At 44.5% G+C, this 72,089-nt stretch overlaps 1 protein-coding gene and 1 long non-coding RNA gene across 2 annotated transcripts; both read left to right on the top strand.

Annotated features, from left to right (window-relative positions):
- Positions 1–12,252: 12,252 nt before the first annotated feature.
- LOC311238026 (uncharacterized protein) lies at positions 12,253–56,367 on the top strand (the record flags this gene model as incomplete). Its single annotated transcript, XM_084325993.1, has 4 exons — positions 12,253–12,975; positions 24,107–24,251; positions 55,027–56,252; positions 56,341–56,367. 4 exons carry the CDS (start codon positions 12,253–12,255, stop codon positions 56,365–56,367), a joined length of 2,121 nt encoding a protein of 706 aa, XP_084182119.1.
- Positions 56,368–56,434: 67 nt separating this feature from the next.
- LOC311238301 lies at positions 56,435–58,078 on the top strand. Its single transcript, XR_014620351.1, has 3 exons — positions 56,435–56,653; positions 57,476–57,716; positions 57,959–58,078. It is a non-coding gene; the product is annotated as an uncharacterized lncRNA (long non-coding RNA).
- The last annotated feature ends 14,011 nt before the right edge of the window (positions 58,079–72,089 follow it).

Genomic DNA, 72,089 nt, shown 5'->3' with positions numbered 1-72,089 from the left:
ACAAGGTAAAAGCCATCACTGCGCTGACAGAAGCTGACCTCATGGAAGAAGGTACAGAGATTCCATCACAGCGGAAGATCCGGTCATTCCTGGGAATGGTGGTATACTACCAGCAATTCATTGAGGGCTGTTCCGCCATAGCCAAACCGCTGTTTGGACTTACGACTGGGAACAAGGCTCCTCGTTGGAAAGGGAAGAAACGCCGGCCTCCTCGATGGACAATGACTGCGGCAGATTGGACAGATGAGTGCCGGGATGCTTTCCATCAGCTGAAGCAGGCCTTACTGGACCGGGACGTTTTGGCCCATCCTGATTTCAGTGAATCTTTCCTGCTCTCAGTGGATGCCTCCAGTAATGGGACAACAGCAAGACCAATTGCTTTCGCAAGCAAGTCGCTCACCTATGCACAGTCAAAGTATCCTGCGCATAGACTGGAATTTTTTGCTATGAAATGGGCAGTCTGTGACAAGTTCCACCATTGGTTGAGGGGACACCAGTTCACAGTATGGACTGACAACAACCCGTTAACGTACATCTTGTCCAAGGCAAAACTGGATGCGTGTGAACAGAGATGGGTTGCTAAGCTAGCCCCATACCAGTTTGACATCAAATACATCCCTGGTCCCAAAAATATTGTTGCAGATGCCCTGAGCAGAGAGCCTTTCATCCGGCCTAGTGCACTTCATCGTCTGACGAGGGTTGCGTACAAGGCATTGCTGGGTGAAGCTGACGCTGTGCGCACAGAACAGGTTCAGGATGTGTTCCGTTGTGTTCCGTTGGTTCCGTTGTCCTTCTCAACCTCTCCCAGAAGCAGTCGCATATTTATCTCCTCTCCCACCCTCCAGAGAACACCTCAAGGCCTCTCTCTTATCCGCTTGGAGACGTCCGAACCAGCCCTCTACAGCTCCTTTCCCCAGAGCCTGGATCTGCCCTTGCTGGAGACGCTCGGCCGTTTTGACCTTTTTCTTCTTTTTCTTTTTACAGCAGAATCCTCAACTCGACTCGACTTTTGACCGTAATATGGATCTAATAAGCTGGGCTTTTACAGCGATTGATCGCATATTCTTGACGAGGAGGCAAAATGCGAATTACCCATTATGCCCTCTTGGGAGCTATCAGGCGGGATACACCATAAATTCATACGGGACCTGGCTCGCGATATGCTTTTTCCCGTTGGAGATAAACGACGTTGAGGACGTATATCTTCTAATTGTCATGCTGCTCGGCTTGGGCTCCGTCAGCTGTTGGATCTGGTACTGTCTGAATCTAATTCGGAAAAAGTTGATTCCCATGGCCAGGGATATGGCCGGGATCAAAGACAACCAAATGGAACTGTACAAAAGGATCGCTGACCTCAATACCCTGCGGGGGGATGAACAACTGAGCTCCAAGACCATGTTGGAACGATGAACAATCGTGCTTGAAGACAATTCTTGAGAGACTTGCTTCTAACCACGCAGAGGAACTGTTGCGGTCTCAGGCCATTCTGGACATCACGTCGGAGATTAGGGACGTGAAAATAAAGATGCCACCGTACCGTGCTAATAGGGGGTATGATGATGGTGACGATGATTAAACTAAATTGACCCAATTCTGACCATATGCAGCAATCTGCCTCAAGCTGCATGTATCACCCCCCCCCCCCCCCTCCTTTATCCCATTCTGCTGTGAAACCAAACCAAGGCAGAGGTCGGCGCGGGGGAGCGATTCCGGAGAGGTGATTCCGGGAAAGAAAGGATCGAGCTGTGCTGTCTGGAGGCGATAAGATTGATGAGGCCCCCGCCCCTCCCCCCTCCCTCCACCCCCCTTCTCTACCCACCCCTCCCTTTGCGAGTACAACTGGCGCCTATGCCTATAGGACGGCTGCCTCTGATGCGCGTTGGTGGGGGCCCTTAGGCTGCTTCATTACCAAATTCCTGTCCCCCAGTCTCCCACGTCCCTCCCCTCCCTTCATCCCTCCCTCCCTCCCGTCACCAGGCGCGATCCATCTTGTTTACTACTCGGTGTTGAATGCTGCCGACTATTGCGCATACGGCGTCTCAGGCCTCCTGTAGATGACATGTGTCAACAAATGTACATGTCTGTTGAATTTATGCTGTGCCATTGTTACTGTAAAAATGTAATGATTGTGATGTGTTGTTATTATTAACGAGACGTTGAGCTGTATGTGTGTGTCATGAATTTCCCCAAGGGGATTAATAAAGGAATATCTTATCTTATCTTATCTTAATCACCCATTCGACGTGACCTCCGATGTTGAGCCTGCGGTGGCATGCCAGTGTGTGACTGTTTCCCAACCTGGTGCCCTGTCGAGACAGGAAGTAGCAGCTGTTTTTGAGTCACACAAGCTGCAAAACAGTGATATGGGGCCCCATGCGCTGCTGCTGCCACAGCTTCCTCAGATAGTTATGCCATCAGAAGAGATTGGTGGAGAGGTGCTGTCACATGATCAACTCATGAATAAGCAAAAAGATTACCATGTGTTAAACAAAGTGATTTCCTTTGTTGAGAGAGGACGAAGACCTTCAAGAAGAGAGCGTGCTCAGGAGTCTGTTGATGTCCTTCGGTCACTGAGGGGCTGGGATAAGCTAACAATGAGGAGGGGTGTGCTGTATCACCTGTCAAGGAACACAGTTACAAAGAAGAAGATGTATCTGTATGTGGTCCCCACTTTGCTGCAAGCCATGGTGTTGAAAGGTGTCCATGATGAGGCTGGTCACCAGGGCCAACAGCGGACTTTGTACCTTACCAGACAGCGGTTCTACTGGCAAGGCCTGGAGAAAGATGTGAGGGAGTATGTGAGGTGCTGTCGGCGATGCGTGATGAGCAAGACTCCTGAGCCTGAAGCCAGAGCACCATTGGAGAACATCATAACGACTGAGCCCCTTGAACTTGTGAGCATAGACTTCTGGTGTGCTGAGGATTCTGCAAACAAGTCCTTGGATGTGCTTGTCGCTACGGACCACTTCACCAAGATGGCACACGCCTTTTTGTGCCCAAATCAAACTGCTAAGGCTGTGGCTCATCAGTTGTGGCATAACTATTACTGCGTGTATGGTTTTCCGAGACGCATTCACTCCGATAGGGGAGCCAATTTTGAGAGTGCTTTGATCGCTGAGCTCTTGAATGTTGCTGGTGTTCAAAAGTCCCACACCACACCTTATCATCCAATGGGCAATGGATCATGTGAGAGGATGAATAGGACTCTGGGAAACATGATAAGGGCTCTGCCTCCAAAGGCAAAGCACAGATGGCCGCAGGCACTCAAGTCTCTCACATTCCCCAACAATTGCACTATCCATGAGACCACCGGATATGCACCATTCTTGCTAATGTTTGGCAGAATACCGAGACTGCCTGTTGACATGGTCTTCAGTACGGTTCTGGACAACCCTGAGGTTGTGAACTATGATAAGTACATCCAGCTCTTGCGGAAGGATCTGAAGGAAGCTATGGGAATAGCACAAGCCACGGCAGTCAAGCAGTTGAGGAGGCATGGTGACATATACAACCGAAAAGTTCGGGGAGCACCTGTCGAAGTTGGTGACCGGGTATTGTTGGCCAACAAGGGAGAGCGTGGTAAACGAAAGCTTGCTGATCGGTGGGAGAACACCATCTACCATGTTGTTGGGATGAATGTTGACAGTCACACTTTCAAGATTTAGCATGGCTCCACTGGCGAAGTGAAAACAGTGCATAGGAATCTGATAACACCAGTCAACTTCCTCCCGATCTCGGATGCTGCTTCTGAGGAGGAGATGGACATGTCTGACATGTCTGAGTCTGAAGATCTCAGTGAGCGGCGTAACCATGAAGATGAGGATGGAGCTTCATCGGTTTCTGCTGAGTACAGAACCAGTGTCTGGGTGTCAGAATTGCCTGCAGAGGGGACTAGTGTCATGGGCCAGGAGGATGATGGTGCCCAGGACCCTCCAAGTCTTGATCCAGCTCTGGGGTCATCACAGCCTGACTACCCTGCTCTACTTGATCCGGCTCTGGGGTCATCACAGCCTGACTACCCTGCTCTACTTGATCCAGCTCTGGGATCATCACAGCCTGACTACCCTGCTCTACTTGATCCAGCTCTGGGATCATCACAGCCTGACTACCCTGCTCTACTTGATCCGGCTCTGGGATCATCACAGCCTGACTAACCTGCTCTACTTGGCAATATCCTTGGGGCACTGGTACCTCAAGATTCAATTGAGCCTGAGAGTGCACATGTAAATGAGGGACTGTCTCATACTGACCGCACATGTACTTCCATGTCTGACATGAATGACAAAGATGCACCTATCACCACACAACACAATACTGCCATTTCAGTTGTAGTTGGAAGGTCATTGAGTCATGTTAGGTCGAGAGCAGGCAGGTTATTTAAGCCTGTGTCACGGTTAATTGAGATGATGGATCATATATGAGATAGTTTGAATTTTTCACCCAGTTGGGGTTCAGGGTATTTCTGTTTTATTTGTTATCATAATAATAATAATTCATTTAATTTATATAGCGCTTCTCAATAACCTGAAGTCGCTGACAGTAGTGGGGAGCAGGGGTACAAACAAAGAAACGAAAACAAAGAAACAAAAACAAAACAACAAAGAAACAAAAACAAAAGGAACATGAGACCATGGGGGGAACGGGGGAGACAGCCTGATGGCACAAAAAAAAAGAAAAAAAAAAAAAGAAAAAAAGACTGGAGACATATCAATTAGGTTGGAGGGGAGGGGGGGGTTTAGGGGTGGGGGGGTTGAAGGCAAGGGAGAACAGGTGGGTTTTGAGGCGAGCTTTGAAGGTGGAGAGTGTAGGGGAGTCTCTGATGGACTGGGGGAGGGAGTTCCAGAGTCGGGGTGCAGTGCGAGAGAAGGCCCGAACTCCGAAGTGTTTAAGCTTGGATGTCGGGACAGTGAGGGAGGCAGTGGAGGAGGACCGGAGGGAACGGGTGGGGCGGTAGGGGAGAAGGAGATCAGTCAGGTAGGGGGGGGGGCCAGGCTGTGGAGGGCTTTGAAGGTGAGGAGTAGTGTTTTAAAGTTAATGCGGTGTTTGATCGGGAGCCAGTGGAGGGAGTGGAGGACTGGAGTGATGTGTTCGCGGGACCGGGTGTTAGTGAGGAGGCGGGCGGCTGAATTTTGGACCATTTGCAGTTTTCTTTCCTTTTCTGTTGGGAGTGTGTGGGCAAGTGGAATTCAGCAGGGGCAGGCACGCGGGAACTATAAAACGGCAGGGGGTGCTGGGGGGTCGCCAGATGATTTTTTTTTTTTTTTTTTGCGGTCAAGCCACTGAACTTAGAAGCAGGCCAGGCCAGTGTTTCTATTTGCACCAGCGCAATAGTTAGATAACCTAGGTGGGGAACAACCAGGAGATCACTGCAACTCACACAAGTTGGAGAACTATCTCTCTCTCTCTCTCTCTCTCTTGCTCTCACACACACACAAAGGGAGCCGCATGTGATTGGTGGAGGCGGGATCCTTACGAAAAACTGCTAATCATTGACACATGCTAGCCTGTAATAATCCCCCCCAGAAAAATGTACTTTGCATTTGATATATTGCAAATATATGCCATCACACACACTGGCATTTAAAGGGTTAGAATTATAAAATGAATATGTGGTGTTATGATCAGGGCTGAAGTTGAATAAAATATTGTATTTATCAATTACAAAAAACTGAAAATCCATAAAAATCTGTGTTGTTGCTAGCCTGTTTTTTAACAATAAGTTGTGATGCCATCACAAACACTGGCATTTAAAGGGTACAAATAAAAAAAATGCCTGCACCAGAATGCAGGAAATGAAGTCTTTGTAACAAAAAAATTCCTGGTGGGGGACCCCCAGACCCCCTGCTTAAAAAGTGGCCTGACTGGGGCTATATTTCCTGGCCTGAATGATTTCCCCAGTCCGGCCCTGATTAAAAGCCTCCAATGCTTATTAGTGTGTGTGCGTTTGAACGTTTGCATGTTTCAACCATACATTTCCATTTAAAATAATTTTTTTTTACCTCCTATAATAGTGGGGCTCTCTGACACCGTTTTTTTTGGGTCGCGGCCTGAAAAGTTTGGGAACCCCTGGTCTAGCCTGTACCCCCCAGACATGTTGCTGGCCCCGTCAAAACAGTATCCTATCAGCCTCTCCATGGGCAGGTCGAGGCGTAAAAGTATTTTATACACAAAAACAGCGTCTCGGCTGTTGTGTCTGGGCCGGGCATTGTAAAAACCCCAAAAGAAGTTCTGAGCTTCCAAGTTGTCATCGGCGAACTGTATATTACATGAGAATTGTTCTTTTCCAGTGAGTGACATCAGTGGTTCCGTCAGCGCTCAAGCCAAAGATTGGGCTTTTGGATGCTTTGCCTCTAATTTGTCGCTGAATATCATGGGCAAGCAGCTGTAAGATTTCGTTTTGGATGTTGTTGGACATCCAGTTGTCTCTCTTTTGGAGCCAATTCTTCAACTCGGGATCAGACTCGGTGCGCACTCTTTCCATCATGAGCTGCCATAACACCCCATCCCTATTTGCATCACCCCTCAGTGGAAGCCCCTGGCGCCCGAGGGGGGGTATAGGGGAACAGACTCAGTTAACTCTTCAATACCTGATGCTGAGGCTGAACCTGTCGTCTCTGTCTCTCTCTGACGTTTATCAGATTTAGTGGGACTGTCACTGGGACCGGCGGGACGTTTCGAAAATAAATCTGATATTTTTCTTTTCTGCGAGTGAGACATTCTGTGCTAGCAAAGTCTGACTACTAGCTAAAATCTACTGACTGCGCAAGCACTGTATCACAGTAGCTCAGTGGTTCGTGGCGCGTGGGAAGGGCGGAAGACGGGAGGTGAATACAATTAGTTGTTTCACCTGTCATTCAATCAGTCTGTGACAGTCTGTCATCACTCGAAAATCTACTCGGTTTTACACGTATGATTGTGTACATACAGTAGTGTAATGAATGAATGAAAACTTTATTTAACAGATTGGAGAATGGCTACAATACAGTAAGGCTCAATACACACAATATTAAAATGGTGACGTGCTTTGAGCAGGATAAACTTTATACAGTGTTACAGTTATACAGTTACAGTATATACAAATATATAAATACTGCCATAAAAAAAAATATATATATATATATATATATATATATATATATATATATATATATATTTTTTTGCAATAATTGAGAGGGGGTGCTGCAGCTCCCCCCGCACCCCCCCCCCCCCCCCCCCCTTCCTGCGTCCCTGAGCAGGGGGGAATGTAACAGAGTTTATTGTGATTCCACTTGTCAAGGTAACTAAGACCCAATAGCATGGCACTTAATGGTTCTAGGGATTCTTATTGGTTGGTGGGCGTTTCCTTGTGGGCTTCAACCCAAGTGTTCACGTTAGCGTGGCACCATTACATGAGGAAGCAGCCCATGGTAGGTTCACAGATGTACACCCAGAATGAACATAACATTCCTAAATGAGATTGTGTCGAAAATGTATATAACTAGCCCACATGTTAGTAGGCTAATTATTCCCAATTCTTCTGTAGTGAACGGTGTTCGAGGGGTCTGATGAGCCGACCACATAACCTGTCTAACCAGGATCTTTTGTGTGTTACCAGAATAAACCACCCAAGACCGTGGAGCAAGTGTCTGTCGTTCAATTAAAAAAGTACACAACGCATTGGTTATATTAGACTGGTTGTACTGGGCAGCTCCTAGTGGTCAACAGTGTCAGACTGGTTGTACTGGGCAGCTCCTAGTGGTCAACAGTGTCAGACTGGTTGTACTGGGCAGCTTCTAGTGGTCAACAGTGTCAGACTGACTGTACTGGGCAGCTTCTAGTGATCAACAGTGTCAGACTGACTGTACTGGGCAGCTCCTAGTGGTCAACAGGGTCAGACTGGTTGTACTGGGCAGCTTCTAGTGGTCAACAGTGTTAGACTGGTTGTACTGGGCAGCTCCTAGTGGTCAATAGTGTCAGACTGGTTGTACTGGGCAGCTCCTACTGGTCAATAGTGTCAGACTGTGGTTGTACTGGGCAGTTCCTAGTGGTCAACAGTGTCAGACTGGTTGTACTGGGCAGCTTCTAGTGGTCAACAGTGTTAGACTGGTTGTACTGGGCAGCTTCTAGTGGTCAATAGTATCAGACTGGTTGTCATAGGCGGCGGGTGAGCTGGACATTAGGGTAGGCTATAGATCGGATGAAACTCGCGCGTAGCGCGCAACATTTTTCTTTTTTGCTTGCACGCAAACGGTGCTGTCCAGGTTCTGATGTCACACCCACATCTAGGCTACTACAGCGAGCCCCACTCATTTCATATAGTGCAAATTAATTGTTCAAATGAAGGCATCCAATATGATTAACCATTGTCTTACCTTAATGCAGCAAAAGTTTCGGATGCGCCTCATTGGGAAAGGCCGTTCACAAGTTGCGGTGCCGACGGCAATGAAGGAAACGTTTTCCATAATTTGGATCTCATCATGCTTTGAAAACAATGTACATAGTAGCTCTAAAAAGTTTCCACGGTTTGATTAACTCTGACTCAGTCTCATCATGCCCTCGTAGAGCAAGCCCTTGGCCTCAGGTGATCCAGTGTTATGCCCAGGCGGCATGTAACTTGGAATGGAGTTCCAGGTCTTGGCAGCTCTCACGGAGAGGGCTGATTTGCTAAATGTACTTGTCCTTAATGGAAATTAGTGTTAGGATGCGAATAGACGCCACCCGGTACAACAGTTCTGAACCCGAACGCGGAACTGCAAGTTTGTTGGTAAAAGACTACACGCGAACCTGGAGGTGAACAATCGGAAAGTGGTGGTGGGGCTAGACCTTGGAGGGTTTTGAAGACCAGACTGGCATCGGTTAGTTTGGTGATGCGGCGTGATTGGTTACTGCCCGCAGTCTGGAATGTTAAACGGCCACCACACCTACTGCCATTGACACCTTGGTTGGCCGACCCTTTGCGTATTGTCACCACCGGGCTGCAGCAGCCCACACGCACACAATATCGTAGCCTAGGCTGCCTATAATAATGCGCAGACTGGGTCGGCATAGCCTCCCCTGGCCTTTTATACGCGCCGCCTATGCTGGTTGTACTGGGCAGCTCCTAGTGGTCAATAGTGTCAGACTGTAGTTGTACTGGGCATATTTTACATGGGGCACGTATAATCAGGATTTCTTTTGTTACATAGACTTAATTTCCTGCATTCTGTATCAGACAAAGTCTGCCACCGCGCCCTCTACAACAAACAGCCATCAGTCGTTAATTTACTTTTATTTTTAGACAGTAGAGGTTGAGTACTTTATTATCTAAAGATGGTAAGTTAGAGTGTTGTGTTTGTTCATAGTTAAAGACAGTAGAGGTTCTTCACAGATTAAAATTAATTAACATTTGACATGGAAACTGTACATTGGAGGAGGTTGGGTAGGTGGGGTGGGGTTGGGTGGGGCTGTACATTGGAATACTGACAAAGCCATGCTTGGTCTTTATTGTACAACTGGGTTAGGACATTTGTAGGGGCCAGTTTTGAATTGCAGTCTCCCGTAGGTGTTCTTTGAGAGTGTTTTTGAAGGTGGGTAGTGATTTACATTCCTTTACAGCTTTGGGTAGGGCGTTCCACATTGTTGTGGCAATACCATAGTCCCCTCCATACTCATAGCCAAGCTCAGGGACCTGGGCTTGGGCTATGACCTCTGCCAGTGGGTCTTGGACTTCCTGACTGGCAGACCCCAGGTGGTGAGAGCAGGCAACTGCACCTCCTCATCCATCACCCTCAACATAGGGGCCCCCCAGGGCTGTGTTCTGAGTCCCCTCCTCTACTCCCTGTACACACACGACTGTGTGGCTCAGCGGAGTAGCAATACAATCGTCAAATTTGCTGACGACACAGTGGTGGTGGGCCTGATCTCTGCCAACGACGAGAGGGCCTACCTGGAAGAGGTCAAGGTCCTGGCGGGATGGTGCCAGGAAAACAGCCTCTCCCTGAACGTCAGCAAAACAAAGGAGATGATTGTGGACTTCAGGAGGTCGGGGGTCAAGGACTACAGCCCCCTCAGCATCGACGGGGCACCGGTTGAGAGAGTCAACAGCTTTAAGTACCTCGGAGCCTACATATCCGAGGACTTGACATGGACCACACACATTAACAGTGTTGTGAAGAAGGCACGACAACGCCTCTACTTCCTCAGGCGCCTAAGGAAGTTCCAAGTCAGCCAGAAGATCCTTAAGAACTTCTACTCATGTACAATAGAGAGCATCTTGACCGGCAACATCACCTCCTGGTTTGGGAATAGCACTGCACAAGACCAAAGCAGACTACAAAGAGTGACACGTTCAGCCGAACGCACAATTGGAGGGGGGCTCCCCACCCTCCAGAATATTTACTACAAGCGTTGCAAGGGCAAGGCTAAGAGAATCATTAAAGACTCCAGTCACCCGAACAACTGCCTCTTTGAACTGCTGCGGTCAGGCAAGCGATACAGGAGTCTCAAGGCGAGCACAGAAAGACTCAGAAGAAGCTTCTATCCCCAGGCCATCAGGCTGCTAAACGAACAATGAATGAACACTACACAACAACAACCACCAAACGCACATAGCACACACATCCACACGCACACACTCACTTTAAACAAACACACTGTAGCACCCACTCCACACACTTATAGCACACACCCACTTTAAACAAACACACTGTAGCACCCACTCCCCACACTTTATATTTATGGATGAAGGATTGCACTACAACTCGTACACCTTACTGTAAATTGTACCTAAAATTGTACCTCATCCCATTTCTGCTTTGCACTAGATAGTACTGTACATTAGTACACTGCATAGTATTGTGTATTGTATATTATATGGTAACTCAGAACATTGTACATATGTCTATACCGAACACTGTGACCTCATTTTCTTCTTCTAAATTCATGCTATATTATGTTATTATGTTATTTGATACTATCTTGTCTAGCACAGTCTCTGGAGCGTAACAGTAAGAAGCATTTTGTATGAAAGTATTCTGTACTTCTGTATGACAACTATTAAAGAACTTGAACTTGAATTGCGAAACGTGTTTAGTCCCTTGTTTGAGCCGAATCTGGGTTTTACATGATTTGTGGAGTACCCATGTACATGTCACAGCGCGGCGTTTCCAATATTATAAATACGGAAACAGCTGTTCTGCGAGCGAAAGAGCTGTGCAGCGTCGCATAACACACGTCGATAAGGGGGCGTGTAATAGGGTAGGGTCACGTGGGGTCAGTGGCCAATCAGAGAAACAGCGGAAACGCAGTTCTGTACAGTTACGTTGTAGGTGGCATTCACGTGACCGGGGCTTGTCCTTTTTGTGGGGAGCTGGAAACAGTTGAACATGTGCTGCTTCATTGTGCTCAGTATGAGAGGGAGAGGGGGGTCTTGCGGGGTCGGGTGAGGGAGAGGGCGGGTGCATATTTTACGTTGGGTGGATTGTTTTGATTGATTGATTGAAAAGTTTATTAATAGATTGCAGAATGGGTACAGTACAGTACATCTCAATACATACAATTGTTAAGGGGATGCAGACCAGAGAAAGACTTTCGTCTTGTTTACATCAGGGTCCCCCATTTTCAATTCATCATAACATACATGACATACATGACATACAGATAGACAGTACTGCTACATCTATACATTTATGACGTATCAGATTTGCAAATACAGTACTGTTTGTGATACAAAAGTGTCCAGAAAAAGAGTGTATATACATTTGGCGTAGAAACTGTACATTGGAGGAGGTTAGGTGGGTGGGGTGGGGTTGGGTGGGTGGGTGAGGGCTGTACATTGGAGGTGGGGGGGGGGGGGGGGGGTTGGGTAGGGGGCAGTAAAGGGGTGTGGGATTTGGTTTTGGGGTTTGTGTTTTCAATTGGTTTGGGGGGTAGGATTTGAATTGTATTTAATTTCTTTTGTTTGTGTTTACGTTTTATTTTTATTTGTATTAGGTTTGTATAGGGTGGTGATGTTTGTAGTGGATGTCCCTTACGGGCATCCATAGCTGTTGCTGTAAGGCGTGGCGCAGGCGCAGTTGTGTTAGATGAATAAAGACGTTACTTGAAATGGCCACGCTGTCTGAGTCCTTATATGAAACACCACCTAAGCTTTACCACATGGTGTCTGAAGTGTTCAACCCATGTCAGAAGGGTTAACCCGTTACCTAGGAGACGAAGAGGAGAGACTGGTCAAGCGGCGAGAGAGATATTACAGGCTATTACAAGAGATAGCACAACAGCTAACGTTAGCTAACTATGTCGGACGGCGAAGGGGCACCAGCGGCAGCAAGGGCGGCGCCACCAGCACCGGCAGCAGGTCGCGCGCAGACGGACAGTTTCCATGTCAGCGCACCGGAGAAGTTTGACTGCACAGACGGCAAGAACTGGCCGAGATGGATCCGGAGGTTTGACAGATATCGCGTCGCATCGGGACTGGATAGGAAGGGAGAGGCTTTCCAAGTCAATACGCTGATATACTTCATGGGAGATGAAGCGGAGGACATTCTAAATGCTACTCAGCTGAGTGCACAGGAAAGGCTCGTATATGCAACTGTGGTTACGTGTTTGGAAGAACATTTCGTAGGGCGACATAACGTCATATTCGAGCGTGCGCAGTTTAATGTACGTAAACAAGAGCCAGGGGAAGCCGCGGATAGCTTCATAACGGCAGTGCATAAACTCGCAGAACACTGTAACTTTGGGGTGTTGAGGCAGGAGTTAATCCGGGATCGCATTATTGTCGGGATAAAAGACCTGGCCCTTTCAGAGAAACTGCAGCTAGACGCTGACATGACATTGAACAAGGCTATCAGTCAAGTGAAACAGCAGGAAACGGTGAAGCAGCAACAGACTGTGATGCGGGGCGGCGTTACACACACAGAGGAAAGGAGAGAGGTGGATGCGATCTCTCGTCCATTCAAAAAGAAAGAGAACCATAATGATGTAACATTACATAACATCCCTGCACAGATAATACAGGTAAGTGCCTTCTAGCTGTAAGGTGAAGCACTCATTTTTCTTTTACTGAACGTAGTCCTTGAGCCATTCTGGCTTTACCACAATGTTAGGGTGGGTATTTAGTTTGGTTTGTTCTGGGTTTGTTGTTTTTCTTTATTGTTTTCTTTTCTTTGCCGGGTTGCGTGAATATTAAAGGCAACCGACTTGTGTTCGGCTTTTCTCTGATTGGCCGCGACCCCCCGCCCCCACGCGCAGGCAAGCGCAGCCGTCCCACGTCCCAAATGAAATCCAAGGAGCAAGCGGCAGCGCGGGCAACCAACCTGTGTACCAACCAACTTGTGTTCAGCTGCTGTTCCAACCAACTTGTGTTCAGCTGCTGTTCCAACCAACTTGTGTTCAGCTGCTGTTCCAACCAACTTGTGTTCAGCTGCTGTTCCAACCAACTTGTGTTCAGCTGCGGTAGCAGTGGAGTGCTATGAAATGCGCTGAACTAGAAAGCATAACGTTATTATGTTTCGCGTTTTTAACAACCAACTACCAGATTCACTCGTCACTGTACATCACGTCTGAAGTATAAACAAAGCCCATACAGCTATGAAATGCGCTGAGCCCATACAGTTATGAAAGCGTAACGTTATTATGTTTCGCGTTTTTAACAACCAACTACCAGATTCACTCGTCACTGTACATCAAATTTTTAGATGAATGATTGTGGATATAATATAGAAAACAGCAAAACACATTGTTATGATATTGTCAGATGGCGCAAAATACAATGGTGAGTGAGAAATATATCTCCAGTGATAAAACCCAGTGCTCTATGTCTCTATGATACACAGCGTGGATGGGCTTTCAGAGGGAGAGACATGCATGTACATAATTTCACCATAATCAAATACAGACATAATTGTGTGGCTTGACGCAGCAGCGGCGCACGGAAGCCGGGGATAAACCACCGCGTCGCCCCGCTGGCGCTTCAGCAGCCTCCACGGGCGAAATAACATATAACGTTACAGCGTACAGTTCCACACTGATGTACAGTGACACCCAGCAGAGTTTCTAGTTACAGTAGTGACGCGTGAATCGATAGTCCTAACAGTGTTTATTATTAAGAGTCAGATAGTCCGCACGCGCACAGTGTTTATAGTCCCACTCCTAACAGTGTTTATTAGTAAGAGTCAGATAGTCCTAACAGTGTTTATTATTAATTAACGTCATAAACCACATATCCGTTGTAGAAGCCCTTCAATGACAGCGCTCTCATATTTTGCGAATGCATAAACTATATCTTAAATTATGGCTATGTGTCTAATATGGCTGTCGCTTATCAATGACTTCGCGACAGCCATATTAGACACTCACTGTACATCAGTGTGGAACTGTACGCTGTAACGTTATATGTTATTTCGCCCGTGGAGGCTGCTGAAGCGCCAGCGGGGCGACGCTGTGGTTTATCCCCGGCTTCCGTGCGCCGCCCGCGGCTTGACTCGGTTCAGCTCCAGCAGCAGCAGCGCTCCGTTGTAGGAAGCCCTTCAATGACAGCGCTCTCATATTTTGCGAATGCATAAACTATATCTTAAATTATGGCTATGTGTCTAATATGGCTGTCGCTTATCAATGACTTCGCGACAGCCATATTAGACACATCGCCATAATTTAAGATATAGTTTATGCATTCGCAAATATGAGAGCTCTGTCATTGAAGTGGGTGGTGGCAGTTACTAACAGTAACAGTAGCGATTTTTATTGTTTTGTCATGACCAAACATAATCCCAACATAGATAGGAGGTGTACTGTATGTCAAATGTCGGTCATGTGGTGGAAGAGTTTAGTACAGTCACACAACAGAACACCAGTGTTTCTAGTAGATATGTTTATTAATATAAATAAACACCTCTGTCTGAACTGGTTCGACCAGCGCGTTGGTTCGACCAGCGCTTCTGCCGTGTCTCTCAGCGGAAAAGGGCGTGTGCTAGGGCGGTCACGTGGCCATGTGGCCAATCAGAGAAAAGCTGAACACAAGTTGGTTGCCTTTAATATTCACGCTGCCGGGTTCTTGCCTTATCCGCTCCAGTTGCTGGCTTGTACAGTAGGTGGCGGTATGCGCCTTTCTGTGGTTGCGACCCGCCATTAACTCCAAAGAGGAAGAAGAAGAGACTAAAACACACGTAGTTTCTGGAGCCTTGTCGTTCAGGTAAACAAAGGTACATTTGGTTCATGTCGACCTCTCCGTTGGCGTTTAGTTACAGTAACATCTGCTTGTATTCATCTACTGACCGCACATTTGATCTGTTGGGCGTTTCTGCCACTTTTCCACCAGACTGGGCCTTGACCAGAGGTAAGTTAGCTGGAGCAGCTAACAAGCTAAGCTGCTATGCTAATGCTACTACTGAGTTAGTGTTGGGTCATAAACTGGTGCGACTCTGTGTATAGAGAGACATGTGCGTTTATTCAGCTTGTTACTAATAATGACCGAACATCTCAACTGCTGAGCGTTTCAGCCACTGTGTCACTTTACTTGAGAGGCTATGCTGCTAAAATGCTTCTTAGGCCGTGAGCCAGGGCCCCACATTTGGACCACGGGTACCATCTTGGGGGACTAACTTTCATAGTGATGTTTGGGAAGGTATTCACCCTACTGCTAGAAAATATGTGATAGACGGTATTCACCCTACTGCTAGAAAAGATGTGATAGAAGGTATACACCCCTACTGCTAGAAAAGATGTGATAGAAGGTAGAGCCATATGGAATCCGCGATCACGGAATCGCGGACGGAATCGCGGAATTGAGCAATACAAATGGAATCCACTATAAAAAAATTAAATAAAAAATAATTTTCTTTTTTTTTTTTACTTTTTTTTTTATGTTGTGGGACTTGTACAGCACTTTGTTCAACTTTGTCAGTGCTGTAAAGTTTAAACCTTTTAAAATCTTAGACAAACAAAACACTTTGCTTTCATGAAATATTGTAAGCCGTCATTTGAGGCTTTATAAAAGCAGCACAATGAACACATCTGTCAGTGCCGAGTCCGACCTCATCTTAAATAACAAACAGCATTGCTTGTTGTAGTTAACAAAGAGAGGCAGAGTTGATTTAGCAAAAATATATATAATTTTTCTTTTTTTTTTAATAATCAAATTTGATTTTCATATTCGAATCCCATGCCCATCGAACGAAGCTTCGAAGCTTCAAAGTATTTAAGACAGCCCTATTAAATGGACTGTTATATCTTATTAAATTGTGGACATTTATTCATTCCCACTTATTAGACACTATTTCTGATGGTAAAATGAGCGTACAAAGCAAAATACAGAATTCTGAAATATTAAAACGGAAAAAACGGAATTTGGAAAAAAATTAAATGGAATTTGGAAAAAAATAAAACGGATTTCATATGGCTCTAATGGAAGGTATTCACCCTAACTGCTAGAAAATATGTGATAGAAGGTATTCACCCCTACTGCTAGAAAATATGTGATAGAAGGTATTCACCCCTACTGCTAGAAAATATGTGATAGAAGGTATACACCCCTACTGCTAGAAAATATGTGATAGAAGGTATACACCCTACTGCTAGAAAATATGTGATAGAAGGTATACACCCCTACTGCTAGAAAATATGTGATAGAAGGTATTCACCCCTACTGCTAGAAAATATGTGATAGAAGGTATACACCCCTACTGCTAGAAAATATGTGATAGAAGGTATACACCCTACTGCTAGAAAATATGTGATAGAAGGTATACACCCCTACTGCTAGAAAAGATGTGATAGCAATGCAGCAGTTGCCTCCACATGTGTGCTATCACATCTTTTATAACACTACCAAGAATATTGTTCAGGTCTCCTGTCTGAAATTACATGCCCCAAATAAATCATGATAGCTCCTGAACCATAAGCCCTATATGCATGTTTCTGGTCTCCTTTGATCTAGGTAACAAGGTAGGACATATGAATCCAGTGTGAGTAAACACATCTATTACCATCCAGAGTAAATGGAGATACAATGAAGGAAAACATCATAATGTTTACCCTCACCTGGTACATAATCTTAAGAGCTTCATGCCATGTCAGGGCTCTACGCTAACCTTTTTCCCAAGGAGCACATGTGCTCCTAAATGAAAACATTTAGGAGCACACAAAGAAATTTAGGAGCACACAAATATTTAGGAGCACAGTGAAAATATTTCAAGTAACAGTTTTTTTTTTTTTTTCAAAAATAAATGTATATTTGTACTGTGCGTGCATGTGCAAACGGGACACATATCTGTGCAATAGCACATACCACCAAAGTCACTGGCCCACTGTGTGTGTGTATCTGCGTGTGCAAACGGGAATGGGACACAGACATTTGAACTATTAAGTGATTAATGCCTACTGTGGCAAAGTTGTAGCCAACAACTAGAGACCTAATAAGAAAGGCAGTGACATTGAACAAAAAGGTGACACTGGCATTACCACCAGGGCCATCAGTAGAGGGGCTGTAAGGTGCCTTTTCGGTATACTACCTTTGCTAAAACTGTGTTCTCTGTTAAAGGTGGTAACTACTGGAATAGCCTACCAGTTGTGATTAGAGAGTGCCCCACATACTCCATGTTCAAGACCAATCTTAAACTGCATCTTAAGGCAAACCAGAACTGTGATCATTTTTAATCTAATTTAGTTTATGTAACTTGTTTCTTGTTTTTATCGTTGATTGTCACCATGCTTTTACCCTAAGCAGGCTATTTATTTATTGAAAGAGTTTTGCTGTCTCCAGGGCCCTCATGTATCAATTTCTCTTAGAAAATGTTCTATTTCCATACTTAAGCACAGAATTTAGAATGTGTGCACACACAAAAAAAACGGGATTTATCACACGTGCGTACACAGGTCCTACGCACACCTGTCATGATAAATATCACCTTGCTCTATACCAGGGGTGGGCAATTATTTTTCCCGGGGGGCCGAATGAGCAACTGAAAATATGTTGGAGGGCCGGGCCAAAATTCCAAACTCAATTATGCATAATATACATTTTATTTCTATATGAAAAGCAGTAAATGGCATTGTTTTGACCCCTGGTAATAGTGTATGTTATTATTTGGCAATTAAAAGGTGAGGTTAGCTTTCAAAAATATCATTTATTCAAATAGAATTTATTTCCAAAATGATAAACAAAATGTGAAACATTAATAACAAAGGGCATGTATGAAAAAGTGCTATACAAATAAAGTTATTATTTTGAGTTTCATATACTATTGAAACAAGGATTTTCTTAGCTTTCTAAAGACATCACATCATCTTATAGCCAAAATAAACAAGACATGTCACTGAACTGTGTAAAGAAAAGTGTCCCAGTAGCCTTTTTTACTTTACATGCCTATATTAAACATTTAATGTTTTCAGAACTGTGCAAACAAAAGAAAAGAAAAAGATCAAGTGTCCCATTTCACTTGTTATATTTCCACATTTTAGTGTTCTTCAGCTCTTCTTTTTTTCATTCAGTGTGATAAATCCAGTCTCTGTTGAGCTTTAACAAGTCCATCAAAGTCAGGTTGCATGTCTGAGGTGGAGATGCGAAGCACAGCTGCCAGATGTTCATCAGTGAGAGAGGATCTGTACCTGGACTTGGTAAACGTCATGATGACTGAGAATGTCTGTTCACATATAGGTGGATCCAAAGAGAACCAACATCTTCTGAGCATGTCTTCTCATGTTTGGAAACTTCTCCTCCTTGAGAGCAGAGTAGAACTCTAGCTGCAGCAGTGATGCTGACTTAAAGTGCTCTTTCAGTAGTGAATCAGACTGCAGGTCAATGAGTTCAAGCTGAACATCAGTGGGTGGCGGGTGCACTATCAACACTGCAGGTAAAGGGAGAGGAAACCAGCTGCATTTCATCCTCAACCTTTTTGAAATCTTGAAAACGCCTTGAAAATTCACCATGCAGTGCTCCCAACATGGATGAGTACCTGTGCCGGTGATCAGCTGATGGTTTGACTTCTTTCAGGGTTTTCATGTGTTTGAGATTGTTGCTGCCTAGTTGCCTTGAAATTTATTGCAACTTTGTCATGAAGGCTTTCACATGGCTATGCATTTCATGAGCAAAAATGCCCTTGCCCTGCAGTTGTGTGTTCAGTAGGGATGGGTACCGTTCACATTTGAACCGATACGGTACCCAACGGTACCCTTTTTCTGTACTATAGTCTCCAAAAATGTAATCTACCTACCTCAGTTGTGAAAAAAGAAATCCAAACTTCAAATAACCACACTTTCGACAGTTTTCGGCTTGCCCCGACTGCTTTGTTGTTGAATCAAGTCAAATCCTAGGTAAGCGTATATTGTGCGTGTGAACGTTGACATGAAAAAAAATAAGTAAAAAAAAAAAAATATGATTTATTATCATGTAATCTTTCGCGGGCCGGTCAGAATCATCCCGCGGGCCGTATCCGGCCCGCGGGCCGTACAATGCCCAGGTCTGCTCTATACGCTGAGGCTCGTGCACACTTTCACGTATTTGCATACCAGAACCGCCCCGATTAACCATATACGGTAATGGAACACCCCCATGAAATGTGGAAAAATGGACTAACCCGAGCAAACTCTGAGAGACTTCACTGAGAGCGAGATTGATCACCGAGGTCCAACCAACAAATTGAACGTATAATCTTCGGTGCGCCGGGAGCCAAGGATGTTGACTGACCCAGTCCTGCTACAGAACCAGCACATTGACAGAAATAAATGACAAGATGACCCAACATTAAGCACTGTAATGACTGAAATTAAATCAATTTCAGCAGGCCAACTCTGCGCTCTACAATGCCTATTATGTGTGCTCGTCATGAGCCCGTGGTACTTCTGGTCAGAGTCATTATGGCTTCAGTGGATAACCCTGATCTGCATTGTGATGTTTTAGATACCCCAGTAATAACATTACAATTGAATTAAATACAATTAGGCCTGAATGAGACTCCGGCCACCGGCACATTATCAGCCAAAATGCGCATCGCGGATTATCTGTACATTGACCGAGTGGAATCCCGTTCACATTACTGGATTTGTTTATTGAAGGAGCAAACTGAGAGATTGTTCACAGAGGCGCTGCCGAACCAAGATATAATATGGTGTGTATAATATAATGTGTGTAGAGGCATATGATACAATCTATTTTGTTGTTGGTATTGGGTAGCCTATATGAATTACATATAATAGCAGCCAGCCTACATTATGCAACAGTAATTTGCGCATATATAATAACACACAGCCCTGCGAAGCCTGCATACAGTAAACTAACTTGATCATTAATCTAGCTGTTGTATCTTTACGCTTATGAAAACATTAAATAATATGTATAGGCTATAGGCCGTCGCTTTAGCCTATATTCTCAAATGGCTATCCGAGTCCTCGATATCCTCGCGGACGGACCAGTATACCTTTATATCATATCATATTCATATTCATATCATAGTTTACTCTATCAGCCTACCAGCATGTAATACGTTCTTTGTTAGAATTCAACTCGTTATTATTTTGCGCATAGATTGCAGAAATACGGGAACGTTTTGATTTAGGCTTTGACATTGTAAAACTAAATAAGTGAACTTCTGTAAGCAGAATACAAGTCATGATATCACCCACACGATATATACTCTTGTGTCCAGAGCATGTATGCTTTTCATTCATTTAAGACACATTTATTGCAAGGGTTTTGTCTACACATACACTCAACAAATAACCTCAGTCTATTCACGTTGCAATGCGTTTTTTATTCTTTCTTATAGGAAGGGTGAAGAACACTATCGTGGGTGTTCATATGACTTGTATTCTGCTTACAGCTTCGGGGTTCCACTTATTACGTTTAACAATGGCAAAGCCTTTTAAATATAATCAAAACGTTCCCATATTTCTGCAATATATGCGCAAAATAATAACGAGTTGAGTTACGCGGAGCGCAGTCAGTGCTTATTTCCTTGTTGTAATAATATATTCTACCACCGGCGTCAACTACGCATGGTCCAACCTGTGCTTAAATATACGCACAAAGTCAAGCACAAGTTCAAATTGATAAATCCCACACTTTGCTTAGAAATGATCGTACGCACGGGTTACGCACATATCTGTGCGTAAGTCAGGTTGATAAATGAGGGCCCAGGTGTAACTTAGCTCTTGCTACAACCCTGCATGTTTACATTTTGTATTTTGTACTTGATGTTCATTAACATGTGCTGTCCCTATCAAATAAACTATCAAATCAAACTACTGCTACAAAAGTAACAGTGACTTAACTTTAGCTTTTGCCCCTTTTATGCCCTATTATACCCTATTGCCCACCTCTGCTGTTGTGTGCGACACAACGACATACGCTACTGCATCAACGTTATGATTAACAAAGCAAGGCATTCGTTTTGTTGCATTAACGACGTTCTATTACTATTGCTATCGCTAAATCTAGGTGTTCTAAAATCTATTGCTATTGGTAAGACTATAATAAAGGTGCTCCCATAGTCGAGCGGACTGTACTCGGACTGGACTCCACAGAGTTCTGCTGCTCGGAAAACGCTCGCTCGTCTTTCAGGAAGTAAACAAACAAAATGAGAGCTTCCAATTGGTCATTTGCTTTATTTCCCATGAAACCAGTCACGTCACTCTACTGTGATTGGACCGTTGGCTTGAGTGCAATGTGGGACTTGTAGTTTTTTTAACGATTCTCAGCGGAGAAATAAAAAGAACGACTGAGGCTGTAATATGCATTCGCACAACATGCGAGTAATTGATTTTTCAGGTTCGCACACACATATTTTTAGGGGCATATGCGAGCAATATGGTCGCACTGTAGAGCCCTGCATGTGACCTATCAATGTTTTCAGCTCAGTTAGACCTATACAATGATATATTTCTTATTGGTTTTCAGAAAAATATTTTGGAAAACTCAATACAAAACCCAGGGCACATATAATAACAAACAAACATCACAGAATTGTTTCAGGAATTCAAATAACTAATTACTTAAGTTCCGTCAATACAGCCAGTTCTCAGTCTCTATCCGTGGCGCTATATAGGCTATACTTGAGAGGCTATGCTATGCTACTATGCTATGCTAATGCTCCTAGGATGAGGTTGGGATAGCAGTGTCACGTACGTGGGTTGTTCATTATCATTATTGCCATATATTTTAACACCATGTAACATCAGGGTAATATATTATTTGTGTTGTCTGTCATGTGTGGTGTCGTGTCATCTCCTAACCTCTGTTTCTATTCACAGATGCCACTCATCTCCCTGATTGGATTGGTTGCATCTGATTGGTGCACCTTGGAACATGCAGGGGAGATGGGTGGTTAATAGAGTGGAGATGACACAACATCGGGGCGCCTCACTCTTGTCAGTTGACACTGATAGAGTTTCGTGAGGTGGCCATTGCTTGCCACTGTGGTGGAATTGATACTGTGCTTGTCTACTGCTTCGTGTGGATTAAAGTACTAGTACATGTACGTAGATATTGTTGGCCTCTGCGCTACTCCTTCCTTGGAGCAAGTATTTTCTTGTTGGCTTTAGGCCTAGTTCCACTGAGAGTGGAACTGTACCTTTGGGTACCTTTTGATTTAGTTCTCTTATACCTCACTTTGTCTGTTCTCCAATTACCTTTTCCCCTTTGTGTTTGTGCTGTGGGTTTCAATCCCCACGATAATAAATATCAGTTACTATTTGGAAACAGTGGGTTTAAATCCCCGCTATAATAAAATATCATTTATTATTTGGAACAACGCCTTGTGTTATTTTCTTTACCTGCCTGGGACCGGTGCTTTAAAAGCACTACTGGACGGGCTGGTTTTCACATACAGCCCGTTCCAGCTTATTCTATATTGTCTTGTGACATTGCTATGTGACAAGCAGCAAACAGATCTCGCCCACGCAGAGGGGAACACATTCTATCCTCTGGACTAGACAGGATATTCCTTTAGTGATCCCCTTGGGGAGATTCAGTCGTCATAGCAGCAGGGGGGGGGGGGTACAGATAATGCTCAGGGTAATAGGAGAGCAATATATATAGGCAATAAACAAATTGAATCTAAATATAAAATTTTAATAAAATAAACAGTATACACAGAGGTGCATATGATGGTCTGTATACCCTATTGGTCATAATATAAGTTACAATAAATAATAAATATAGGCAATATAAAATATGGCTAAAAGTAAACAGTATACACAAAAGTGCAGATGATGGTCTGTCTATCGGTCATAATATGCGTTATAGTCCATGCAGGGTTTAGTGGTTAAGAGTCAGACAGACATTCCTAATGGTTCTCAAGTTCTGCAGCCGTTAGTTCTCCAGCTGCTGGCAGCAGTCCGTGCCCCCGGTTGTGGAACCTGATGGCCACTGGCTTGAAGAACTGGCAGACGGGCACACAGACACACACGTTGTGTTGACCTAGTAACGTTGCCTGGTGTTTTGAAAGCGCTCCAGTCCTTACCGAGCGGTGTGGAGGTGAGGAGGATCTGATGGTGATCCGGGCTTGTTCAGTAGTGGTAGAAATCTGTTATCCAACTATTGAATTATCTGTGCTGACAAACCATGGCTGTTCTTTTATATTATTATTATTAGCTGCAGCAGCCTCAGATATTAGCCCTTCATTAGCAAAATCCAGAACTAACGTTAGCTTAGCAGCGTCTCATCTGTTTATCTGACACACATTCTCCTAGTTTAGCTTGGCTTAGGAGTCCATGGCAGGGCTTGACATTAACTTTTTGAGCCACTTGTCACAGTGAACACTTACAAAAGGAAAGGTCACTTTAAGAATAGTATAGTATAACTTGAGATTGTATAATATAGCATTGTATAGCAGTGTACATAAAGACCCAGTGCCTCATCCGTAGCTAACAGTGTATTGCACTACCACAGGACCTAGCATGTCCTACCATGCTCTGTAAATAACTCATGTACATATGCCGATATGCCCTACTTTGTTTACTTGTTTTATTGCACAATGTCGTTCTATTGGATTCTATTATATATTATTACTATTGTATTATGCACATCGTTGCGGGCAAGACCCCCCACATTTCATTGTATACTTGTATGCTGTGACAAATAAAACTCTTGACTTGACTTGAACGTTGTACTTTGCATGACTCTTATTGTTACTGTTTTTTTATCTGGTACTTTTAGGCCACAGTCCCACTGATCTCCAGTACAGTGGAGGAGATGGCGTCTTGCAGTCACCTCTCTCAGGTGGGACTAAAGGAGCCGTCTGTCTACTTGGTGGACTGCATTAAAACACCAGGAATTAAAGGATCTGTGATTGAAGGAGGAGGTAAGGCTCTAAAAGGTAAATCCATCTTCAGTGTTCATACAGATTCTTGAAATAAATCATGCAAAGACTAGGCAAAACCTTTAAAAATATATCCCCATTCATTCTTTCTATGCATGTTTTTCCATGTTTCTCATTACCATAATTTTCAAGGTGACATAATACTGTGATGAATCTGAAGAAAACCTCTATATTCCAATAAATCTAACTTTATTTTAAACCTCACATGAAATGCAAAAAATATTTGCATTATATCACCAAAAGAAATGGCCCATCAGTAATTTCCAGCCATTTACTACTAAATTGACCCTATAACATAAGGAAAAACATTATGTTACAAAAAAAGTTTGTCCCATTTCAAGATTCAAGAAAAAACACAACTGGAGTAAGATTTCTTTTATTTTTTTTTTATCTACTTTTTTCTCCCATTTTCTATTTTTCTCCCATCCCAATTTCATATCGTCCAATTCTACCCTCCCCTGTCTCAAACACTGTTAGTATGGAAGCAAATGAGTGCCAGAAGTATTTGAATTTAATCAGACACCGCATTTATAGCATTGAAAATAATAACTTTGAAAACATGTATCTGAATTTGAAAACATGTATCTGAATTTTTTCAGACACCGCATTTTTGTATCTGAATTATTTCAGACACCGCATTTATAGTTTCAGACACCGAATTTATAGCATTGCAAATAAATACTTTGAAAATCATGTATCTGAATTTCTTTGCTCCGAATTTACCTATGCGAAATAAAAATGCAGTATTAATAAAACAATTCGAATGCATAATAAAATTCAATTCGACGCCAAAAAAAAAATTCAATGCATAATTGCGGTGTATATAATTCGATGTCAAAAATTCGATGCATAATTGCGGTGTATGGAATTCGATGTAAAAAACCAACATCCGGGTATCCAGCTGCAGAACCACAGAACCACCACAGCAGCAGCAGGCTGAGGCCCCTCTATTTGGGTCACGTGATTTGGGTCACGTGACTGTCCCACCCAATGGCTGAAATGGAGTATTGCACTGCAGGCATTGGCTGATGCACTGCGGGATTGATTGATTGATTGATTGAAAACTTTATTAACAGATTGTAGAATGGGTACAGTGACCGATTGATTGATTGATTGATTGATTGAACACTTTATTAACAGATTGCAGAATGGGTACAGTGACGTCACAGGCCCGGATTGATTGATTGATTGATCTGATTGATTGAAAACTTTATTAACAGATTGTAGAATGGGTACAGTGACCGATTGATTGATTGAAAACTTTATTAACAGATTGCAGAATGGGTACAGTGACGTCACAGGCCCAGATTGATTGATTGATTGATTGATTGAAAACTTTATTAACAGATTGCAGAATGGGTACAGTGACGTCACAGGCCCGGATTGATTGATTGATTGATTGATTGATTGAAAACTTTATTAACAGATTGCAGAATGGGTATAGAGGTGTGAGAGGTGTGAGAGGTGTGATAGGTGTGATAGGTGTGATAGGTGTGAGAGGTGTGATAGGTGGGATCGGTGGGATAGGTGTGATAGGTGCGAGAGGTGTGATGGGTGTGAGAGGTGTGATAGGTGTGATAGGTGGGATCGGTGTGATAGGTGTGAGAGGTGTGAGAGGTGTGATAGGTGTGATAGGTGTGATAGGTGTGAGAGGTGGGATCGGTGTGAGAGGTGTGAGAGGTGTGATCGGTGTGATAGGTGGGATCGGTGTGATAGGTGTGAGAGGTGTGATAGGTGTGATAGGTGTGATAGGTGTGAGAGGTGTCCGATCACACCTATCACACCTATCACACCGATCCCACCTAGCACACCGATCCCACCTATCACACCTCTCACACCTATCACACCTCTCACACCTGTCACACATATCACACCTATCACACCTATCACACCTAGCACACCGATCCCACCTCTCACACCTCTCACACCTCTCACACCTATCACACCTCTCACACCTCACACCTATCACACCTATCACACCTATCACACCTCTCACACCTATCACACCTCTCACACCGATCCCACCTCTCACACCTATCACACCTATCACACCTATCCCACCTATCACACCTCTCATACCTATCACACCTCTATACCCATTCTGTAATCTGTTAATAAAGTTTTCAATCAATCAATCAATCAATCCGGGCCTGTGACGTCACTGTACCCATTCTGCAATCTGTTAATAAAGTTTTCAATCAATCAATCAATCAATCCGGGCCTGTGACGTCACTGTACCCATTCTGTAATCTGTTAATAAAGTTTTCAATCAATCAATCAATCAGTCACTGTACCATTCTACAATCTGTTAATAAAGTTTTCAATCAATCAATCAGATCAATCAATCAATCAATCCGGGCCTGTGACGTCACTGTACCCATTCTGCAATCTGTTAATAAAGTTTTCAATCAATCAATCAATCAATCAATCAATCAATCGGTCACTGTACCCATTCTACAATCTGTTAATAAAGTTTTCAATCAATCAATCAGGGCCTGTGGCGGTCACGTGTACCCATTCTGCAATCTGTTAATAAAGTTTTCAATCAATCAATCAATCCGGGCCTGTGACGTCACTGTACCCATTCTGCAATCTGTTAATAAAGTTTTCAATCAATCAATCAATCAATCGGTCACTGTACCCATTCTACAATCTGTTAATAAAGTTTTCAATCAATCAATCGGATCAATCAATCAATCAATCCGGGCCTGTGACGTCACTGTACCCATTCTGCAATCCGTTAATAAAGTTTTCAATCAATCAATCAATCGGTCACTGTACCCATTCTACAATCTGTTAATAAAGTTTTCAATCAATCAATCAGGGCCTGTGGCGGTCACGTGTACCCATTCTGCAATCTGTTAATAAAGTTTTCAATCAATCAATCAATCAATCAATCAATCCCGCAGTGCATCAGCCAATTCCCGCAGTGCAATACTCCAATTCAGCCATTGGGTGGGACGGTCACGTGACCCAAATCACGTGACCCAAATCAGCCAATGGAAGCGAGGGGCCTCAGCCTGCTGCTGCTGTGGTGGTTCTGTGGTTCTGCAGCTGGATACCCGGATGTTGGTTTTTTACATCGAATTCCATACACCGCAATTATGCATTGAATTTTTGACATCGAATTATATACACCGCAATTATGCATCGAATTTTTTTTTTGGCGTCAAATTGAATTTTATTATGCATTCGAATTGTTTTATTAACACTGCATTTTTATTTCGCATAGGTAAATTCGGAGCAAAGAAATTCAGATACATGATTTTCAAAGTATTTATTTGCAATGCTATAAATTCGGTGTCTGAAACTATAAATGCGGTGTCTGAAATAATTCAGATACAAAAATGCGGTGTCTGAAAAAATTCAGATACATGTTTTCAAATTCAGATACATGTTTTCAAAGTTATTATTTTCAATGCTATAAATGCGGTGTCTGATTAAATTCAAATACTTCTGGCACTCATTTGCTTCCATATGTTAGGCCATGCCTCCCACAAGCCGGCTGCAATGTGGACGAAGCCTTACATCACGTGTCCCCTCCGGTACTCGAGGAAGCAGCCGTCGCATCTTTTCACCTGCACAGCGCGATCTCTCAGCGGCGGGGGTCTGCGTGGGCGGGACACGCCACCCCCGTCGCTTCCTGATTCTGCTGCGCAGGAGCACCAACTGACCTGTAGGAGTCGCTGTCCACAACATCCGATCCCCACCCATCAGCTTTCCCACCCCTAACACTGCCAATTGTGTTAGTATGACCAACCAGCCAAGCTGATAGCAATGCGGAGAGCTGCGCTCGAACCCAGCGTCTCTTGCATTGGTGGCGAGTGCCTTGCCCACTACACCACCTAGCCGCCCGGGAGTACGATTTTTTTCTTTCAACATTATCGTGGGGTTCACTGAAACGTTCAACGAAGCGATAAACTAATCCAAATAGTATGCAACTGCAGAGCCAGCGGCGCTTTTAGGTCCGGTCTGGGGACCGCTCAGCAGCGCCACCCACCCAGTGGCTGAATTGGAGTATTGCACTGTGCGGGCACAACTGTGAGCTCTGCGGCTCTGCAGTTGCATGCTTCTCACTAATCCAGCATCAGCTCCTGCCCCGCCATTCTCATCAGCAAACCACAGGTCGCGCTGCAAACTTGCTGTGCACGTGATATGATATAGGAACACACATCGTTGTCATTATTAGACCTGCTTGGTGAAGCAACAATGAAACAAATGTAACTATTTGAATACAAAAATTGTGCTTAGAGGGAATTATTTTCACAGGACATTATGACCGGAGATATTTAAATATGTTGGACTGCAACAGATTTCCCCGGTAAAAAAAACTGTAATTACCGGACAACGGAAACCCTGATGCGGAGGCGCTTGCCTGACCGCAGCAGCTTGAACAGGCTATTGTTGGGGTGGTGAGGGTCCGTCATTATTCTGCAGGCTCTGGATTTGCACCTTCTGTTATATAAGTCCTGCAGGGGTGGTAGTGTAATACCCGTAGTACGCTCTGCTGAGCGCAGTACTCTCTGTAGATCCTTCCTGTCCTGGGCAGTGCAGTTGTCAAACCAGGCAGTGATGTTCCCAGTCAGGATGCTCTCCACAGAGTAGAAGGACTGGAGTATCTTCCCTGATACTCTGAATGTCCCGAGTTGTCTCAGGTGGTAGAGGCGCTGCTTCGCCTTTTTTAACACTGTCTGTGTGTGTTGTCCATGTCAGGTCCTCTGTGATGTGGACTCCCAGGTACTTAAAACTGCTCAACCTGTCCACGATAGCCCCATTAATCCACAGTGGCGTGTAGGGATGCACCGAATATTTGGCCGCCGAAAATGGTTAAAGGCCCTTTTGGCTTTCTGTTTCTATGTAAACTCCGCGAGCAACGCGTCCAATAAATGAGTCTTTAACATGCTTTATATCCTCGCCATTACTATATGCCCATCGTGGTTAAAAACCTTTTTAACAAACCTTAGCGTTAAGCTAGCTAACACCGCTTCCATTCCTCTTTCACTAGTCTCTCTTAAAGGAAAACTCCAACATTTTGGGAAATTAGCTTATTTAACATCTTCCCTGGAGTTAGACAAGAAGATACATACCTTTTTTATCTCTGTGCGTGCATTTAGCTTAGGGAACAGTCAGCATAGCTTAGCTTCATCACTGGAAGTTGGGGGTTTTTATAGCCTGACGTTCCCTCAGTGCCCTACAGTCACCAAATACAACTCCAAAACGTTCCTGTAAACATGTTGTGACCTGTGTATTTACCACGTGGAGAAATACAAAATAATTGAATTTGACAATTACGTTTTCTAAGCAGATATACTCTGAACTATTTTTTGCAGAATGACTCCTCTCTGCACGCAGTCAGTGATTTCTACGTGGAAGCCGTGTTTGTTTACATTCTCATTCATTCAAAGGATCCGAACCGATTGAAGTTTATGGATACCATGACTTAAAATCCTCTTACCTTGACGATTAAAAGCCTCCCCAATTTAGAAAACGGTAATCCAATGGCTGGTATTGATATACTGCACGCTAACGGAGCTAACAAGCAACCGGACACTCAAGCAGATAACTAGAGCAATGACTTCCTTTCTGGGGGGTTTCAAAATAAAAGAGCGACGTCTATAGCAGCGGAATACGTTTATTTTGTACATTATCTAACGTTAACACGAACCTAAACTAACTTTAAAAGTCGTGTTTTCTATCGCTATTTCTTTTATTCGCTATTTCCAGTCATAATCCATCATTTAACCACGGTATAAAACAGGGATGTATGGATGAAGAAATTATTTCTTTTTCACAAATTGAATGATAGATACTCGATGTCAAATGGGCAATAGTTTTATATCCATTGCTATGATATAAAATATAGTTTGAGCCCTGCAAACACTGCCATGTATCCCTATTATTTAAATCGGTGGCCTTCTTACCACACGGTAAACAGCGACCTCTGGTGCTGATTGAGTTAAAAGAATAAATAACACATCAAATAGATAGGGCGGCTACGTGGCGTAGTGGGCAAGGCGCTCGCCACGAATGACGGAGACGCTGGGCTTGCCTGTTCGAGCCCAGCGCTCCACATTGCTTTCAGTTTAGCTGGTCGTTCATACTAATACACATTGGCCGTATTAGGGGGTGGGAAACTGATGGGTGGGGATCGGGCGTTGTGGACAGCGACTCCTACAGGTCGGTTGGTGCGCCTGCGCAGTAGAATCAGGAAGTGTCGGGGGCAGCGTGAGCCTCCCACGCGTTACTCCTCGCCACTGAGAGATCGAGCTGCGCAGGTGAAAAGATGCGACTGCTGTTACCTCAAGTACCGGAGGGGACTTGTGCTATATATGACTTGCACATTGTCCACATTGCAGCCGGCTTGTGGGAGGCAAGAAACAGCGTTTGTGACAGGGGAGGGTTGAATTGGATGATACGAAATTGGGATGGGAGAAAATATAGAAAATGGGAGAAAAAGTGGATAAAAAAAAAATAACACATCAAATAGGCTGTACAAAAAATGCTTTGATAATTTGTCCATAACAATTACATTTAAAAAATTTAATAAATCTGTTTATTGACGTTAACAATTTTTTTACTTAATTTATAAAACATATATACCTATCCTTAAAATTGTTTTCTATTATTTAACCTTTATTTAAAAAATTATTCTCATTGATATCTTTTGGCCAAGACGGGCAATCGGCACAATTAACTGGGTTGCATATATTTCATTTCAACCTTTATTTAAAAATCATAAGCTTCTGAGGTTTCCCTCATTTACAGAAATGACGATTGTACAAATGTAAACAGTATATAATATAAAGCAATATTCACAGAAAATTAAACACAGTAATAATAAAATAATATAAGAAATTATAAAATCATAAAAAAATCTGCTAAAACAGTTTCACAATGGTGAGTTGAAACAGTGTGTGTGTGTGTGTCCCGACCCCACTTCTATGTTTCAATAAATTATTTGCATTTAAAACTATTAACGCTGACTCATTCCTTCAGTCCACTCAAAATTATGCTAATATTCCTTAAGTTGTTTATGATATTAATTGAAAATAGCATATGAGAGTATTGTATAGTAATAATAACACATGGCGATATACTAAAAAGCTATTTATAATTTTTGGCTGGTAAAAAATCTGCCTGGGTGGTAGTTTTAAAAATCTACCAGCCAAACGGCTGGTAAGTCAAAAAGTAAATTTTGTTCCCTGTACCATATCGATGAGAAGTTCTGTTTTCCAACATGTAAGCTAACGTAAAAAATACAATACTATGGCTAACTATCTAAAACGTACCCATGTTCCGAAGCTCCGGGGTGCATTCTTTCTTATTCTTACCTGGGCCGTTACTACAGAATGCAGTCAGACAATGGAAACGATACTGCCCCCAGCACTTCCTGTAGTGCAGTGCAGTTACAAATGAACATTTGCGTCTCTGATTTTTTTATACGACGCATCGACGCAAAAATTCCCCATCGACGATTTTTTTTATGATCGACGGCGTCGATTATGTCTACTAATCGTTGCAGCCCTACATGCATGTAATCCGAGCCGATTGCAGTCTTTGTGGTCCCTCAGAACAGCGTGGAATATGTGTTTCGAGCACCCAGCGTTGGATCAATAAACGCGATCGATATTTGGAATGACGATCAGGAATTCGAATAATCTTTTTGGAGAACATCTGATCTGAGGTAAGGAATCTATTTTACCAGTCTTGGGGTAATCAGAGCTTTTTTCACAGATATATCAACGTGGGTCTTATATGTGTGTGTGTGTGTGTACTGATCAGGAAATAAGATAATCGATTTTTCAGCCCGCTTCTCTAGCGTGCATAAGTACACATATACTATCGATAATAAATAGGCCGAATAATGACAGCGTTTTTTGTGTATTCCAGTAAAGGGCGATTCCTGCTAAATCAATATTTCTTTCTGGAAATCTTCAAAAACAAGCGTTTTTCAAAATGGTATAAAACGGAAATGTACCGATGAAAAAAACAATCCGTTTCGACAATGTTGACTGCAAGCAAGTCATTGATAAGCGACGGGCGTATTAGACACATAGCCATAATTTAAGATATAGTTTATGCGTTCGCAAATGTGCTCGCCCTCTCATTGAATAGAGCGCTGGCACTCAAGCGCTAAATCGTGCGCCCCCTGCTGGCACTCAAAGTGTTAATAAACCTAAGACCCCGGCGGCTAAGTGGCGCAGTGGGCAAGGCGCTCGCCACTAATGCAGGAGATGCTGGGTTCGAGCCCAGCTCTCGGCATTGCTACCAGCTTGGCTGGTCGTTCATACTAACACAATTGGCAGTGTTTGGGGTGGGAAGCTGGTGGGTGGGGATCGGACGTTGTGGACAGCGACTCTTACAGGTCGGTTGGTGCGCCTGCGCAGCAGAATCAGGAAGTGACGGGGGCAGCGTGAGCCTCCCAGTCCCACATGCTTCTCCTCGCCACTGAGAGATCGCGCTGTGCAGGTGAAAAGATGCGACGGCTGCCTCCTCGTGTACCGGAGGGGACACGTGATGCAAGGCTTCATCCACATTGCAGCCGGCCAGTGGGAGGCATAGCCTAACAGCGTTCGAGACAGGGGAGGGTAGAATTGGACAATACGAAATTAGGATGGGAGAAAAATAGAAAATGGGAGAAAAAGTAGATAAAAAAAAAAAAAAAAAGACAAAATCAAAAACACCAGAGTGATATGCAGAATCCAGAGGTTTAAGAACATACGGTTATCCTATAACCATAGTTATATGAGTATAGTGAGCGCTCTGCCCGTAGTGGAACATATCCCATATCCAGTCTAATACTGAATACATTTCTTCACATGTACACACCCGTCCACCTGGCCACACCCCCATCTGCTCCTCTACATAAGCAGGGATGTGGCCATACTTACAGCTCCTTCCCAAGTCTTTCACCACTGAAGGCGAAGACCACGGGGTCCTCAGTGAGTCCGAGCAGAGCGCTCGCTATACTCGTATAACTATGGTTATAGGATAACCGTATGTTATATATCGTAATAGCTTATGCTCTGCTGAGCAGAGCGGAAGCTCGACAAATGTACCCGCTGAGGCCCCCCACAACCATCAGAACTGGGGAGGACCCGAGCCCCCGGACCCCCCTAGTGGAGGACGGGAGGGAATCGGATCAGACTGTGCGAAGAGGGTTTAGCAACTCAAACGCACAGGGTGAGCAGATCGTGGGACTTACCTTCCCACAGAAGAACCCACGACTACACAGGCGCGCAACCCACATGCCACCAGGGAACGAACGGGAAGGAAAAAAAACCTGTTACAATCCCCAATATCACGGGGCAAGGTCAAGAACCCCACCAGGCGGTCACTAGTGACACCACCTCCCACATCGCCAGCGTATCGGACAGGGCCCATCCAAGAGCACGCCCTTCCCCCCCCCCTACAGCATGCCGCCCTGAAGCACTCAAAGAGGCTACACCCCCACAGCGGGACCAGGCAGCGCACCGGGGAGACAACCCCCAAAGAGGTTGATCCCTCAATCCAGGCAACAGGTCAAAAGGACTCGACCTGTGCCTGGAGCACTGCAGACTAGACAGGCGCCCAAGGGGTCTGCTGAAAACAGCACCCCGGCGGAAGGGGCGTTCGGTATGCTGTGCACCATGTCGCAGCCTCCACAAAAAAACCCGACCCTCTAGAGGGGCCGGGGCAGAGAAGGCTGACACAATTGGCAGACGTCATGAAGGGTGCAGGGGCACACTCGCAGGCAGATGGGGTCAAGCCCGGCCTAACCCGAGAGTCGACTCCGCTACCAACACACCTGGAAACCAACCACCACCCTATGTTTAGTTTAACAGGAGGCGGTTGTTCCTATAACCCCCCCAAGAAGAAACTCCAAAACACAACTGTGGGTATACACGGGCTATACAGCAGTACAAGTGTTTCAGTTCTCAAGAAGGGGTTAACCCAGGCCAACAGGTCGATGAGAACGAGTCCGGACCTGGGCCCGGCGGACCGGGACGTACACAGGGATGCCAGAGGGGTACAAGAACCACCTCGACAGCCCCCTCCCAGCCCCGCCAATCAGGAGAAGAGAGGGGCGAAAAAAGAATGGAGAAGGACCAGGCTCCTTTAGCACAGCGCAAGGTACAACACAATATGGACCAAGCAATAGTGAAGGATAACACGCAGTGACATAACCATGAACACCTCCATAACATCAACCCCTGCAACGCCCGGGCCAACCCGGCATTTTCCCCCCGAAAAAGCACAAGTTCTTCAGGGTACCAGAACAGCAGATCTTCGGCAGACAACGGGTTAACTGACCTGGTCCGGCGCGACCAGAACCAGTCCCGTGTCCTAATCACGCCACCATCCCCAGTCCTAAGAGGGGGGTAGGTACATGTGTCGATCTAAAACATCACAGAGGGCGCCACCAAGACGGTCAGAACATAAAAGCACCGTGCCCGGTGGCCCACCCCAAAAGCGTGAGACCCCTCCGCCAATCCTTTGATCTATTCCGTTATCTCCCCCCAGAGATGAACGAGAATTCATCGAGACTAACCTAGTACACTGGCGCTCGGAAGAGACAAAACTCCATCCTAGTTGCCCTATAAAAACGCTGTTTCAATGATGAGCAACTAGGGCTGGGCGATATGGAAAAAAATCATATCGCGATAACGATATGATAATGTTATCATATTTCTCGATATCGATAATTATCGAATTGTTATAAGTATAAAAAAAATAAAGATTTTTTATTTATTTTTTTTAACAACAGATGTTGTTTATTTTGCAGCAATTCTTTGTCATTGCCGCCATCTTTAGTGTTACATCCCCTCACACTCCAGTTCTCAGGCTGCAGCTGGTTTAAAAGCGAAAGTAAACCGGCTTCTCTGCTGGCTGTGGCTCCAGGGGAGTTGAACAGTTCTGGCTCTGCTAGTTTATTTTCGATCTTTTGGCGCTTTTTTGGTGGACAAACCACCGCACATGTGCACCGTGACTTGTGACTGGAGTCTAGTTCTGCTAGTACACATAGCCTACTGTGTACAGACGGTTTCAAACTGTATTTTAAATTAGAAAGCAAACAAAATAAATGGACAGAGAAAAATAAATCTCAATTTGGTCAGTATTGCCATTTGGACAAGCAAAGCCATTACTTTAAGTTGCAGGCAAGAAAGACAAGTCTGTCCACTGTCTCTGGTTTTAAAACTGCCCTGTTGCAGGTCAAAAAAAAAATATATATATATATATATAAATAAAAAAAATAAAAACGATTTTTTTTTTTTTTTTTTTTTTCGATATTCGATATCGATTATTAAAATATATCGCGATATTTATCGTTATCGTTATATCGCCCAGCCCTATGAGCAACCAAGGCGCGCAAGCCCATGCGTGATTCCACACAGAAGCACCCAGGGCCAGCACTATGTACACGTCGAGACCCAAAACATATCAATGGTAATTCTAACAAGAACCCAGATAACGTTCCCTCCAAGCCGCCTGGGAGAGCGGCAGGAAGCCAGCCAAGAGACACATATGGGTCCCATATGACGCGTCTGACGGAAAACACCCCTGTCAACCCTGCTCTGTATAAAGAGAGGAGACAGGGAACCCCCAGAGAGACTTCCCACGTGAGTAACAATTGAAAAGATATATGTAACATTGAGCTACGTGACCAAAAGCTCAAGACATATGCAACAGAGCGCAGAGCAGAAAACGTCTTTTTAAGTTCACACGCACCGCATAACTCATCTTGACAACAACAGAGGTCCACAACATGGAGCCTGAAAAGAACTCTCAGAAGTCTCACAACCATTAGAAACGCGCCCAGTGACGTACTCTATGGCGGGGGGAATTCCGTGACCCACCTGCCCAAATATGGCGTGGGACCAGGGAACTTGCTCCCCCCCCTCTCCCTACCCTGTGACGCGCTGACCCAACAGTGCAACAGGAAGCCCGAAGGACAGGAGGCCCAACCCCCTGACCAATCAGAAAAAAAGGGGAGGGAGGTTTATCAGTTCACCCCCTCATGACCCCACACCCCGGATACGATGAAAAACAACCAGCAGCGATGATACCTGTGTAGCTAGCATGCTACATGAAAAGCGTATATCCACTAGGATAAGCTAAACCAATGCACGCCAGCCACAGACGACAACTCGTTTGCAAACAGGTTTTATATACAAGGCTTTAGGCTCATGTGCGAAACACGTCACCCGTGTTTTATGTCTAAAGAAAAAACACAGACGTTTAACACTTTCATAGCCCAAGCTTAATCTTGATTTACAGCTTGAATGCCCACCATCCACTTCAATGTTAGCGTTAATAACGCCTAATCTATGTTTTAAATTATGGCTATGTGTCTAATCTGCCCGTTGCTTATCAATGACTCGTTTTCCAGTCAACATTGTCGAAGCGGATTGTTTTTTTATCGGTTCATTTTCGTTTTATAGCATTTTGAAAAGCCCTCGTTTTCAAGGAAAATATAAATATTCCATGATAATCGGCCTTTACTGGAATGTTCTAGAATACACAAAAACGTTGTAATTTTTCGGCCTATTTATGAATAGTTTTCAAATAAACGCTAGATTATCGATAGTATATGTATTGTGTACGTATGCACGCTATATAGGCGATCTGAAAAATCCATTCTCTGATTTCCTCAAAGCGATCGCCCACACACACACACACACACATAGGGCGAATGCTGAGATCTCAGCGAATACAACTCTGATTATCCCAATACTTGTAAAATAGATTCCTTACCTCAGATCAGATGTTCTCCAAAAAGATCATTCCAATTCCTGATCGCCATTCCAAAAATCGATCGCTTTTATTGATCCAACGCTACATACTGTACATATGTATTCCACGCTGTTCTGAGGGTCCACAATGAATCCGATCGGCTCGGGTTACATGCCTGAGAAGTAAAATGTGGATTCCGAATTTTGCTTTTTTCATCCATTTTCATTGAGTCCATTCCAAAAGGGTGCATTACCATCTGGGAGACGATAGGGGCGGTTTTTTCACATCTGAGCTCCTACAGGGGCTGCATACCAACGGGAGACTCGGTTGATGAAATATGAATTCAGATCGCTAATAAAAAAATAAAACAATAATAAACGTCGTGGGCATTCAGGCATTTGGCTGATAAAACGTGATATGACGTTTTGGGCATTGAAAGTGTTAAAGGAAAACTCCAACATTTTGGGAAATTAGCTTATTTAACATCTTCCCTGGAGTTAGACAAGAAGATACATACCATTTTTGTCTCTGTGCGTGCATTTAGCTTTGGGAACAGTCACTCCGTTAGCGTAGCTTAGCTTCATCACTGGAAGTGGGGGAGATCCGGAGCCTGACGTTCCCTTACACTGTATACAGTCACAAAATACAACTCCAAAACGTTCATGTAAACATGTTGTGACCTGTGTATTCACCACGTGGAGAAATAAAAAATAGCCCTAACTAGGGATGCACCGATATGAAAATTGGCCACCGATACCGATTGTTCAACTAACACTATCGGCCGATACCGATACCGATACCGATACCGATATTTGTATATTTGTATATAAGTATTTGTAATTTTTTTTTTTTTTTTTAATATATATATTTTTTTAATGAAACTACTGTATATTTGTATGTGTATGTTTGTATTTGTAGGCCTCTTTACTTACTTAAAAAAAGGAAACATCAAGAAATATGTTTATGGTATCACTATCTCTCTCCCAGTATCGTCTTGCGGCCTGCAGAGGGATACTATTTTCTCAACCAGAGCTTTCAACCAATGCAATGGAACCATTCTTGCGGCCTGCAGCGGGATACTATTCTCTCAACCAGAGCTTTCAACCAATGCAATGGAACCATTTTGATTGACAGTCGATTCGGCCAATTACGCCACACCGCTAGCACCCACCTCCTGCTGTCCTTACCACCAATCGGCAAGCGTTTATAAATGTTTCTACTTCCGGGCATGCCGCCATTGTTCTGTTTGCGAGAGCAGAAGAACACACTTAACGTAGCTACGTTAGCTGCCCGGCCCGGCGCCCGCCGACCGGCGCTCCACGCATGACCAAATGAGACATAATGATTTTACTGCAACAAATGTTATAATAAAACAAAGCCTTTCTATACATTTGTCTGGTTGAAAACTTTATTAACAGATTGCAGAATGTGTAGTTGGGTACGCAATGAGCAACGGAATGGAACCGAGCTATGAACGGACTAACGGAGTAATGCCTTGTTTACTGCTATCTTCGGGTAAATAATATGCTTGTTATTGAACGTGTAACACTTCATTTTAACAGCAGATACTTTCTTAAATGCCATCTTCCCGAGTTGACGGGGAGTTGTGTTATTAATAGCATTGAACAGCTAACCGAAAGCTAGCGTTAACTATTGTTAAAGGTTTAGCCATAACGTTACCTTGGCTAAAGTTGGGGCTATTCATAATGCAGCAATAATTGCTGCAGACCTGCAAGCAAAGTACAGCAAGTTGACAAAGGAGTATTCCAACGCAAATCACATTTTCACCAGTAACGTTGGTCTTGCATCTCCCGGTAGCTAATGAACGGACTCGGAGTAATGCCTTGCTGCTATGGGTAATAATAATATGCTGATGTTATTGTCCGTGTAACACTAACTATATAATGCTAATGCCACAAAACGAATGCCTTGTTAATCATAAGTACTAGTTACTTTGATGCAGTAGCTTGTGTGTGTGTGTGGGGGACGGCGGGCGTTGTGCAGGTAGGTAGGTCGCGAGTGAACTTTTTTTTTTTTGCCTTTTGACGCTACACAAATTGATGGGTATTTATCGGCGACTGCTATCGGCACATTTGAGCTTATCGGCCGATAGGCCGATAGCAGTCAACAAGGCACTTATCGGCCGATACCGATACCCGACCGATATATCGGTGCACCCCTAGCCCTAACCCTTCCATAATGTCCTTCTCAAGTATTGTCCAAAGCGGTTACACTTTGAATATCCAGCGATGCAGGCACGCACAATGTTGGCCATCATGGATCATAATGAGAACCACGAGACAAAGCGTGAACAGGCACAAACAGCAGCGGGTAAGTACTATACAGAAAAACACTCCTCTTACCCAGAGGTGTTTGAGTTTTCAGCCATAGAAATGTCTGTAGGGTTAGGGTAAGAGGAGTGTTTTTCTGTATAGTACTTACCCGCTGCTGTTTGTGCCTGTTCACGCTTTGTCTCGTGGTTCTCATTATGATCCATGATGGCCAACATTGTGCGTGCCTGCATCGCTGGATATTCAAAGTGTAACCGCTTTGGACAATACTTGAGAAGGACATTATGGAAGGGTTAGGGTTATTTTTTATTTCTCCACGTGGTGAATACACAGGTCACAACATGTTTACATGAACGTTTTGGAGTTGTATTTGGAGTGTATTTCGTGACTGTATACAGTGTAAGGGAACGTCAGGCTCCGGATCTCCCCCACTTCCAGTGATGAAGCTAAGCTACGCTAACGGAGCGACTGTTCCCAAAGCTAAATGCACGCACAGAGACAAAAAAGGTATGCATCTTCTTGTCTAACTTCAGGGAAGATGTTAAATAAGCTAATTTCCCAAAATGTTGGAGTTTTCCTTTAAGCGAGGGTCAAGACCTCGGTACAAGCTACATTATGAGCACTTCTGTAGGCTAACACTCTAACCAAGTTGTGGACTCGATGCCATGTTTCCAACGTAACAGAATACACACAACCCCCTCAGATAAAACGGTAAAATGTACCATTACAAGAAGAACACAGTCTTCTTCATGATGAGGGAAGACAAGTCTTTTGACCGAGTGCTAGCCACAGGCCTTGCCAAGCACACATATATATAGCGACCAGAACGATTTACAAGAAAACTGTCCTACTCACTCAAACAACACACAACCCCACAGCTAGGTGAGGGTTTATACACCGTATCCCCAATATATAACAGTGAATAAACGCACAGTTTGTAACAAAAAACAGTCCCCCACCAGGAGGGACCTTTTATTTAGTAACAAAATTATATGTTGGGGAGGGGAAGGGGACAGGGGTAAACAGGGGAGAGTCACTAGCGGCGCATGCAGCACGGTGCTTGCCCCCACGGGGAGCCGGCCCGGAGGGACGGTTCTGGGGCGCCTGGTCACGTCGATCCCTACTGTCACCTCCGGGCGTGGCGTGGCTGGCTGCGGCGGACGAGGCACTGCCTCCACTCCTGGCCTTCTTGGACGAAGGCCCAGCAGCGGCGGCGGTGGTGGCGGAGGCAACGGTCGCGGTCCTCTGCCGGCGTTGCTTTCGTCGGCCATCACCGGTGGCATCGGGTCGGGGGAAATGGGGTTGGAACACAGCGCGCTCCTCCTCCATCTCTCTGCAGCAGCCGTCATTGCTGCATGGCCGACCCGAAGAGCCCAGCATCGGAGAGGGGGGCCGTGAGCAGGGGAATCCTCTTCTGTTCCGGCACCCTTGCCTGCTCCAGCCAAAGGTGGCGCTCGGACAGAGTGGCCATGGCGCGCCCCTTCCCGGCGGCTATCGCCTGCAGCTGGGTAAGGTGCAGGATGGCTCCAGCCGCCTGGGCGTGAAGGTACTGTTGATGGTCGTCCAATACCGACCCGCCCGCCATCATCCCCGTCATGTAGCGCGTTAGCTGTGCGATGTTAGACGTCGCTGCTAGGCTCTGAGTCGCAGCGATGTACGCCTGGTCACTCCAGTTAGCCATCTGCCTAGCCGATTTCCCTTGGGGAACCGGCTTCCGCAACGGCTCCCACACCACTTCGGGACAAAGAATGGATGTCATCGGGCTATCAAGCCGAGGCACCCCGTCCTTAAGTCCCTGGACCAAACCCGCCACCCGCATGACTGGCACGGAGGCGGGGGTAAGGCCAGTGATGCGGCCAGAGATTACCTGTCCCCGTTTCACGTAGGCCTCCATCGAAGGGAAGAATGGGCAGACAACGCCCATCTCTCTCACAGGACGACGTTGCCAGAGATTACCTATCATGTCATCAGGAACAGGTGCAGGCAGAGGCTGCGGCAACGCCACGCCATTAGCGGCTGTGGCGGCCGCCATGAGCTTGGGGAACAAGGCAAGCAACTCCGTACGGGAGGCTGCCATGTCGGGCGCCACCATCCGACGCGGCAGATAGCTGGGCATCTTGTCTCAGGGTCGGAGGTTCTAACCCAACACCGGAGAACAAGGGACCCCAAGGAGATGCAACACTCCCTGCCACACCCCGAGGGGGAGAATGATACGAATCCATTGGGGCATCAAACAAGAGCACTCTCGCCCCCTCCATGTGATCCTCAGTTTCCATCGGAAACGGAGACAGGGCAAGAGCACTCTAGTTCGGCTCCAGCAGAACCCCAAAGCCAGGCCGTTCGCCCCTGCAGCTCGTCGCCCTACGACGGGAGCGAGCAGAGGCGATGAGCGTTCGAACCCCCCGAAGGTGCAGACATTATGACTTAGCTTTTCTCGTAAATTGGCGAGAGAGAGAAAAAATAAGATACAATGTCCACGCAGCTCCTTTCCAACAACTATTTCGCCACTAAACTCAAGTGGTGTATACAGACACTTGTTGGTGGTGGAAAGGGAAGGAGCTGTTGGTATGGCCACATCCCCGCTTATGTAGAGGAGCGGATGGGGGTGTGGCCAGGCGGATGGGTGTGTACATGTGAAGACATTTATTCAGTATTAGACTGGATATGGGATATGTTCCACTACGAGCTATTACGATATATAACTGATGCCGCAGCATGCCTATACATTACATCACCATATTCCAAAACTGATGAGAACAACAATTATTTTATCAAGATTATCCACATGGAACTTAAATGTACATTTCTCGTCGAGCCACAGGCCAAGATATTTATACTCTGTGACTCTCTCTATACAAGAGCCACTGACAGTAGATACATGCACATTATCAAAGTCAATATTTCTGGCTCTTGAAAACAACATAAATATTGTGTTACTAGCATTAACACATTGTGTACCGGCCGGATATGACGAATTATTGTTTGTATGCCAGCACGTTAATCAATGGGAGGACGAGCACATTTGCGAGCGATTAAACTATATCTTAAATTATGGCTATGGGTCTAATATGCCCGTCGCTTATCAATGACTTGCTTGCAGTTAGAGCTGCCGCGATTACCGCATTACCGCGGTATCGCTGTTACATCACGGCCACCGCAGAGTAGGCTGAATACCGCGTCACCGCTGTTTTTTATAATAATAATAATAAATTACCCTCCCCTCGTTGGGCTTGCGGCTCTGCAGATATACCCTACTCCTCTATCGAGGTTCCAAGCGACCCTATTGGGTACCAGAAAAGTCACGTGAAACATTGCAGACCACTGATTGGTCAGAAGAGAGACGCGTCACACGTTGTAGCGTCATGCAGTGTGTTACCACCAATCGGCAAGCGCGTATTAGTTTTTTACGTCCTGAATGTCAGCTCATCACAACACGGCTAATAACGTTAGCTTTAACTCTCCGCCGGAGTGGACTACCATCGCTCCTCAGGAGTACTAAACGAGACATAATGATTTTACTGTCTGCAACGAATGTTATAATAAAAGCCCTTCGTTCTATACACTTGTCTGATTGAAAACTTTATTAACAGACCGCAGAATGGGACAACTCAGCACGCTCTGAGCAAAGAAAGGAACTGAGATATGAATAGAGTATTGCTTGCCTTGCTATGGTCCGGTAAATACGCTGATGTTATTGAACGTATAACTATATAATGGTAATGCCACAAAACGAATGCCTTTATTATAAAGTAGTAACTTTATAGTAATAATAATAAGAAAGGGTCGGGGGGGTTAGGGGTAACCACCCCTGCCCGCGACACCGAGTGAACTGCGCACGACCAGAGGGTAAACTTCGAATCCGTGTTTCACTTTCAATAACTAATGCGTGCTTGCCGAATCCCAAACAATATTCATGCTGCAAAGTCATCCTCTAAAGATAGACATTTAGACTAGAGGCAGGCTATATGCTATAAAGAGTAGACTACTACTACTAAAAAAAAAATGCATTCAAACTTTTTTTTAAATTTTTTGTGTGCGTGCGGTAATAACCGCGGCGGTAGGAAATATTTTGCAAATGTGTGCGGTAAGGAAAACATCAATACCGCGGCAGCTCTACTTGCAGTCAACATATACGAAACTGATTGTTTTTTCATCAGTACATTTCCCTTTTATACCGTTTTGAATACGAGTATAGTTTTGGAGATTTCTAGAAAAAAAAAAGATTCCACGATAATAGCCATTTACTGGAATACACAAAACACGTTGTCATTTTCCGGCTGATTTATGAATCGTTTTCAAATAAACGCTAGATTATCGAGAGTATTTCTGTTCTTATGCACGATACAAAAGCGGGCTGAAAAATCATTTATTTGTGCCGCGCTCAGCGCCTCACGCCACACACACACACACACACTGGGCTTGACATTAACTTTTTGGCTCACTAGCCACTGTGGCTAGTGGTTTTCCAAAGTCACTAGCCACTCAGCATTTTCACCAGCCAAAAATCCCCACACACGCCGATCACAACCCTGTGATTATTAAAATGATGTGAAAATGGGCTCCCAACTTTTTTCACCACCGTGATGAATGAGAGAGAGAGAGAGAGAGAGAGAGAGAGAGACTAAGAAGAAACTAAGAAGATCCTTGACTAGGTACAGACTCAGCGAGCACAGCCTAGCCATTGAGAAAGGTCGCCACAGGCAGACCAGGACCCTCATTTATCAACGTGACTTACGCACAGATATGTGCGTAACCCGTGCGTACGATCATTTCTAAGCAAAGTGTGGGATTTATCAATTTGAGCTTGTGCTTGACTTTGTGCGTTTATTTAAGCACAGGTCGGACCATGCATAGTTGGCGCCCGGTGGTAGAATATTTTTACAACGCGGAAATAAGCACTGACTGCGCTCCGCGTAACTCAACTCGTTATTATTTTGCGCATATATTGCAGAAATACGGGAACGTTTTGATTATATTTAAAAGGCTTTGCCATTGTTAAACGTAATAAGTGGAACCCCCGAAGCTGTAAGCAGAATACAAGTCATATGAACACCCACGATATAAACGCATTGCAACGAGAACAGACAGAGGTTATTTGTTGAGTGTATGTGTATACAAAACCCTTGCAATAAATGTGTCTTAAATGAATGAAAAGCATACATGCTCTGGACACGGAGCATATATCGTGTGGGTGATATCATGACTTGTATTCTGTGTCAAAGCCTAAATCAAAACGTCCCCGTATTTCTGCAATCTATGCGCAAAATAATAACGAGTTGAGTTCTAACAAAGAACGTATTACATGCTGGTAGGCTGATAGAGTAAACTATGATATGAATATGAATATGATATGATATAAAGGTATACTGGTCCGTCCGCGAGGATATCGAGGACTCGAGTTGGGGGACCCTGATGTAAACAAGACAAAAGTCTTTCTCTGGTCTACATCCCCTTAACAATTGTGTGTATTGAGCCGTACTGTATTGTACCCATTCTGCAATCTGTTAAATAAAGTTTTCATTCATTCATTCAGCCATTAAATGCAATTTGAGAATATAGGCTAAAGCGACGGCCTATAGCCTATACATATTATTTAATGTTTTCATAAGCGTAAAGATACAACAGCTAGATTAATGATCAAGTTAGTTTACTGTATGCAGGCTTCGCAGGGCTGTGTGTTATTATATGCGCAAGTTACTGTTGCATAATGTAGGCTATGGGCTGGCTGCTATTATATGTACTTCATATAGGCTGCCTAATACCAACAACAAAATAGATTGTATCATATGCCTCTACACACATTATATTATACACATCATATTATATCTTGGTTCGGCAGCGCCTCTGTGAACAATCTCTCAGAGTTTGCTCCATCAGTAATCAGTAATGTGAACGGGATTCCACTTGGTCAATGTACAGATAATCTGCAATGCGCATTTTGGCTGATAATGTGCCGGTGGCCGGAGTCTCCTTCATATTCACTTAAATGCAGATCATAGTTATCCACTGAAGCCATATGACTCTGACCAGAACGGGCTCATGACGAGCGCACATAATAGGCATTAGAGCGCAGAGTTGTCTGTGAACTTGGCAACTTCATTGGATTTATTTATTCTCTAAAAATATCTATAATCATACGATTAAATATTGTTTAAAATAAAACGCTAAATACTATTATTCTGTGCGTCATGTTTCCAAATAAGATTGTTCACAACGGGAAATGCTGTATACGTTAAATTTGTTGGTTGGACCTCGGTGATCAATCTCGCTCTCAGTGAAGTCTCTCAGAGTTCGCTCGGGTTAGTCCACTTTTCCACATTTCATGGGGGTGTTCCATTACCGTATATGGTTAATCGGGGTGGTTCTGGTATGCAAATACTTAAAACAGTGCACGAGCTCAAACGTAGGATCAAAGTCATATTTATCAAGACGGGTGTGCGTAGGACCTGTGTACGCACGTGTGATAAGTCCAGTTTTTTTTGTGCGTGCACACATTCTAAATTCTGTGCTTACGTATGAAAATAGAATACTTTCTGAGAAAAATTGATAAATGAGGGCCCTGGCTCCCAAGAGAAGACAGATTGTGCATCCACTGCACACAAGATGAGGTGGAAACCGAGCTACACTTCTTAACAACCTGCCCACTATACCAAGACATCAGATACATATACTTCAACCTGCCCACTATACCAAGACATCAGAGACTTATACTTCAACCTGCCCACTATACCAAGACATCAGAGACATATACTTCAACCTGCCCACTATACCAAGACATCAGAGACATATACTTCAACCTGCCCACTATACCAAGACATCAGAGACATATACTTAAACCTGTCCACTAGGGCTGGGCGATAAAACGATAACGATAACTATCGCGATAAATGATTTCCTCGAAATAAACATGAAACGTGGTCGCAAAGTTTCGATATATCGATTTTCCAAGCTTGGCTCCGTTCAGCCTCGGCTCAGCACACTCACTAACAACAACCAACGTTACGTGATGACGTGCTTACGCACAACAGCTAACAACCAATCAGTGAAGGAGATGGCCGAGAGCGAAGTAGACCCGGAAGGAGACCCAGAGGTAGGAATCACTCAACAACAAGGCTTGCTAGGCTAATTAGCTTGCACGGCGATGTTTTATATATTTACGTGCCGAATATGTGTGTGGCGTGAATTCTGAGGCCACGTTTATAGTAGTGGGGGTATACAGTGGACGTCGTTTCAATATATTGTGGCGGAAGAGAGTATTTTAGTGTCATATTTAGCACATTGTCATGGAATACACCGCTTAGATACAACAGGCTGGCTAGGATAACTAGCTTGCACGGCACTGTTTTATATATTTACGTGCCGAGTATGTGTGTGTTTTGAATTCTGAGGCCACGTTTATAGTAGTGTGGGGTATACACAGGGTGTCCGCGGATCCTTAAAAAGTCTTAAAAAGTCTTAAATTGGTTTATCAATAATTAAGGCCTTAGTTTGTCTTAAAATGTCTTAAATCCATTTTCAGAGGTCTTAAAAATGCCATAGAAAGGAAAGATAAAATGCCATGTCATGTTTTATTATGAAATCTGGGGATGTACGGTTAACGGGAGATAAAGTCGGGAGTTTTTATTGACCGCGTTGTAGCATCACGCAGACCGGAATGGGGCGGAACCAACACGGGTCCTTATGTTGGCCGGGAACAATTTCAGTGGAGTCTAGCTAACGTTAGCAAGGCGAAGCGGAAGCGATAACGTTACGTTTAGTTTAGCATTTGCACTCGTTAATATGGGAAAGTGCCAATTTAACGAGAACTGGCTCGACAATCCACTGTTTGCGCCATGGTTGGTCCCAGTCAAAGACCATTACGAGGCCTGCTGCAACAACAAAAAAAGAGCAGTCGAGTCGCACATGCTGAGCAGCGCTAAGCGTACCTCTGCAAAAACGGCGCCTGCAAACTACTATTTCGAATTTCTTTTCGGCCCCGCCATCTCAGGTAGGACTATAACATCTGCACCAACAGAAGTCTGGATAACATGCGGCTCCACGCCAACACTTGAAGCTGAGGTCTTAACTTGAAAATAATCTATTCACGGATGTAAACAAGGACACGTTTGTGTTTATGTTCGATGAGAGTCACCCACTATGTATTTTTTCCTCCCACCCACCCCCTCCTAATGTACAGTATCCTCCCATCATATGTATGTTAGGATCTATGGGTAACAGTACTGTATATTTGCATATCTTATATGTCACAAATGTAACAGTACTATATACCTGTATGTCCCTATGCCATAAATGTCATGTATGTTGAGTGTCATAAATGTCACTATGAATTGAAAATGGGGGACCCTGATGTAAACAAGACTAAAGTCTTTCTCTGGTCTGCATCATCTTAACAATTGTGTGTATTGAGCCGTACTGTATTGTACCCATTCTGCAATCTGTTAAACAAAGTTTTCATTCATTCAACCAAACCACAAAAACAAAACGACTGGATGAATAAATGAAAAACTTTATTAACAGATAACAGATCAATACACACAATTGTTAAGGGGATGCAGACCAGAGAGACTTTCGTCTTGTTTACATCAGGGTCCCCCATTTTCAATTCATAGTAACTGTACTGTTACATTTGTGACATATGCAAATATACAGTACTGTTACCCAGAGATCCTAACAGAAAATATATACATATGATGGGGAGGAGACTGTACATTGGGGGGGGGGGGGGGGGCGTTGGACATTTACGGTGCCCAGTTTCTAATTGCAGCCTCCCGTAAGGTGCTCTTTAAGAGCGGTTTTGAATGTGGGCAGGGGTAAAGTGGGTTTTAGGAGTGAGGTTAAGCAGTAGTCTGACCAGTTTGTTTTGTGATGTTTGTAATCTTGTTTTTAGGGCCTTTGAGGTGCTTTGGTACCATGAGGTGCAAGCATAGTCGTAGTACCCTTGAATGAGTGCTCCTGTTAGAGTCTTCAGGGTATTCTTGTTTACCAGAGAGGAGATCCGGCACAAGAATCTAGTTTGTTGGTTGACTTTTTTGATACCCTGGGGAGGGTGGTAATAGTTATGTGTTCTGACAGGTATCAGTCCTATGGTGATAATCATGTGTTCTTACAGGTATCAGTCCTATGGTAGTATGTGTTCTGACGGAAATGTGGCTGTTGCACTTGCTGCTTGGCCCCTGGTATATTTTGTATAGCTATATTTGCTATTTATGTTTGGTCACCCCTTTGTTGAAATTCATCCAATCCAGTTACTCCTTTAAGTTCAAGATTTTTAAGTTTCCAAGTTATTTTTTAATAAACATCTTTGGACCAACGTGTCCCTAAACTTAAACTAATTGGTGTCGTTGCATGATTTTTGCCATTTTGTTATTGTGAAATTGGTATTAAATTTAATTCTGAGTGGCATTAAAAAAGTCTTAAAAAGCCTTAAATCTGACTGGGCTAAACCTGCAGATACCCTGATACAGTTCGTTTCAATATATTGTGGCGGAAGAGAGTATTTTAGTGTCATATTTATTGTCATGAGATACTCCGCTTGTCGGCTAACTGCTAACGTTACTTGAGACATTCGCAGCAGCATAAGAAGTTAATTAAACTTGACAGACATTATATCGACGATAATTATCGATATCGAATTATATGAAAATAATTGTATAATTTTATCGCGATAACGTTTTTGGTCATATCGCCCAGCCCTACTGTCCACTATACCAAGACATCAGAGACATATACTTCAACCTGCCCACTATACCAAGACATCAGAGACATATACTTCAACCTGTCCACTATACCAAGACATCAGAGACATACTTCCCACAAATTGCAAACACCCAAAGAGACTTTGAAAGCATGGACAATAACTCAAAACTCCCATACCTACTGGGAGAAATACAAGAATGTGCAAACACAGCAGCAAGATTTGTGAGCTGCTTTGACAAGAAAAGGACATCCAACAGAATACAACCACCATAAAGACTGTCAACCATACAAGAAATTCCTTCTGTAATGTACTGATTTCTTTTGTTTTCTCTGTTTGATTGTTTTGTTTGGCCTTGGCAATCTAAATGTATGTTTCCCATGTCAATAAAGCCCATTTTAATTTAATTGAGAAATGAGAGAGAGAGAGGGGGGGGGGGTAAAGCATTCCCGGTAACTGGAGAAAGGTATTCCCGTAACCGAGAATACCTTGAGGTACCAGGAATACCATGCATAGGTATTCCTGGTTACCTAAATAGGTATTCACGGTAACTTTAGATATTGATATGTATTCCGGTTACTTGTGAAAAGGAGAGGTTACCAGGAATACCATTACCATATAGGTATTCACAGTAACTTATGTATTCCGGTAATTAATTAATTAAATTTAGGCAATCATATTATCAGGGGTAGGCTAGCATATAGAATAGAATGTATTTTGTCATTGCACGTCATATACAACTAAATTACAAAGGAGCTCAACACATGACTGTAGTATAACACGACACTGTAACACGTAACAGGACTGATAAAGTGGCATATTGATCACAGTTCATAGTGCATATGAGGTCGACATAAATAGACATATAATCACATTCCAGATGAAGTGAAGTACATGGTGTATATGAGGGGGACAGTTCAATGATCAGTCATTCAGCAGTCTGACTTCTGTCTTATGATGTACGTCATAGAGAAGTAGACTAACGTAGAAACAACTTTTCAAAGCATATTATATTATAAAGCAAAACACATACACAAAAGATGAATTATAGGCGATGTATTGGGGTTTTCCTTGTGTTATGTATGTTTTCAAACATGAGAGACCCTTATCCATGTGACACATTGTGTCCCTAGCTTGAATCCCAGCAGCAGCTGAGAACAAGTTGTAATTTACTCATTTTCATGAAGCCTACATCAGTAAAGACATTATTGACTGATTCAACTAGGACCTTTCTAGTGAATGCATGAAACCACTAGGGGTGGGACAATACATCGATCCAGATCGATATATCGATCTATTATCAATAATCAAATAGGATCGACGCAACGTAAAAAGATCGATTCATATTGCGATACTCTTATTTTGAAAATCCCCGCGAGTCATATCCGCCGGCGCCCAGTATTGTGAAACTCCGTGTAGACATTACAGCAGTGTTTGCGTCTGCTGTAAAGCACTACAGAGCGTCTATTTTGCTAGCCGATATAAGTCTGTGCAGTTTTTTCCCCGCAACGGGTCAAATGCATATAACAGGCGTTGCATCGTCGCCATTCCTTTATGCCAACGTCGCGTTAAATATCTAAATGAACGTCGCGTTGGCTGCTTAAAAGCTAAGCAGCTAACCGTGAGAGAGAACAGGAGAGGAGAGAGGGGACTTGGAAGGAGGAGGGGTGGGGGACTGTGTGTGTGTGTGTCTGTGTGTGTCTGTGTGTGTTAAAGCTCAATATATAAAAACAAAAGTGAACAGGAGGTCTATTTGTATTAAAAACAATAGATTGTTTTTCATTTAAATGTCTGGAAGAGCTCAAAAATAAATACATCAATTGATATTTCCGTAGCCTTTTTTTAGTTGATCTAAATGTGACTGATTGTGTTAAATGGGCACATAATATCGCCTCATATCGATCGCAGGCACCTGAATTGAATCGTATCGTATCGTGGCAGACTTTGTGATATCGGCAAATATCGTATCGTTGTCCAAAGAATCGATATCGTATCGTATCGTGATTAAACTGATGATTCCCACCCCTAGAAACCACCAGGCATCCCTGTTTATTAACATGAACAGGGTCATACATTCACTGTCAACTAGCTACCACCGTGATTCTGCATGGTCCTGGCAGGTATGGTATGGCATGGCCATTTAAACGTTTGAGAGGGCCTTTGCCATGCTGGCTGTGATGGTTTGTTATGATTTTGTAACAATCAATACCATCAGAGAAACAGACATGCCAAGGGTCTCTGGCACCATCTACTTTGCTCAACCACCATTGCATGAACATCTTCTTTCATCCATTTAATTTCCTGCTCAACCATTTGGTAGAGCACATTTTGAGTGACTATTTCTCATTGAAAGAAGTTTTGATTTTACCTATTTGAGCCATCTCTACCAAGCATGCTATGCAAAAAACAGCCACTGGGTGTCTCCTACAAGGAAGTTGCAAAACAGAGAGAACAAGAAAATTCAGCTCTGACTTAGCTAGAACTATTTTCATCTGAGTTTCCCAAGGTAAGATATAATCTTCGACATATTATATCATCTAAGACTTTACTTAACATATTAATGCAACCAAAAAACGTTTTATAATGGTGAAATAATTTTTCTAAAACATGCTGAGCTGTCGATCTATGGTACAGCAAGCTAGCTAGCTATGGGATTTTAGCTACAGTAGGCTACATACAGTAGCTAGCTAGACGTTTTGCTCATCTCATTATGTTCATAACATTGTTCTTTTTATGTTACATTTGTGTTATTACACTGAAATGGGTATGATTTTTTTGTATCTGATGTGGGAATATAGGCCCAAGTATAATGAGAGTTATTATTATTATTAATTGAACACATAATGCTCATATTTACCAACAAACTAGTCCAAGCTGATTGATTGATTGATTGAAAAGTTTATTAACAGATTGCAGAATGGGTACAGTACAGTACATCTCAATACATACAATTGTTAAGGGGATGCAGACCAGAGAAAGACTTTCGTCTTGTTTCCACCAGGGTCCCCCATTTTCAATTCATCATAACATATATGACATACATGACATACAGATAGACAGTACTGCTACATCTATACATTTATGACATATCAGATTTGCAAATACAGTACTGTTTGTGATACAAAAGTGTCCAGAAAAGGAGTGTATATACATTTGGCGTAGAAACTGTACATTAGCTATGGCTGGCGCGTGTTACCTATCCAAGTGTGCCATCCCGCCGTGGACATTTATTATAACAAATTACCCCCAAACATATTAAGAAATCAATTCAGGCAGAGCTATATTCACTGTTTTACACCAACACAGGTCTGTAAAGGCCTAACAAAAATAATAGTTGGTTTCAGGTTGGTTGTCAGTTTGGCCATGGGTAGGTAGGGAATTTATTTTATTTTATTTTTTTATTTTATTCTTTCCCACGGCGACTATGGATAGGGAATTTCTTTATTTAATTAAAATGTTCACAACAACATGGATGCATGTACTCTGCCAGCATGTTTAATATCCATAATACTAAATGTTTGACTAAGATTTCTATGAAACTTTATTCTTAAATTTTTTTTTTTTTTTTTTTTTTTTTTTTTTTTTAATATATAATTTTTTTTTAAAAACTCATAAAATATATTGGGTCGCACCTACATCGGCAGGGTCGGTCGGCAACCTGAAACCAACCATTATTTTTGTTAGGCCAAATGGCCACGCAGCCCTGAGACTCCTACCTCAATGTGCTTACATCAGCGCTTACCTAGACCTATGTGCGCTCCCATAACCTTTGAAAGACACAGTAGGACACAGTAGGACCACTACTGTTCCTAATTTATGCAAATGACATGTCGTCAGCTTGTGACTGCAACTTGTTCCTGTTTGCGGACGACTCAGCCCTGCTGGTCTCTGACAAGAACAAGTTACAGGTTGAAAAAACCCTCAGCTCGGAACTAGGCAAAATCTGCATATGGCTCGCCGACAACAAACTATCATTACACATGGGCAAAACAGAGTCCATTCTCTTCGGTTCAAATAACAAACTCAGCAAGACCGACGGCTTCTCAGTTACAGTGGGTGACAATATTGTCACAAGGAAAGATGAAATTACCTACCTGGGTTCCATCCTAGAGGCTAATCTTTCCTGTGACAAAATGGCATCCAATGTAATAAAAGAAAGTCAACCAACAAACTCGATTCTTGTACCGGATCTCCTCTCTGGTAAACAAGAATACCCTGAAGACTCTGGCAGGAGCACTCATTCAAGGGTACTACGACTATGCTTGCACCTCATGGTACCAAAGCACCTCAAAGGCACTAAAAACCAAATTACAAACATCTCAAAACAAACTAGTCAGACTACTGCTTGACCTGACTCCTAGAACCCACCTCACGCCTGCACACTTTGCCAACCTAGGATGGCTTAGAGTAGACGACAGAGTACAGCAACTTGCAATGGGCCTGGTCTACAAGATACACTACACGACCAAGGTACCCATGTACATGTCAAAATACTTCCCAAAGGTCAGTGAATACCACGATCACAACACCAGAAGGGAGCTCCACAAATCATGTAAAACCCAGATTCGGCTCAAACAAGGGACTAAACACGTTTCGCAATTATGCCACATCAATGTGGAACGCCCTACCCAAAGCTGTAAAGGAATGTGAATCACTACCCACCTTCAAAAACACTCTCAAAGAACACCTACGGGAGACTGCAATTCGAAACTGGCCCCTACAAATGTCCTAACCCAGTTGTACAATAAAGACCAAGCATGGCTTTGTCAGTATTCCAATGTACAGTGCCCCCCCCCTACCCAACCCCCCCCCCCACCTCCAATGTACAGCCCCACCCAACCCCACCTACCCAACCTCCTCCAATGTACAGTTTCTATGTCAAATGTATGTCAGTATTCCAATGTACAGTGCCCCCCCCCCTACCCAACCCCCCCCCCCACCTCCAATGTACCGCCCCACCCCACCTACCCAACCTCCTCCAATGCACAGTTTCTATGTCAAATGTATATACACTCTTTTTCTGGATTTTTTTAGTATCACAAACGGTACTGTATTTGCAAATCTGGTATGTCATAAATGTAGAGATGTAGCAGTTAGGGATGGGTACAGAATTTGGTACTTTTGAGGTACCGAACCGAAACACGTCGGTACTACCGAGTATCGAATCAAGTGAGAAACCGATAAAAAAAAATTTTTTTTATTAATTTTTTTTTTTCCTTTTTTTTTTTTTCCTTTTTTCCTTTTTTCTTTTCATGTCAACGTTCACACGCACAATATATGCTTACCTAGGATTTGACTTGATTCAACAACAAAGCAGTCGGAGCAATGACAAGCCGAAAACTGTCGAAATTGTAGTTATTTGAAGTTTGGATTTTTTTTTATGACTGAGGTAGGTAAATTAAATTTCTTGAGACTAAAGTACCGAAAAAAGGTACCGTTGGGTACCGGTATCGATTCACAGGTACCGGTACCGGTATCGGTTCAAATGTGAAAGGTACCCATCCCTAGTAGCAGTACTGTCTATCTGTATGTCGTGTGTGTCATATGATGAATTGAAAATGGGGGACCCTGATGGAAACAAGATGAAAGTCTTTCTCAGGTCTGCATCCTCTTAACAATTGTATGTATTGAGCTGTACTGTACTGTACCCATTCTACAATCTGTTAATAAACTTTTCAATCAATCAATCAATGTCTTACAGGGGGAAATATTAATATAGGCCCGTTCTTTAATCTATCCTAGTTTACATACACATGATCTGTCTACACCAGGGACAAGAGTGTAGTACCACTGAGTTATGACTCAAACCATAGTAGAATTTTATTAAAAGAATTACAGATATATGACACAGCATCCTGCATATTTAGTTATGTTCTATGATAGCCAGCAATGGAAGTCAAATATATTATTTGCACTATGATAACCTTGATAAAAAGGTTGGAAGGACCTGGTTGAAGGACCTGGAAATCAGTGTTTATGCAAATTGCCTGTTGTAATACATTTATTATGAATTAATTAATACATTGATTAATTAATCAATGTACTTTGCTCTCCACAGAAATCATGGAGGATCATTCCAGCTCAGAACTAGAAAGCATGGCATGGAGTGACGACTTGTTTGACCCCAAGTCGTGCAGTTGGGATTCAAGCGAGTCTGAGGTGGACCTGGTGGAAGAAGAGGAGAGAGAGGCGAGAGAAGAGGAGGAAGAGGAGAGAGAAGAAGAGGGAGAGGAGGAGAGAGAGGATGGAGAAGAGGAAGGAGAGAGAGAAGAGGGAGACAAGGAGGAAGAAGAGGAGGAGGAGCAGGAGAAAGTTCAAGCTAAATGCCAGCAAATAAAAAGGAAAGTGTCAGCTGCACAGGTAGCAGAAGAATTAGGAAACAAAAAAAAAGTGAAGACTGAAAGAGAAAGACCAAAAAAGAAATGCCCAGTAGAAGGCTGCTATGCAGAGATAGTTCATGTGCCACGCCATCTGTGCCAAGCTCATAAATGGTCAAAAGAGGCAGCTGCCAAATCCACAGACCAATTTGGGCGGAGGTCTGTCAAGGCCAGGGTGACCAAGCCTAAATGGAAAGACTTCCATAGGGTACATCCCTGCCCGGTTAAAGGCTGTAAGAAGGAAGTTAAACAACTGCCACAACATTTGATGAAGGCCCATAAGATCAAGAGAGGTTCACAAGAGTACCTACAGCTACCAAAGATAGCCCGTAAGCAGCAGTACCATAGTAAGATCAACCTGGGGCAGTTCGAGGACTGGTTGGCCTCGCCATACGGGGGGCTGAAGGATAAAAAAAGCGTCAAACGGATCAAAAGGCAGTTTCAACAGGTGGTGGAGGAAGTTGATCCGGTGAATGGACGACCTGAAACTGTGCTGGACATAGGTCTGCTGCAGATGAAGTTCATCGGGACTTACGTGAAGGAGAAGAAATTCCAGCCAGCCACGATCAAGTCCTACCTGTCTAGTATCCGGCACTGGCTGCAATACCACTTATATAGCAATGGCCCCGATGCAGAAAATACCAGGAAATGCTTTGAAGCGGTAGGCAGGTGGATATCGGCCTACAGGAAGGAGTCGAACAAAAGAGTCCTGGAGAAAAGGAGCGACGACATTGAGAAGCTCATCACACCCGATATGGTCGAGAGGTTCCTGACGAGCGAGGCTTCAAAGGAGGCTGAAAGACTATTGGAACAACTACCGGCAACACCTCTCCTTCAACACGCGTTTGTGCTGATGCGCGACTTCCTGATGACCCGTCTGGTGATCGACAATGCCAGCAGGGCTTGTGTAATGACAACAATGTTGGTGGAGGAGGTGAACAAGGCCAGGCTACTGGAAGGATCCTTCATCATATCAGTGAAGAAGCACAAAACAGCGTGGCATAGTGGCCCAGCAAAGGTGATAGCCAGTCCAAAATTGTACAGCCAACTGTCGAGCTATATTGCTCACTGCCGGCCAACAAACGATGGCAATGTGTTCCTTTCCTGGAGCAGCAAGGCGCTGGAGTCCAGCCAGGTTTGCCATGCTATCCAGGCTGCCTGGAGTAAGGCTGGGATCTCCACAACCATCACCACGACGCTGATGAGGAAGAGTGCTGTCACACAAGTCCATGAAAAAGTGCCCATGATGAAGGGTCAGCTAGCTGACTTAATGGTGCACCGCGTTGAGACGGCATCAAAAACATACCGGTAATGCACGTTATTGGAAGTTATTACAGGTTATAGTTTTCTGGCTTTATCTGTTTTTTTTTTTATATTTAAAGGATAAGTTCAGCAAATAACACTTGAAGCCCCATTTGTAGAGTCCCATGCATGTTTCTATGATGTACAGGTCAGATTTTTTGGGGGACCACCACTCCAGACTTCTTTTAGAGTGTTGCGCAACAGCTGATTTTAGCTAATTGCTTCAACATCCGTATGCCGATTAGCCCACCGTTGACAGGAGAGCATCCTGGGCTTGGTAAGATCACATCATGCCATTCCTGAGTCTGAAATGCATGTTTATCCTATTTTAATTAATTAGTGGTCGTCCTAAATACATTTTGACCTGTACATCATAGAAACGTGTGTGGGACTCTACAAATGGGGCTTCAAGTGTTATTCGCTGAACTTATCCTTTAATAAGTGGGGCGGCTATGGCTCAGAGGTAGAGCGGGTCGTCCAATGATCGAAGGGTTGGTGGTTTGAATCCCGCTCAAGCCCATGTCCCTCCAATTGCCATTGTGTCCCTGGGCAAGACACTTAACCCACATTGCCTCATATGAATGTGTATGCATGTGAATGAATGTTGGTGGTGGTCGGAGGGGCCGTAGAGGATGATTGTTCGCCACGCTTCCGTCAGTCTGCCTCAGGGCAGCTCTGGCTACAATTGTAGCTTACCACCACCGGTATGACTGTATGAATGAATAATGGACTCTGTGAAGCGCTCTGGGTGTCATGAAGAGCGCTATATAAATCCAAGCCATTATTATTATTATTATTAATGGTCCTCTGTGATGATTTTCCAAACAGATTGGCGGATCGGGACGTGAATTCAGTGTCTGCTCATGGGTTGCTGGCCGGCATCATGGAGTCAGAGATGGAGGATTTTCCAAACAGATTGGCGGATTGGGACGTAAATTCAGTGTCTGCTCATGGGGTGCTGGCCGGCATCATGGAGTCAGAGATGGAGGACCCATCTCTACAAACACCTTCTACAAGTGGGTACACCAGTACCAGGGGGGGGAAGATTTATTCCCCTGAGGAAATTAAAGTAAGTTTCTAAAGATGTTAACCATGTTATGCATGACTGAGCTAGGCTGAATTCTGACAACAGTACAATATATATAATATAATATAATAATATAAAGGTGGAAAGTGACACATTTTTTGATTCACTACTAGACACCTAGTCTAAGATGCGATACCCATATACCCAGTAAAAACGTAATGCAACATGCCAGCACTTTGTACTCACAAATACATACCCAAACTGCAAATGTTTTTCTATCAAAGGTCCTGACTTCATTGTGCCGCGGAATCATACTAAGTGGACCACTTGGGGAAGAGGTGGTCAAGAAGACGCTTTCCCAGACGGCTGCAGGGAGAGCACTGATGGACAAATTTGAATTGGCACAAATACATTCAAGGATTAAATATGAACGAAAATTGGAGAGGCGGATGGGAGAGAGGGAGGGAGGGAAGGAAGGGAGTGAAGTGAGGAAGGGAGGGTGGTAAGGAAGGAGGGAGAGAGAGGAAGGAGGGAGGGAGAGAGGAAGGGAGGGAGAGAGGGTGAGAGACTTCCACTGGGTTACAATCACCTGGAGGGAGGGAGGAAGGAAGCGAGGGATGACGTGTACCACGTATGCTTAGATAGGTAATTGTTATTGCCATGTAAGATTTCAAATAAAATTTCAAATATGAAGTTGTTTCTTTATTCAACCCAGAACACTGTTGGACCCTGTTGTAAAAGCCAAGAAAAAAAGTTTTATTTTTGACAATGCTCTCATTTGACTTTGTTTCTGATACAAACCAGTTTTGTTGACATATATGATAATTGTTTCATGACCACTGACTCAGGCATTCGCAGCATTAACCATGTATGCTTAGATAGGTATTTGTTATTGTTGTTGCCATGTTGTTACTCCCAATACTGTTCCTACTTCATATGAAGTTGTTTCTTTATTCAACCCATAGCAAACAGATGCCTTCTACACTGTAAAACAGATGTCTCTGTTATATAGTCGTACTGGCGAATCGCGTCTCGCTCTTTCGCCATACCGAGATATACCTCATCTCCAGTACCTACTGTACTACATGAACGAAAACAAAACACCCTTGCACTTGACCAGGCCCCGCCCCAGTGACCCCCTATAAGTCACCAGGCGTGGTCACACTCGCCCTTCCTCTTTTTTCGTTTTCCATCATGGACGTGCTTTGCACCCTCTGTAATTAGCTGTTGATGAAATGCAGAGAGAAATTGAACAATGCCGGAGATTTGCCAGCCCCTGGAATCTTCTCGGCATGTTCCAACGGCGCTTGTATGGGTTCTGCGGCCCTGCAGCTGGATGCATCTCGATGCATCTCCGCGTCGGGCCTGTCCTGGGGTTCCTCGTCTTGTTGACAGCGGATAGAGGGACGTCACGCGATCTGTAGCTATCGGGCTAACTCGCGTCCTGGTAGGATCTGCGCCAATAGGCATAACAATGCTGGTGTTGGTGATACTGTTTGAGTTGTCCCGGGAGACAACCGAGTTGTGTATTGGCGCAACGGGCAGGATATCTGGGTAAACGTTTTTGTTTTCCCGGTTATCCTGGAGCGTGCGGCTAACGCTATGCTATATCAGGGCTCCAGACTAACTTTTTTCACCACCGTCCCAGAACCGTCCCGAAATACAGTTTTAACCGTCCCAAAGTGAATGTAAACCGTCCCAATTTTTTTTTTATATATATAATATATCAACGTCAATTTGATCATATGGGGACATATTTTGTGCTGATAATGGCACAGAGGGTGAGACCAACTGTGTACCGTACCTTTTGATTATTGTAAGCACAAAGATAATAAGCAGCTATAACTAGAACCTGTCGATAATATACAGTTCCAATAATAATAATAATAATAATAGATCAAATTTATATAGCGCCTTTCATAGAACCCAAGGTCGCTTCACAATCGGGACAAAAAATAGGGCTAGGGAAATAGGGGGGAAAAAGGGGATGAGGGAAGGTTAGGGATAATGGATAATGGACCTAATCTAAACTAACTGATGGGGAAAAGCCTTGGTCAAGAGGTGTGTTTTTAGAGCAGTTTTGAAGGTGTCCAGGGTTGGGGCGTTGCGGATAACATTACACTTCTGTTATTTAAATGTGTCCTTACGTTAGAGTCAGGGGTTGTATTGTTGGATGCAGTTCCCTGTTGGTCAGTGTGTGTCTGTTCTCCATCTTCTTCTGCTGTGTTTATCCTCTTCAAATAGCGCAGCATATTTGCGGTGCTCTCTTCACTGAGAGGATGCCAGTATAGCGTTTATTTTTATAACATTCTGATATTTTCGCGGTTCTTGTATAGTGGTCTCGTGCGACTGTCAACTATAATAAATATGGGCTGTTTTAAATTGTGTGAATAGTTGTTGTGAGTGCTCGCACTATGTTTCAATATAATCCGTTTTACCATTCATTCATTATAAACACAGACGTAAGGTGTCCACCGCGCGTCCACCGTGCTTTTTTAAGCTCCGGCCAAAATGCATGGTGACGTGTTGACCAATTTCGGAGGGGGATCCCAATGATATATCAATAAAAACGTACCGTCAGTTCATGTCCAAGGGATTATGTTCACGCACACAGCAAGTATCACCAGTTCCTGGCATTTTTTAACCCCTTTCTTTTTCGATGTCGAGATAAATTTGGGGCTGCTGCAGCGCGACCTGTGGTTTGCTGATCAGAATGGTGGGCGGGAGCTTGATGCTGGATTAGCGTATCGCTGCGTTGGGACGGCGGAGATAGTCATTGGATTCGGCAAATCACGCAACGTTTAGACTTCAGTGTGTGAACCCCACATGATGTTGCCGTCTCTGTCAACTAAGTCGGCACGAGAGTGACACGCACCGCTTGACAGCAATATGTGTGCGCGCACTGACAGTCGGCTAATTGACATTTCCTGTGAAAAAAATAATCCTCTTCGTCCCGTTTGTGTCCCGGCAATGATTTCTGTTCGTCCCAAATCAATATTTGATCGTCCCCGGGACGACGGGACATCGTTAGTCTCGAGCCCTGTGCTATATGCTGGGTTACTGTTTCTGTTTTGATTCCCCGCTGAGGGATGTCTTTCTACAAGGTCTTCCCTCCTCTTAACCATTCATGCTGACGGTCAATCGGTGTTTACTGTTGGGAGTATTGCGGGGGCTTGTTTACCTGTTTCATGGGTGAATGGGCTGAGGTCTAGGGCTGGTGTGCTTTTTGTGAATATTATGAATGGTATGCAGGACTGGTTTTCTCTGGTCCGCATCCCCTTAACGTTTTGTGTATGGGCTAGCCCATTCTACAGTGTATTGGTGGTGTTTTTAGTTCATTTATTCATTAACCCCCTCATGGGTGCACACCACAGTGGAGGTTGCTGGTTGCAACCACCACTGGTGCTCCGTGTTTATGAAGCAGGTGGCATCAGTCCTTTGCCTCTGGCATGTTGAAACAGTGCTCCGCCTGGCCGACGCCATGAGGTGGGTCGGCCCGGCGGGTGGCTGGTGGGCTGTTAAGCCTGTACCGCCACGGATAGAATTAGCAGCGATTAGTAACTTTGTTCTCATTGCTGTTTTCTTCTGTCAAAAATGGTGTCTGGTGGCGGGGCCATGAGGGCCAGCCGACGTCGAAACATCGCGCGAGGTTGTTGACGTTATTAGCTTTGACCTAGCCGCAAGCTATAACCGCAGGGAGGGCTAGGATGCTGTCAACACTTGTTTACAGACATCTTGGTTGGATTAGTCTCCTTTTGAGGGGGTGAGAAGTTTAAAAGAATTTTTCCCTCCTCAGGGCTCCCCTCTCCGCAGAGGATCTTTGGTCTTCCGCTGGAGCGCGGGCGGTATTTGTCCTAGGCCCCACACCGCCTCACGCCGCGCAGCCAGAGGTGAGCACGGCCTCGCCAGCAGCTGTGGCGAGGCCCTCGACCAGCGGCCATGTTTCCCCCGCCTGAGGTACCCTGGGCTCAATGTCAACAGGTGTCCACAAGGCCGACAGCCTTGGCGGCCGAGCGATCGGCTACATTGGATGAGCACGCCCTAAAAAAACGTCGCCGTCCGCTCTCCGGTCACTCCCTTCCCCAACACCAGCGGAAAAGGGGCTCTGATTTGTTTCCTTTGGCTGCGGGCCGCGCGTCTTCAACGTTCGCTTTTCATGGGGGCAGGGGCTGACACCTAGTTGATGGCTGAGACTGGGTCTGTATGTGAGAATGTTGTGCTGTCAAGCGGCTCCCACACCATAAGCTGTGTTTGGTTGAGCCTGGTGTTACGTCTGTCAACTACAAGTGTTGTCAGCAGGGGGGCTCGAGACCTTGTTGAGGCAAACGGTGCGGGCTTCCCCGACCTCGCCTTCGCCAGGCCGGGTGTCACGTTGGTGCCTCCCACTCCCGCAAGATCGGCAGTGGTCTGGCAGGCGCGTGTGATTTGGGTGGTAGTAATATCACTGCAGGGCTGCGGTGTGTAGGAACCCATGGGGGCCTCACACCTTGCATGTCCAGCTGCAGAACAACTCCTCAGCATGTTCTGGAGGGGTGTTCAGTGGGGGAGCTTTTGTCACCTAGTATGATGTCAGCTTCCCCCATATCAAACCGGCCCTTTCTGTCGGGGTCCCCCCTTGGGTGCGATTGCCTCGTGGGTAGTGTCAGGGTCCGATGTCCCGACTCCACGGAACGTTCTGCTCGCACGGTTAGCGGATCCAGGGTTGGCTACGCACAGCGGGTGGGACCGGGCCGCCTATCTACAGTTCCTAGCGGACCAGCGCCAAATGGCGGCGGGTGCGTTGGGAGTATCATCACATATGGCTACAGCAGTACCATATGTCGAGGTGGATGGAGAGAACGCTGAGGCGGGGACTTGTATTTACACAACCCAACCCGTTTTCGGGTTTGATACAGACCCTATTGTCAGGGTCACCAGCAGTGACAGCTCTGGTCAACGAGATCCAATCTTTGTGGGCGAAGCAAGCCATCGTCGTGGCGTTTTCCTCCCGGTATTCTCTGGTGCCCGAGAAATCGGGAGGGGGGGGGTGTCAGACCCATGCTGGACCTGTCCCATGGGAAGGTTCAGCATTTTGGACCGTCTCCTACCTGTTGAACACTGTCAGGTGGGGGCCTGGTTCTCCTCCATAGACCTGTAGGATGCGTATTCGCATCCCCGATCTTCCATCCTAGGGCTTACCTACGCTTCCTTTGCAGGGTATGAGTACCAGAGGCTGCCGTTTTTTCTCTGGCTCCCCGCATCTTCACCAAGTGCGTGGAGGCCGCACTGGGGCCTCTGTGTCGTCAGGGGTTACGAAGTGTATTCTGCCCTGATGACGTTCTGGTCCTTGGCGGTCAACGGGTCAACGGGTGGAGTACTATGGGCATCCCTCTCAGAGCATGTTATCGACACGCTCGGGAGGTTCCGTCCTAGGACGGTTACGGCGCTGTCCATGATACGCCTGCTCGGTATGATGGCATCTGCTCATTCCGTGGTCCCTCTTGGCCTCCTCTTCACCTCATGAGGAGGATACGGAGGTGGTTTTTCCAGTATGGGGACGCGTCGGGCCAACGCAGTAGGGGGCAGCTGGCAAGACCATGCTGCCCGGTCTGCGCTACGTTCAATGTGTTGGTATTGAAGGCGGTCCTTCTGGTCCTCAAACGGTGTTAGATCAGGACGGACAATACGACGTCAGCGTCGTATATCGACAGACAGGGAGGAGTACGCTCCCCCCGTCTGCACCGGGCGGCTGGCTATGGGCGTTCTCCATCTGCGCAGCCTGAGGGCTCTCCACATCCCCGGCAGGGTGAATGTGGGTACAGGTGTGATGTCGCGGGGCGGTCCTCACCCTGACGAGTGGGGATTACGTCCGGACATAGTCGGGCAGGTCTGGGACCGATGCCGTGGCCGCCAGGGATTCTTTCCCCCCATACATCTGTTAGGTCAGTTGTTGGAGCGGGTACGTTGGGAGCGCAGGACCTTGATCCTGATTGCGCCGGACCGGGGCACGGCTGTGTGGTTCCCGGTCCTGATCCAGCTCTTGGTAGCCCTGCCGTGGCCTGTTCCTTGGTTGTCGTGGGCCATCTCTCAAGCGGTTCCCTGTGCTGGGCCAGCCTGTGGTTGACACCATCCGGAACGCCCATGCTCCCTCCACTATCGCGGTTTACGCGGGTAGGTGGCGTATTTTCCAAGAGTGGTGTAAGGTGGGGGGCTGGAACCCGGTGTCCTGCCCCCTGGACGCTGTCCTTACCTTCCTTCAGTCTATTCTTGATAGACTGTCGGCTTCGACGGTGAGGGTATATGCTGCGGCTATATCCTCTTGTCATGAGGGGTTGAGGGCGTTACGTTGTTCAGCCACCCTCTTGTGAAGCGTTTTCTGCTTGGCGCTCGGCGCCTTAAGCCGGTGAAACGTTATGTCTCCGAGTTGGGATCTTCAATTGGTCCTCGTCGGTTGTCCGAGGCCCCGTTTGAGCCTTTTGAGCAAGCGCCTTTGGAACAGCTGTCTTTCAAGACTGCGTTCCTGCTGGCCATCACCTCCGCTAAGCGCGTGGGTGAGCTCTGTGCTCTCTCGGTGCGGCCTGAGTGCCTGTCTATTCATGTCAATAGCGGTGCAACTCTGAGGCCTAATCCAGTCTTCGTGCCAAAAAATATCCGGAGCTCTTTTCGCTCCAGGGATATTGTGGTTCAGGCGTTTCATCCGCCTCCTCACGCTAGTGAATTGGAGGCGAGCCTTCACCTGTCGTGTCCGGTCCGGGCTTTGGGGATTTACCTCAGCTGGACTCAGGACCTCAGGGCTACCGATCAGCTCTTTGTCTGTTACGGTGGCTCTCGCGCTGGTAAGGCACTGTTGAAACAGCGCCTGTCCCATTGGTTGTGCGAGGGCATTGCCCTTTGCTACACATTGGCTGGGCTGGCCCCCCCTAGGGGTGTCAGGGCGCACTCCACTCGTGGGGTGGCGGCCTCTGCCACCCTGTTAGGAGGGGCCTCGGTGGAGGACATCTGTGCTGCGGCCTCATGGTCCTCCCCGGGTCCCTTCGTTAGGTTTTACCTCATGGACATGACTGGGGGTTCTGTCTTCCAGGCGGTTCTGAGGTCTGGAACCTCCCCTGCTTCCCGCCTTTCGGTGGGTTAGCAGGGATGTGTGGGTGTGGGCCACAAGGTGTTGTGTCACACGTGGTCCCGCCTGTGCTGTGCGTTTAGAGGTTTCTAGTTCCCTCTTTTTCGCACTTGGGTGGAGTTGACTGCCGCCCCCTCTTCGCTAGTGTGTGTATGAGTGAAGTTACCCTGATAGTGTGTTGCATCCCTGTTGGATATTTGGTATTTTCTATGTGACTTCCACTCGGGATAAATGGCGCCCTGTTGTAAAAGGCAAGAAAAGAAATGTTGTCATTTGACTTTGTTTCTGATACAAACCATTTTTTCATGACCACTGGCTCAGGCATCTGCGGTATGAACCATGTATTGCATAAATGTGCACATACAAGTTTAATTTAGCGTTTGAGGTATATGGTGTGTACTCCTCTACTCGCAATTTAGTTTGCACATGACAGGCAGCCACCCCCTAGCGGTCAACTCCCGGGCATCAGGGACCCTACACAAAAGCATGACAGACAAACAAGGCAAACATCACGCCACGAGCAGACCACAGCACGGGTTGGCGGCGACAGCGACCAGAGCATGGAGCTCAGAGGTTCTGCCCTTCTAGCTACTTAAGGCTTTTGCCCAAGTGAGTTTGTGGGAGGGAAGTATGTGATCAATGTCACTACCCTTGATTGGTGCGTAGCCTTTAGCCAGTTACAGCCAGGCCTGAAAATGTGACATGAAACAACCTGCACGTTAGCTTCAAATATGATTGAATGTAGAATTATACTGTATATGACCCTTCCACCTAAATAGAAAACACATTTCTTAGAGCGCTCATCGTTGAAATCACAGGGAAAGATAAACTCAGTTGGGGAACACATGAGTATGAATTTTGCCACATAAGCACACAACTTCAATAACCTTAAGGGGATGGGCGTTTTCTACAGCCCCCAAATGTGCAGGGTACTAATATAGCCAGACCAGATATTGGAGGATCATCATGCTCGCCTGATGTGAGGGCTGGCAGGATCAACGACTGTACAGGTGTACACATGACCCTTAAAGTCAGCTGGTCTGATGAACCCTGATCACAAGTCCAATGGGCCACAGGGCCAGAGCGATCTGAGGGTCCACCATTAGGACCACAGCTTTCTCCAAGGGGTCAGTGGGTGAAGCCCGCCATTTCTGTCTGGTCTGCAGAACATTTAGTTATTCCCTGATAAAACCTCAGAGTTTAAGTTGACCTATGATTAAATTATGGGTCAGGTTTACCCGCAGAGGTGCTAAATTGTAATAATAGATTGAAGTCCACCAGTCTTTGACTTTACCAACACTGGTGTTGTGGTCCACTGCATAGTGTTAAATACAATAAATATAAGTCGAGATGAAAAGCACTTGAACATGTTTATACCTAGAGACCAAAACGGGTGCCTGGGACCCAACGGCCCGCTGAGGGCCCACTTAGAACCCAAGTTTGACACTCTTTTGTGGGCTTGTAGAAGACATGTTGGGGGTCATTTTGAATGTTGGTTACTCTCTCTAGACCCATAGGGGGTGGACATACATCATGTTTAACAATGGGTCAATTCGACCCGTTTGGCCTTTCTAGTTAGAAAAATATTCTGTAGCGGTTAGGTGGCGTAGCGGAGATTGCGTTCGTCACCAACCCCGGAGCTGTGAGCTGGATTCGCCTGTTCGAATCCAGCTCACAGCTCCGGGGTTGTCACCAGCTTGGCTGGCCGTTCACACTAATACAATGGACCTATCTCAAACCCTGCCCCTTTTCTTGATCCTCCAATCACAGCTGTCGCTTACCTCGGACTTCCTCGTACAAACGAGGAAGTCAGAGGTAAGCGACAGCTGTGATTGGAGGATCAAGAAAAGAGGGCAGGGTTTTGAGACAGGTCCATTGGCTGTATTAGAGGGTGGGAGAAGCTGGCGGGGTGGGTCCGGGTCGTTGTAAACAGCGACTCCTACAGTTCGGTCGGGGCGCCTGCTAAGCGCGGATAGGACCTGAGTGGGATAGTGTGGTCCTCCCACACGCTACGCCCTCTCAGGGAGGATCCGCACTGCCAGGTGAAAAGAAGCGGTTGATTGGCTGGACGTGTCGGAGGAAGCATGTGATAGCCTCCACTCTCCCGATGATCTGACTGTGGGGGGTAAGTGCGCAGCGACCAGGAAGGGGATTGGGAATTGGCATACGACTAACATTGGGATGGGAGAAAAATCGGAGGAAAATGGAGGGGGGAAAAAATCAATATAAAAAAATATTCTGTAATTTCTAGTGGTTTTGGGGGAGAGCACAACTGATTGGCCCGCTGAGGGGCCCCCATGGAACCAAATTTGACACTTTTTTAGGGGCTTGTAGAAGACATATTGGGGGTCATTTTGACCTCTGGCTAGTCTCTCTAGACCCATAGAGGTACACCCACACATTTAAAACAGCCAAGGTCGCCCAAAGTGCTGTACAGTATGTGTGGGTAAAACGATCACAGATTAAAGCATACACAGTAAAACAGTGACACATACTGTATACACAGTGAAAACACACATCATGCTTCAAAAGGCCAGTGAGAAACGGTGGGTTCTTAGTGATGATTCAAACATTTCTAGTGTCTGGGCTGATCTAATGTGGAAAGGTAGACTGGTAATGTGGAAAGGTAGACTAACTCACACACACGCACACACTCACTTTAAACAAACAACTCACTGCAGCACCCACTTTACAGACTTTAGAATGCCTAAACACACTTTATATTTATTGGTAAAGAATTTGCACTACAACCCATACCTCATTACACCTTACTGTAAATTGTACCTAAATTGTACCTCATCCCATTTCTGCTTTGCACTATATAGTATATTGTATATTAGTATATTGTATAGTATATTGTATGGTAACTCAGTTACTTCTACTCTGCATTGAACATTGTACATATGTACATACTGAACACTTGTGCCTATGTACGTGACTTCTATTTTATACTTGCTATACTTATTTTATTTTATACTTATCTATTTTTGTCTAGCACAGTCTGGAGCGTAACAGAAAGACGCATTTTGTATAAAAGTATTCTGTACTTCTGTATGACAACTAAATTATCTCCTCAAATAATTGGCCACAAAAGACGAAACTCATTTTGGTTGTTCATTGGGGTGCCAAGATCATGCCCAAAACATATCATGCATCTGTCATGAAAATTAAGCCTTTTTTGTTTGTCATCAATTGAAGGCCATGAACTATGTTGACTCATATCCCTCTACCCGGATTTTTCCTTCAGATTCAGCAACATTTTAATTCTCTTGAGATAACTCGGAGAGAACTATGGCTATATGTTACATGATGATGATATCCCTACAAAACATTTTAATTCTCTTAAATTGGAGGAGATAGGTGAATTGGTATTCCCGGTAACTTAGGTCAACTTTAGAGGTCCGCCATCCCTCATTACATGATGTTTTTTTTTAAAGGTGAATTATTTGGCATCTATAACAATCATTCCTGACACGAGAAAAGATTTTAATGTTGTTCGTATAACGTCCTGGGTTATATGGCTTCGAAATGGGGCAGGTTACCGGGAATACAAGCGTTACCCAGAGAGAGAGAGAGATGTCGCCAATCAGGGCTGGTCTTTGCATAATGAACGTGTTATAGCCAATCAAAGGAAGAGATTTTAATTTTTTTTTAACGGCCACAGGGGAAATACCTAAACACACACACAGACAGACAGACAGACCTTTCATAGAAAAAAAGCCACTAGCCACTGGGGCGGGTAGAATGACAGAGGTACATGCCCCAGGGGGATTCTACCCGCATCTGGCGGGTGGGCAGGTGCCAATGTCAAGCCCTGCTGTGAACTCTGTGAAATACAACTGATTAACCCAAAACTGGTTAGTGTGAGTCCTTACCTCAGATCAGATGTTCTGCAAAAAGATGAATCCAATTCCTGATCGCCATTCCAAATATCGCGTTTATTGATCCAACGTTATACTCCGAATCACATAATCCACGCTGCTTCCAGTCCCCTCAATGAATGCAATAGTATCCGGTTGCATGCCCCAGAAGTAAAATGTGAACCGGCTTTTTTTCTGATGCATTATCCCATTGACTCCAATCCAATGATGTGCAATACCATCCGGGAGACGATAGGGGGCGGTATTTGCCCTTTTCGAGATCAGAGCCATTCCCAATGATAACGTCAGGCTGGATGGATGAAACATTTATGGATATCGCTAATAAAATAAATAACGATTAAATAACAAGAACTCGTTATTGGCACACAACGCATGGCGAGTTAGGACGAGAAATCTCGTTGTTGGCACTCAAAGTGTTGAGAACTAATTCAAAATTAACAAGAAGAGCATCAAAAGAAAGCTACAATTTCTCAATGGCAAACTGAACAGAATCAGCAATACAGTACACAATGTATCATCAGAATACAAATGGAAATTACATCCGTACAAAGAAGAAACAATATGATTGATGTAGATCGTAAAAAGGACAGGACCCAAAACGGAACCTTGCGGAATACCTTTATATGGACAAAATTCAGATTGAGCTTGACCCAACTTCACACACTGACGCCTAGAAGATGGATAATCCTGAAACCAGACACAGGCATTACCATCCAAGCCAATGTTGGATTTTAGAAGCAGGTAGTGATCAACTGTATCAAAGGCTTTTGACAAATCTACAAAGAGGGCAGCACAGTGTTTCTTCTTATCTAATGCTGAGATCATATCATTTGTAACCAGAGTGATGGCTGATGTAGTACTGTGTTTGGCTCTAAAACCAGATATAAAAACAATTACATTTACAATAAAATAAAGAACAAATTACAGAATGAAAGAATATTCATCACAAGTCATCGACTTCAGGGTCCATACAGGGGCAATATAAATCGGTCAAAACATCTGCAGCCAGATGTCACTGCCTCAAAGTCATTAAGAATAACTTTAAATGCATCCAATGAGACCACCTACCAAAGATTTGGATAATTAGTAGAGGGAGCAACATACTTAAACCCCCCTTTTCCCAATCCAGTACGGGCTTTAGGGACAGATAGTAGGAAGTCCTGGGAGCGAAGACAATAACTTCCCATACCATTTTAAATAATGTAGATCCATATGATCTGTATGATGGAGGCAAACCCAGAATAGCCTTATAAATAAAAATATGCCAATAGTTAAGTCTATGGGTGGACAAGGCAGACCATCCAACCCAAACATGCAAAGAGCCATGGTGAGTAAGGCGGAGCTACAATATGTCAGATTCTTGCACATTTGTAAAATGCCCATCCCATGTTTGAGCTCACTAACCTGGCGTTTTCCCTTTAAGAGGAATACAAAAATAATATAGAAACAGAAAAGTTAATAATTTAAACAATTTGGTTGGCTATTATAGATTTAAACTGACCAATGGATACTCAAGTATTGAGTTTAAAGTGCTTTGCAAAAGATTCCATGTGTCGGGGGCACAGACGCTAAATGCAGATTTTCCTAATTCAGTGCAAACTCTGGGGTGTTATAGTAGAAGCAGCAGCATGTCTATAAACTATGTGTCCATAATCCAAAACAGAAATAGCTTCAACAACCCTCCTTCTGCTAAGCATAGGAAAATAGGTTTTGTTTCAGTACAAAAAGCCAACCTTCTGTCGCAGATTACATGCAAGGTTATCTACATGGCATTTAATTGTACATTTCTGATCAAGCCAGATGCCAAGGTATTGAACTTTGTTTGGTTTGAGTACCAGTTTAAGATTAACAAGCGCATCCTGCACTGTAATGGCTAGTTGTACAGAGTCAACAACACAATAGACGATAGTGTCATCCGCATAGAGATGATCCTGACAATATCAGAGACAATATCATTAATATAAATAGTAGGCATCTAAGGATGTTCAAAGTGATTCAGAAGATCTTAAAGAACTTCTACTCATGCACAATAGAGAGCATCCTGACTGGTAACATCACCTCCGGTTTGGGAATAGCACTGCACACGACCACAGCAGACTGCAGAGAGTGGCTCAATCACCATTGGATGTGGGCTTCCCACTCTCCAGGACATTTCCACCAGGCGTTGCAGCGCCAAGGCTAAGAGAATAGTCAAAGACTCTAGCCACCCAAACAACTGCCGCTATCTCATGGCCAGTATAGAGAGACTCAAAAGGAGCTTCTAACCCCAGGCCATCAGGATGCTCAATGACTATGCAACACTAATCAATCCATCTACATTCATTGCACACACATCCACATGCACACACTCACTTTAAAACAAACACTCACCTTTAACATTAACTTTACACATTTTAACACCATATTTCTATCTATTTGTTACAAAAATATTAGCATTTTCATACCTCATTCGTGCATTTAAAATAGTTTGCATTTTGTACCTCATTGTTAAAATTTTGTACTTTAGGTTGTACTTTAGTTTGTATATTGTATATTTTGTATAGTGTTTGGATCCTATTCTTTTAACGTTTTTACTGTATGCAGCATATTATCAGGGGGCTCATACACAAACAATCATTCTACTGTAATGTACTGTAGTGTACATGTACTTTATATGTGACAAATAAAACAACACTTGAAACTAAACTAGTAATTGTAAAAGTATGCCTTTTGGATAAATAGCTCTGAAACCATTTGTAAGCAGATGTGTCAAAGCCAACATTCATTAACCTTTGCAATAGAAGAGAGTGATGAACTGTGTCAAATGCTTTTGACAGATCTAGAAAACAGGCAGCACAGTGTTTTCTTCTGTCAAGGTAGATACTATACCATTTACAACTAGAGTAGTGGCTGTTGCTCTAAACTCACATTGATGTGGGCTTAATATAGAGTGATCTGAGAGAAACGGATCTTTGCAAGACAGGATAGCTTGGATATTGGTCGATAGCTATTAAGATTACTTCTATCTCCACCTTTATGTAATGGAACAACATGAGCTATTTTCTAGATACTAGGAACTATACATGATGGCAATGAAAATGTTAGTTCTAGGGATGGGAATCGAAAACCTCCTAATTCTAATCCTAATTGTCCGATTCCTGGAATCGCATGCCTCCGTGACTATCGATTCCTCTTATCGCTGCCAGGTTTTTCTGACAGTTTGACGGTTTTTCTGCGCATTTCAAAACAATAACGTTAGCGCCACGCATGTAGCCATAGAGCAGACTATTTGATTCCTTAAGGGCTCGAAATTGCCTGGGTTTTGGTCATATGCTCCCAAGATGCTCCCGCTGTTTGACTGCTTCTAAGTGCAGTGATTGAAAACTACTCGAATGCTTTAGAACCGAGTCATTCATTTAATTCGGGGCAACCTAACAGCCGCGGAGCTAACGCTAGCTA

Source organism: Notolepis coatsorum (genome assembly GCF_963971535.1).
Source record: "Notolepis coatsorum genome assembly, chromosome: 12".
Lineage (NCBI taxonomy): Eukaryota > Metazoa > Chordata > Actinopteri > Aulopiformes > Paralepididae > Notolepis > Notolepis coatsorum.
Note: the sequence above shows the minus strand (reverse complement) of the source record. Positions and strands in the feature narration are given on the sequence as shown.